The sequence below is a fragment of the Perca flavescens genome, chromosome 18 (assembly GCF_004354835.1).
Source record: "Perca flavescens isolate YP-PL-M2 chromosome 18, PFLA_1.0, whole genome shotgun sequence".
Classification (NCBI taxonomy): Eukaryota; Metazoa; Chordata; class Actinopteri; order Perciformes; family Percidae; genus Perca; species Perca flavescens.
In genome coordinates, this window is record NC_041348.1 from 16132994 (window position 1) to 16203661 (window position 70668).

Genomic DNA, 70668 nt, shown 5'->3' on the forward strand with positions numbered 1-70668 from the left:
CTCATCAAACCCTCACGCTGCCCTGATCTATACCTTCCTCAAAACATTCCAAATTCCCATCTCGTACATCACCGTAGCCATGCCTGTTTGTCCTCGCTCAGTGTCCTGCCACCCCATGGGCTCCATGTCCTTCAAAGCCCTGCAGGCCCAGCCGCTTCCTCACTGCCGCAGCCAGGAGAGGAACCTCAGCAGGGGGGCGGTCTCGTCTACCACCACGACTGCTCGCAGGAGGACCACCGGCAACACACAGGTGGGTCATGTCAGCAACCTGCATCTGTGTTTGACAGAATAGCTAGAAGATATGGGTTCTCAATACAGTTGCAATATTGTCAGAAATGTAACCTGTGACAAATGTGAGGTGCTTCTGTGTTTATGTGATGGGAAAAAAAAAAAAATCATACTTCATTAAATAATACACTACTTGAATCTATTTGATGTTGACAGATTTACTGTCTGTAAACCAGTGTATGAACAATGGTGGTGCATTTTGTTTTGCTGCCTTACTATGCTCACAGTGATTTACTGCTTTTTGCTTCTCTTCTTCTTGTTCATCTTTTTAATACTGATGATGCCCCAGATCAGTCGGACACAATATATCTGAGTATCTGTGTGTCTCTGCTACACACACACACACACACACACACACACACACACACACACACACACACACACACTCACTCTACGCACTGTCCATCTGTCTGCTGCTGTATCACAGCTTATACCATTAAGGTTTTAGAAGGAGGACATCTTTTGCACTTTATATTCCACACAGGGAGCCTGAGACACGGGCATAAACCATACATGTACACAAAAACATTCATAATCCAGACCCAATCCATCATACCGGTGATACCACTTATGTGCCATATTATCTGGATACTGTAGGTCAGTGTTAACGCGAGTGAGGGTTTGGTGCCTCCTCTACAAACCGGAGATGATAAATGCCTTGTGAGTTGGTCTGAGTGAGAGAAGGTTGATTTTTAATTTTGACAACAGTTAGGGTTCTGTTTTTAGGTTGGTGCCATGGCTTGGTGCCAGAGGTAATGCACGGTCAAAGGAAGGCTGTCTGAGTCTAATCCTGTTACTGATCATCATCTGCTGCAGTCATTAGGACAACCTGGGTCGGAACACCCATCTGTACCAACCGATTACTTTGTGTGTTGCTAAGGACGTTTTTATGAAGAGCTTATCAGGTACGAAAGAAAATTCCTGCCCATTTTGAATAATTATCTTTTCCGTCTCCTGCACCAATAGCCGAAGGACCGTGACCATTTCAGGAAGTCATGGAGCAACCTCTCACTCCCATTGGCTCCCATTCTGAGCTTGCCCCCCAACAAGCGCTCCTCTTCTCCAAGCAAGAAGACCAGCAAAGTGACAGCTCCCTCTCCTGGCAGGTAGGAGAACACACCCATGATGGCTGACAAAATGAGGTACATACTGTAAGCAGATGTGTGACAAATAGGAGTTATTGATTATAGGGAGCAGTGCGGGTGAGGGACGGTGTATCAACTTTGTAAGGTTCGGGAAAAAGTATAAGTAAACAAGGTTTCATGAAAAACATTCAAATTGCTAAACGCCAGTAGAATCACATTTGCTCTTATTTTAGCCAGTACTTTATAGACAGCTTTTGCTGTTCTTCCTGCACACAGGCCTCCACAAAAGACAGGAGGGCGCCCCCCGACCCCCAAGCTGCTTAAGTCTCTGGGGACAGAGGACCCTGGAAATCTTCGTCCTTACAGGATCACACCTGAGAGCCCCCAACCCACCAGAGCCCAAGAAGGGGAGGAGGAAGAGCAGGTCCTCACTCCTCTTCAGCCTCGCCCTCAGCCGCTGGGTCAGAACAAGACCAGTAATGAGCAGACACCAGCAGTAGCCAGCGGTCAGTTACCACTTACAAACCCTTTTCACTACCACACTATCATACAGCCTGGATTGCGGTTTACTGCGTAAGATACACTGGCCAGATGTTCTTCTTTCTTTCATGTTCTTCTAGAGAGTGTAAGCAGTCCTCCAGCCCACAAGCCCTCAGCAGGCACCACAGATCCAGAGGAGGCGAGTCGTATCCTGACTGAGAATCGTCGGCTGGCCCGCGAGCAGAGGGAGCGAGAAGAAGAGGAGCGCAAGCAACAGGAGGAGCAGCGCAGGTAAGCTGGCTGCGCTGTATGTGAACATGTGTGTGATGCAGAGCAGTGTGCAAGGAGATGGATAATACTGAAGGTGTGTGTGTGTCTGCATCCTCGACTGTGATTAATTTGTGGGTCTGCACAGGTTAGCGAAGGAGGAGATGGCTCGCCGTAAGGCCGAGGAGCGGGCAAAGAGAGAGGAGGAGGCCCAGCGTCAGGCAGAGGAGATGAGAAGGAAGGAGGAAGAGGAGAGAAAGGTGGAGGGAGAGAGGCTTCAGAAAGAGAGAGAGGAGGCAGAGAGACTCCAGAAACAGGTCGGAGAAAGTGTACAAGAAAACTACAGACTCAACTTGACAGACCCACCCAAGATGTCTCTTGGTCTCACAGTAAAATCTGTGTGTGTGTGTGTGTGTGTGTGTGTGTGTGTGTGTGTGTGTGTGTGTGTGTGTGTGTGTGTGTGTGTGTGTGTGTGTGTGTGTGTGTGTGTGTGTGTGTGTGTGTGTGTGTGTGTGTGTGTGTGTGTGTGTGTGTGTGTGTGTGTGTGTGTGTGTGTGTGTGTGTGTGTGTGTGTGTGTGTGTGTGTGTGTTAGAAAGAGGAGGAAGAGTCTCGACAGAGAGAGGAGGCGGAGCGACTGAGGCAGGAGAGAGAGAAACACTTCCAGAAAGAGGAGGCTGAACGCCTGGAGAGAAAAAAGGTGACTCATGTTCACACACACTTGTAATATTCCTCATGTGCAGTGTGTGTAAAAGCTCTTTTTTCCCCCCCCAGCGTCTGGAGGAGATCATGAAGAGAACAAGACGTTCAGACCCAACAGAGAAGGTAAAGGTTAAAATAAATGTGGTATCTGACTAATCCTAAAGAATCTGTGTATAGTGCTCATTCTCTTTGTATTCTTTCCCGTCTGTAGAAAGTTGTTCCCAACAGGAATGGAAACAGTGCAGGTAACTGAATTGACCTTTTTCTATAATCATACACATTTTATTTCAAAAGAATGTATAATCACTTTTGCAGGAATATAACTTTCCTGGCGTACCTTTTTAAAATATATCCACTGCAGTTGTTCCCATGATGCTGTATCTCACCGCCGTGTTGGTTTTCTCTCATCATCAGTGACCCCTGCCCCCCCGAGTCCATCTGCAGTGACTGTGTCACCAACACACAATAGCAATGGTCGCCAACCTGAGCCCAACCCAAACCCCAACACCACCGCACTGAGCCATCTTAACCAGAGGTAGATGAAATGCACAGCCAACACATATCATATAACATACATTTTTGACTGTAGATTGTCACATTCAGGGTGCGATTTCCCGTGCACGAGGATGCCGGCTACCAGCGGCAGTTGTTTAGGGTGACTCGGAGCCGGCTACAGGCACCGCCAGATGACGGTCCTTTCAGGGGCCGTGTAGTGGAGTTTAGCCGGAAAAAGTTAACGTCATGACAGTTACGTTTAGCCACCAAAACAACTAGTTAAGTTTAGAAAATAGATAGTGGTTTGGAGTAAGACATTCCTGAGGAACGAACGAGCGTTTCCTAGGTTAAAGTATTTTGATTTCGCCGCTAAGTAAGCTCCGCTCTCCGGCTTGAAAGCGCTCTTTTCCATTGAATATTGAAGTGCATATTGAAGTGTTTGGCCGAGTGGCACTATGTCCATGGTATTGTAAGGGGGATTTAATTATTGCATGTTTTGTTTTGTTGTACATGATCAAAAAAACATCCCCCCCCTCTGTTTTTTTTCTTTTCACAAATCGCACCCTGTTCACATTAATGGCTGTAATGAGAGTAACATTTTCCTTTCCATCCTCCTTCTTTTTCCAGGGAAAACGGGGAGTTTGAAGAGGTGATTGTACTGCCTTCACATTCCAGGTTGTCTCCTCCTGAGGGAGAGGAGCAGCAGCAGCAGGGGGAGGAGAGAGCTCCTGTCTTAGCCTTCAGGGAGAACGGCCTCCTAAAGCCTCTAGGCGTAATAGAGGACATATCAGCCCAGCAGGGACCAGGTCAGTAAGCATCCTCTTTCTGCTTTGCCCCTGTTTCTTTCATTTGACATCATCTACGACACCCCTTCTTCATTCTGTTAGTATAGTTGCAGAGGAAGTCTCTTACTGTGGTTAGCTTTTGGTGTGATCGTCTTACATAATAAATCTGATGTGATAAAGTTGATACTGCTCACAGCATTAGAGAACAAGAGGGTATGTAACATGAGTCTGCTGGATTAACTATATTTAGCACATACAGTACAAGTTTCCACTAAGTCTACATTAGCAACCAAAGCACGTGTACCATTTTTCTCAACTAGTTGTTAGCACAAGGACAAACTAAGCAGCATGTTTTTTTTTTTTCTTCCAAAAATCGAGACTTTTAGATCCTTTTTGAAGAGGTGGGTATTTTAGTTTACCTTAGCCTTCATAGCAACTGACGGTTTTCGTTGTTGCTGTTGGTTTTTAGATGTTGCCTGATGCCCTGTTAGACCGACATGATTCCACACCCAGAGAGACGGGAAGTGAGCTGGCCAGAAAGAGGTAACACAGAGCTGTTGGACAGAATCAAAGGAAGGACTCGCAGCATCACAGCCAGACACTGGTTTTACTTTCTCGCCCTCCCGCGTCAGAAGAACACCGCAGCCATTTCCCAAAGTTGGCATCTTCCAAAGATCTCCAAAAAGTGTCTCCAGAGAGAAGTTACTTTTCTCTCAACAAACTACCTGGGGAACAGATCGTCTCTCTGTCTCCGACTACGATAACACTTGATCATTATGTTCCACCCACCGCTGATTCTGAAGTAAATGTCCTGAAATCACAGGAGGATTAAATGCCCTGTGTGTGTGTGTGTGTGTGTGTGTGTGTGTGTGTGTGTGTGTGTGTGTGTGTGTGTGTGTGTACTAAGATCAGTTTAAGTCTTCAGCCATGATACGTGAATAGATTTTTGTTGTTGCTGTAGAACACACTGTAATCAGATTGACAAAATCAACAATGTGACGTTAGAACTGGAACTCACACAACAGTCTCTGAATTACAAGGTTTCATTAAAGTTTCAATGTTTCTATTGAAATGTTACAGAAGAGATGGGATATAGGAGTGTCAGTGCATGAAGTTGTATTAAGACTACAGGAAAGAGTCATGTAATGTATTTTTGCTGTGTCTACAGTGTTTAACACTAGTTATTATTGGGGTGAGGAAGGGGCGTTGGAGTCTGGAGTTTAAGTTAAATAATGACAAAATGAAAATACTGTTCTCAAATAAGAATTAGGGTGTAAACTACTGATTTTTTTGTTTAGTTTTATTTAATTGCTTTACAGATGTAATGTGATTCTTTGTTTTGTCCTCAGTACTGTCTTTCTGTTTAAATTGAGGGGAAAAAAAGATCTGATTTGATGTTAAGTTAAGCCCTTTCTTTTCATTTGTTTACCTTTTTACATTTACCCCATCAGTGCTGCATCCTACGTCCTGTCACACTGTCTAAACTCAGCCAGTGTTGGAGGACTCAGCTGTAGCTTAGCCACCTTGTGTTGGAGGTGGACTTTTGTTTTGGCCAAGCAAACTACAAAATTTACAAAATTTGTTGTTGTTAATTCTGAAATCTAATTTGTTTGATCTTTTTGATTAAGGGTTAAGAAGAAATGCTGCTAATTTAGACGTTCCTTTGCCTTACCGCATTGTAGAGAGAATGAGGTGACGTGTCTTTCTCACTAAAATGAAGATATCCATTCCCACCGTGAGCGTTGACATTCTGGCCACATGCCATAACTCTCTAGTGGCTTCCGTTTGATTTATGTTAAAATTATGAAAGATTATGAAGAAATGTTATGTCATCATTTGAGAGCTATAATGTCAAACGATTGGTCCTTTTATACAGCTTTTCACTAATTAAAGATAGGAGGGGGATTATAGCAAATTGTGGAACCCAACCATTACACTGCTGTGATATTCACTTCCATCTTTTACACAACCTTCCAGTAATGCTGCTCTCTTAGCATTTGGGTCTTTGCACTCCTCAAATCTTGCTGTACCACCAAAATGGAAGGATACTCATGTCTTGGTTATGTAATGCTGGTTTCTGACAGCACTACATAGCATGCTGTTCATGGTAACTTGACTTAGCCTGAAAATAAATTGCTTGTAAATTACTTTATACATACATATCCTATAAATTATGTTTAGAAGTTGATATATTTTGCTAAGACTGACAATGCTTTAAAAAAACAAGCCCTTTACTTCAGAAGACGGGCTGTGGGATGAGATCTTGTAAAACTCAAATCACTAACTGTTGCAGCGGTACTGTTTGGGAAGTAAATAAAACTTTTTGAATTGATTACCTATTCACTGATGTAGTATTGCAATGATTTTGTCCTTTTTTGATCAAAATACAGAATAGTGCACATTGAAAACGTAATACTTTGTAGATTTATTTTAGCATGAACCAAAACTACAAACAAACAGCAGGATATACAGAAAATGTTTTTCCAACTGTGTAGAAAAGTAGCAATGTTTTGTTTCTTTTTACATGTAAGGAGAAAATGGACAGTTTGACAGATTAAGAAAATATTTACATTTAATGAGAATACTGGATAGAAAACAGAATTATGCAAGTCCAGAGACAAGATATTTTTCAAGTGTGTGATCCTCCATTAGTAACAAGATAACCACAATAGAGCAAAAATCCAAAGTGCTTTTGCACATGTTGACGATGTGTAGTTTTTCCGAGAACTGATGGCAAGTTGGTGAAGTTCAGACCATGCACACAACGCCAGGATGTAGGCCTTTGGTGTGCTAACATCCAGTAATGTCCACTCATTCAAAACACACAGCAGTTGCAGTCTTTTAGCACAACTTTACATCACTGGATCTCAGGAAATTAAACTGCGCCAGTTTCACCAGTAGAAAGTTTTGGTGAGGAAACCGGCGGCAGCGTTGAGCCAACTTCCATTAGAATCTTGCTTAGCTGTGGTGCGGGAAACCGCTCGGTCGACCTCCTTCTCTGGGCTCTCCTCTTCTTCTGGGAGGTAGTCGGGTAGAGCTGAGTTTTGCTGCACTTCCCCTCCACATGGGTTCAGAGGGATGAAAACCTGAAGAAAACGATTTGAGAGAAGTTAAGAATTGTTGGTTATTCTCCTATAGATACGCAAATAGTATACTGTCTTCAACACAGTCAAAATGTTTGCTCCAAGACCACCACTCACCTCTTCTCCTGCCTCATTCTTCACCACCTGCTGGGCTGACAACACCTTAGTGGCAGCGATGGCTGATGCCAGACTCTGCAATTTCAGAAAGATCAGGGAAGGAAGTGACTGGAATTAATAAACATCAGCCAGAGATCAGATTTACTGTTTTCTTACTCCAGATTCCTGAACCATGTGTAAATCAGTGGCTTTGATAATGCAAGAATATGAATTGTGACTATTACGAGAGATAAAAACTAATATTTTAGGAGGATGGTTGCTTCCCAAGCTTGTGTTTTACCTCAGTGGGCAGGTCTGAGCGGATGCGGACGGTGCATCTCTTGGAAGCCATCTGGAAGGTGAAGCTGATCACTCCTCTGACCTTCAGAAGAGCCTCCTCACACAAGCCTCGCGTGTTCTTAGTAAGTGAGGCAGACTGTATTAGTTAAACTGGCAATAATAATAATCTGCACTGTCATGCTTAGGAGTGTATATGTCAGTGTGTGTGTTAGCCTACTCACAGTGCTATCCAGCCCCTGGATGTGCAGAGTGACAGACTTGGCCTTCTTGTTGGTGGAGTTGATAAAAAACTGGGATTTCTTTCTCCTCTCCCTCTCAGACGTGCGTGGCACAGGATTAGCAGGTGCACTCAGAATGTCAAACACCTCCTTGGCCAAGGCTGTGATGTCAATAGACAGGCCCTCCCTATATGGAGAAATATGTATATTTATACTATATTTCGCTACTCAAATGACTGAAATGAAATACAATGGCAATTCAGTCTGTTTATCAGGCTATTTAATCCTATGTGTAGGGGGACTGAACCTATACGTATCCATCCACAACTAATGTTAAAGTACTAATATATCTGCGCTGTAACATGAAATAGTAAATGCAAATAGGAAAAATGTATTGGAAATTTCGAGTTAAACCACATAATCCTGCTAAGAGAAAACACTCCGGACAGTTCAGGAAAACATGAGTGCACATCAACATGCAAAGGTAGCCAAGATCCTGTAAAATAACCATCCTCTCACCTCCCAGTTAGATTCTCCAAGCTCACCATCATACCCAGTTCATTCTTCATGGTGGAGATGTTGGGGGACAACTCAGCCAAGTAGCGCAGGGTCTGAAGACAAAGGAAGGCAGAAAAGGGATTAAAATACACACTGCATTTGTTCAAACAGGTACACCCATCTACCCAACGCGCTACAACTTATCTATAGTAAACTAGGACTGGGCGATATGGAGAAAATCAAATATCACGATATTTTTGACCAAATACCTCAATATCGATACAGAGACGATATTGTATTGTTGACTATTGGTGCTTTCACAAAATATTTACACAATGAGATTTTTGATAAATAATCATCAGTAATGTGGATATAATGACTAAGTGGGTAAAGGCAAATAATAGAACAGTTACAACAGTGTGGTAAGTTCAGAAAATGAGATCACTTTACTGTAATGCAGCCTTTAAAACCAGGAAAAGACAACACTTGTGCCATATTACGATATCCAAAATCTAAGACGATATCTAGTCTCATATCACGATATCGATATATTGCCCAGCTCTATAGTAAACATGCACATATGTATGACCGTGGTCTGGGTGAACACTCTATTCTGACTGGCTGCAGGGTGTCCATTAAAAAGTGATATAGGACATCTACTAAGTAGTTCCAGTGAAACGGACTCTTTTCCACTATAAATGAATGTGCTACATCAAAAGAAAAAGAAACATATCTGATGTACACCGAGTAGTCGTTTAGTGCCTCTTCCTCTGAACACCACAGGATGGCGCTAACACAAAAGCTGCAAGAAGAAGATTACACTGCTCCTCTGAACCTACTTTGTTTCTCAGCTATTAAACTTTAGATTTTGACTGCAAAACACATGAAGATATAAATGAATGGTGTCAAAAAGTGTTGTTTGGTAAGTGGGTTACGACCCTTCAATCTGTCCATTATCAGGTGATTAATGGAATCCTTCTGGCCTGGTCTTGTTATACTTCCAAGTTCTGGCCTTAGCATCGGCCATTAATTCCTGATAAATGGACACCTCGTCTGGCATGTATCCTTTACATAAAACACGGAATACTTATGTTATGTGTATATTTAGCAGAAGGGTAAACCACGAAAAGCACCAGTCCAGCCTCTCTTTCCCACCTGAAGAGTTGCGAGTAGCACGTCTGGGTTCTGGTGGTCCAGGAAGAGAACCAGCCCGGGGAGACAGCCCTGGTCCTGGACTATCACTTCTCGGTTCTGCGGCTCAGAGGCCAGGTCCCGCAGCTGACGCACCACCGACAGTGCATCCATCATCTTTGTTACCTTTAAGTTACCGGACCTGCAAGCGAGAATGGTAACGTTCAAGTTATTAAGTTAAGTGTGCATTTAGCTTGATTTAGGTTAACGTTATAATTTATATATAATTGCCACGATGGGCAAAATATGGGTTACGTTGAACCTGTTTATATAGCTAGCTAACGTTAACGTTATAACGTTAGTCTAGCTAACGCTATGCATTGAACTAACGTTAATATAACTAAATGGATGATTTAAGCAACATTACGGTCAATGATGTTGCTATGTTTTAAGAAAGGAACATCCATAGATATACGGAACATCAAGGTACGGAGTTAACGTTAGCTAGCTAATTGGTAAAAATTGTAATGTCAAGTCGTAGCGCTAGCGTTAACGTTGTGGCTAGCTAAAGAAGCTAACGCTAACATTGGCTACTTTTGAAACGTGAAGAATATGGCTAACTTAAGAAAAATACATTTTCCATTATTTCATTGCACCGTTTGAACATATCATTACGAGATTGCTACGACACATAATAATATAAGTGCCCTGAAAGTGCAATACATGTGGTTAATGTAAGTTTATTGCGATGTTTTGTTTTCTTACCCAGAAAAAGAAGTAGCTCGTGTATCAAGATACAAATTTCGTGGTAGTAGGTTTCGTAAAACGCTATTGGTCGACGACCCGTTGCCTCCGCTGCTTGATCGCCCACTCCTATTGGCTCCTCATACTACTTCTGCATCTACAGCCAATCAGAGGAGGTTTTGCTGCTGCGGCTTTATTTGACTTAACAGACTTGCATGCTACTTGGACGAGTGAGCTCGGAGGAAAGCTGCACATTCTTAGTGTTTATATGCAGTTACAGTTTATATCATCGGTTATTGTGAAGATATCGGACAAATGTAGCTACAAGGAAACGTTTTAGCAAGAAAAGTCCACGGTAAGTGCACACATATTTCTGCTTATTATCGCGCATGTTTCCTGGTACCGCGGTTTACGTTTGATGAGCCGCGCAGCTCTAAAGGGACACACTGCGGGGGTTAGAGAATCACAACGCAATATTAAATAACACTTATATCAGCATATTTTAAAATAATGCAATGTATAAAAAAAATAGATAAATTAAATAAACGCAAGAATTAGGAAATACAATGCAGCTGAATCCAACGGTACTATTTAAACATCAATTCTTCGACACACAGGAAGCCAGAGTACAGCTCCGAGAACTGGACTGATGTGGTCTCGGTGAGGACTCAGCATCCTTCTGAATCAGCTGCAGCTGTCTCCCCCACTTTTCAGAGAGGCCTGTAAAATCTCCGTTATAATAGTGAAATCTACTGAAGATAAAACCAAGTTTAAGTCTCGCTGAGATACATGAAGTTCTTAAATTATTGCAATAGTTTAAAATGTTTGTAATCGTCCTAATGAAGATATTAGACTTTATGTCTGAGTCCATAACTAACTTTGCACTAAGATTTCTGGCTTGATTTGTTGTTTAGTGATTCAAGTACTGTTTGAGATCGTTCTGTTTTATAGCCGAAGTGGTATATGTTTTGTTTTGTTTCAGGTGTAAAGTATGTGACTTAGTGGCATCCATTCTGTGTTGGCCTCATACCAAGTTAGTAGTCAGCAGAAAGAGGAGCTTTGCAGTCATCAGCTGGTGCAGAAAAAAGTCCTTCCAATGTCTTTAGTCGAGGATATCCTGGATGTGCTGCGCGTTGTCCTGGAGTACTTTGGCGTGCCTCCAGACATGGTGAGTGTACAGACACAGTTCTGTTATAATTATGTTATCCAGCAATATTATGGGTTTACTAGTTTGTATGGGTGCCAACTATCAGTCTCACCACTCCCTAAAGGTTAACTGATTGAGTGAGTTGTAAGGATGGCAATTTTCAACCCAGATTGATTATATGTGTGCATGTGTCTTCTTGCCTGTAGCTGGTTCCAGTTTGGGACAGTCAGCTGTGCGGCCAGTATCGCAGCATTGTGCGGATGATTGGGACCAACCTCCCACTGACACCTACACCACGCGTCCACTTTCAGGTACTGTGATACTTGTGTTTTCTATCAGACTGAAGATTGTCTAAAATGACGTATTTATCTTAACTCGTCAAATTCAACACAGCCAATCGAGTGAAACTATGTGCTTTTTACAAACAGTTGTTTATAACAATACTAAAAGAAAAAAGATGGGGCCGTGTTTAAATTATATATTTGTCACATAGTACTTACTAAACAGAAGCAATACTGTATTTTAAGCTGACCTAAAGTGCATTTGTAATGTGTAAGATTTTTGTATTTTGACACACACCAAAGACACTAGTCTTTCTACAGTAAGTTCTACAGTAATGCTCCTTCCTCGTTTCTCTTTACACTCCTTCTGCAGAATCGTGTTCATATTCCAACATGGCATCATGACTTTACGTAAACATACACGGCACTTTCCTAAAGCCAAATGGCGTGTTATCTGTACGCATTTTGAGCTATCCACATGTACGTCGTCTACGCTGTATACAGCGGATGTAAACATACACACCACATGGCACCGCTGTTGTCCGTTGTTATTTGTGTTATTGCGAGAATGTCACACGCCTGTAAAAAAAAAAAGAAGAAGAAGATGCTGCTGTCTGTCATATTTAAGCCCACTAACAAATGTGATTTTCTCAGGTTTTTATGTCATGCAGTCAGGGTCGCAGTGTGTAATCCTTCCTTGTCCATGTTTGGTCCTTAGATCCCTCTGCTCACCGACAGGCCACACGGCCGTGTGGACATCACTATGGATACACCTGCCATCCCTTCGTTTGCTGATGTCCTGTGGGTGTTTGAGGATGAGGGGGAGAGCTTCGCCAAGACCAGGTAAGGACACAAATCTACACAGTGCAAACACGGTCAAGGTAATGTTTCCCAATGCAAATTTACAGAGAACAAAACCATATTTGCTGTTCATCAGACACTAAATTTTGCCCTAATAGCAGCAAATTAGTGGATCGTATATTTAATTAATAGTTATGAGCCAAAGATGATGTCAGTTATTCATTGCATTAGTACATGAAATGCACATTGTCTTTGTTCTTTTCTCAAGCACGCATTAAGGCTTGCTTTCTGTAGTCAGGCGTAAAAAGAACAAGTTTAAGCTGCCAGTTAAATATACCCACTCTCTTCCTGGCATACACACCGTGTAAACTGGTAACTAAGTTGTAGGCAGTCTGTCTGAGCAGGAGAACACTGATCTATGTAAAGAAAAGCACTGAATTGGCCGTAGTCCTTCTGGAATAGAGACAAACTGCGCTGTCTTACAGTACACAAAATAATTTGGTCATACATTAAACAGTCCAAAATGACCCTTAAAGTGTTTATTTCTGTAACTACCACTTAATTCCCTTTCTTTCAGACAGTTTAACATAAATAGAAAACTAATGTATGTTTTTATTAGGAACCATTTACCTCCAAAGAAGCAAAGCAAAAATGTGGGGAGATACCCAGGACCGGCCCAGAATAACGCACAGAGAGGAGGCCGATCTTTGAGGCAGAGAACTGAGCCAGATGCCCTGAAGAAGATCACAGCGCTGGAGAACGAGCTGCTCAAACTACAAGCTCAGATAGCCATGATCGTTACTGCCGCTCCAGCCTCAGGTACTTTGTACCTCCTTATTATAAAACGCACAAATGTGTTCAGCATGTTATAGTCTGATTTAACAATAACCTTTCTGTGCTCTGTCAATATTTCCTTAGGTCTGACAGAGTCCCAGAATACTGTAGGTATGCTTTTGATGTCTCCTCCCCCACCGCCAGCTCTCACCTCCACACCTCGCTGTGCTCCTCCTCCTCCTGCACCTCCTCCTCCTCCTCCCTGCCTTGGCTCCTCCGCTAAGACTTCGTCTCTATTAGACCTGATCCGCGAGCGCAGGAAGAACGACAAACACCTTGACAACGGTCAGCTCAAACCCCAGGATTCAGACGTTAAAGGGATCCCGTCCATGCTGGATGTTCTCAAGAACTTAAATCAAGTTAAATTGCGATCAGTGGCAAGGTAGGCATTAGGATTGATAGAATATTGGTCTGTCAACATTTCTGGTTGAGTTATACCAATATTATTGTCCTAAAACAGTGGTTCCCAAACATTGGGGCGTGCCGGAGTCATGACAGGGGGGTGGGGGCGGCAACGCTAAATATAAATAAATAAATAATGTATGGTTCTGGTGCACTGCTAGCAAAGCATGGACAAGTTTGTGAAAGGACTGCCAGGTAAATGTAAAGAAGACAATGAAGCTACAGCAAACACCGCAACTACCAAAGCAAAGGCAACAATTTGGTAGTGGTGACCCCAATTCTATATAAGGAGCTGACTGCCAATCTCCCAGTCGAATTGCATTGTGTTTCTTTGACTATCCCTTCGTGGAAAAACAGCGGATTGTTGCGCACCTCTCACTCTCTCTTGGCCCTTTATGGAGAAACAGCTGATCTCAATTCAATTCACAGGGGCTTCATTGGCATGGGAAACAGATGTTTACGTTGCCAAAACGATTGTGAAATAAAAACAAAATCCTAAAAAAACGTGCTAGGATAAAGTGTATTTACAATTCAAAATCGCTTCATAGAATTACATTTATTTTTTTATTGTAGGTCTACTGCAATCACATGGGAAAAGTAACTACATTTACATACTGTAAATTGTTTTTTTTATCGAATGGATTTCGAATCGAAAATCGATTTTGAAACGAATCTTCAGCCTGAAAATTGATTTTGATCAAATCGTGAAATTTTCTGAATCGTGCACCCCTAGTACATACATGCCTATGCATATTGGGGGGCTGCTTAAAAATATTTGTATTTACAAAGGGGGGGACCCTGCAGAAAAAGTTTGGGAACCACTGTCCTAGAATATGATGGTTTATGTACTAATGTTGCAAATTGCTCTTGTTTTAATTTTTTCCCTGCGTTAACCTACAACAAACAAAAGATTTTCCCTTCTGTGCTTTGTAGATCACCAGGGGGGACACCAGTCGGAAGGAGATGCAGTAAGGGAGGCGCAGCATTGCTTAATGACCCAGCGGCTCTTATCGCTGAGGCGCTAAAGAGAAAGTTTGCCCAGCATCGTCACAACAACTCCTCCGACAAAGAGAACTCACTAGAACTCTCGCCGTTCGGCAGTCCAGAAACACCCAAGGTTTGTTTCCCATAGACACACACATCTCGTAGTCACACCTCTGTCTGCAGGTCTACTAATCTGATGCCTCTATTTCAGGTTCCTCTCCATGTAAGACGCAGTCGGGGGCGCCTCCACGTCTGACCTCTTTGATCTGACCCCAAAATGTCAAAAGTCAGGCTTCCCATCAGCCAATTACAGCACTCACGGATGTGCCTCACAAACGGATTAGTACTGCAGCTACTGTCTTACATTTCATTTTTATGTTGTCTTTTGTTCTTGTAGGAGTGTTTGTCTCACAATGAACAAAGTGCTTGTTTCTGTTACGTATCTCTTCGTTGGGAGGCTTGAATGTATATTTGTGTTACAGCGATTGCTGTGAAGGGTTTTGGTACAGATATTTTGTTTTTGTACAGTGGAGTCTTGTTTCCAGTGTTAATCATTTATCGATGATCTTTTTAAATGCAATAATGTGTTAAAGCGGGCATGCACTGAAGCTTTTAGCCATCTGCATTAATGTCTTTTAAAGATGCAGTAGGTAAGACTTATAAAACTAACTTTCTGTCATATTTGCTGAAACTGACCTTATGTTCCAGTAGAACTACATGAAGCAGGTCATTAAAAAAAAGATTCTGGCACCACCTACAGCATGTAGTGCGATTTGCAAAAATCCACAGCTCCCTGTTCAGATGCACTAATATGGGCTGGGGGGAGGTGTCGAACTACGTTTCAATCACTGCTCGTGCACACGCATTCATTCTCCCTTGTGGGGGGAGGGGCTTAGGAGACTGCTTAGGGCTTTAGCGGGAAGGGGGGGAGGGACTGAGAAGTTGTCGACGTTCAAATTTGTTTGCTAAATCCTGGATCTTCACAATCCTACCTACAGCACCTTTAAGTCACTTTGTGAGGCCTTAGAATTCTTACCTCAACCAAAAGTGAAAACCATAACTGGGTATTGAGATTCACACTATTCTATGCAACTGCTGTTTCAAGTTGTTCTATTTTTATTAAATTGTTAAAGTGCACTGATCAATTTTTTTGTTCTTGTGTTTGTGTTCTCTAATATTTCAGGATTTATGTCCAAATCCAGTTTCAGTTGAAATTTGTAACTGAACACTGTCACCTTTTAATCTTCAAACTGCAACAAAGATTGCAACACATTAGGGTTGTGCACATGTCATTTACATATTGTTGCTTTGTTTAAAAAGCGATCTCTTAAGTACTGCTACTATGTCTTTAACATGCCATTTCACTCAGATATTTGCCTTTTGACAATTGTCAGTAGTTGGTGTGTCACTGAGCTGCTGTGACCCTTTTTGCCATTGACGACTGGCCTTTGCGCACGGCAGGGTTGGTGATATCCTATGTAGTGTCTTGCACTAGAGTCTATCTCTACTATTCTCTCATTTTGGACAGTTGTCGAATTGACCTTTTTTAAACCCCAATGGCTGCCTTTGCTTTTTTCTCCAAATGAGCCACTGCAAACTGTGGACCAAAAGGTGAGTATAATGTTTTGACTTGGAGAGAAAGTGACCTTAAATAGCCTATATTTTATAAAAACAAATAGATAGAGATAGATAGATAGATAGAAAGTGTAAGCTACATACTGCCAGATACACATTTTTTATTTAATAATTCAAGTTTATCCTTTTTAAACATTTATTGTTACATTATTTATTATGCTCACTTTTTCACCCTTAGTGCTTCTGCTCACTGGACGTAAAAGTGCGCATGACCTTGCAAGTGACCAAGAATAGGCTTTAACATAAATCAGAGAAAGGAATATGTGTAAACTTTTTTTTATCTATAAAACTCACTGAGTAATTCAAAGAATATTCATCTTAACTTGCTGACTTCTTTTGTCTGCTCTCAACTCACCTTATCCCCTGAAATGCTGCTGTTCACTTTGGACAAAACTGTGAGTACTTTAACTGAATCTTTATAGTACATCATGTTTTTCATGTATTTTTTACAAGGAGCACAAACAATTATTTGAAAAAAATATATGGTCAGTCAAAGAGTTTACTGTTAACTGCTGAACTAAACATGGATCCATATATATATATATATATATATATATATATATATATATATATATATATATATATATATATATATATATCACAGAGGGCAAGACTCTTCCTTCAGTCTTTGGCATTCCTTGGGCCAGTAACAGTTTTCAACCACACCACGCAAAGACCGCATCACACAACAGATTTCATCTGAAGATAATGAGATCATAAACCGCATACACAGTCCAATGAGCCATCTTGATGGAAACAAATGAAGCAAATTGAGACATGTATTCAGTGCAAGAAATACACATACACACAACCTTCTAGTAATTGATCTAGAAGAACATTAATTTTATTATACATTTAATGTAGTTTATACTGCTACATTGATATGTAAACCACTGTTGTAATAAACAGTACGGAATTAATACATGTGCAATATTGTGTTTGCACAATAAAACTATTAATAATTGTCAGACATGTAAATGGGGTAAATGACTGAAAGATCTAAGCAACCATCTGATGGATTGTGTATGTATATGACGTTTACCAGAACACAACATACATGTTTTCTTGAAATCCTTGTACAAAACGTTGTTTAGACTTCGCCTCCTCTGTTGTTGCTCTGCTTTGGTCCACTGTCTCAACTGAGAGACGGTTAGTTAGTAAGTAGCATGTCTACTAGAGATGTAAGATCCTTGTACAAAACTTTGATTAGACTTTCCCTCTGTTCATGTTGGTGTGCTGTGGTCCACTGTCTCAGCTGAGAGACCGATAAGTCACTGATTCATACGATCTAACTTGTTCCCACCCTAGAGCAGGGGCGCAACTACCCAGTGTCAAAGGGGTATGCAGCAACAATTTTGATTATATATATATTTAATATTTATTTATTTCTTCTTGTCATTTATTGTGCATGCTACCTTTTATTTACCAGTTGTTATTTTACCTTAATAAAATACCATAGGTACCATAGGTCTAAATGTAGCTATCAGCAACATTGGTTTGCATTAAGTTAGCAAACACTAGCCAGTCTGTTAACATGAATATTTGCAAGCCTCCAAGTTTGGTAGCAAATCTATGCATGATTCCATGGTAAACCAGAGTTATAGCATTAGTAATGTTTTCCAGATTCTTGTCATTTATTGTACATGCTACCTTATATTTACCAGTTTTCAACTCCGCAACCTCGGTTTTGCATGGCAACGGTGTGTTATCCTTCAATTCAACCAAGCCATGTAATAAGCCAGCTGTAAACCCCCATTTGGCTGCTACATTCCCAGTGTTAGCAAAAGCTAGCTAGTCTGTTGACATGAATATTTGCAAGCTTCCAAGCACAGACGTCACACTTTAAATCCTACCTGTTGCCTTGCATCCACTTATTTAACTGCTGTCGCATCCCTTGACATGTCATCTCCTTTTCCCTCTTTCTTTTTCTATTTTTAGCCCCAGATAGCTGTTTTGCTTTATCCATCTTTTTCCATAGACGACTACTCCTACCCGCTCCCTCTTCTATGTCAACATTCTATGATGGAATCTTATAAGACAGGGCGCCTACTCTAGCCTGTTAGTCCTCTAAAATATTATATAACATTGAGGAAATGCAGAAATTATTTAGAAATGCACAACAGCAGCTACATATAAAAAATACCAAAAAAATAATAAATTTTATTTTTGACTGTGGGAAAAAGTAGAAGCCAATGTTGCAAATGAGTATTGGCAAGACTTGACCAATCAGATTTGACTAACTAGCCGGAGATCTTTTGATAATCTTTCGGAACCATTCATTATTTAATATTAGGTATTTTATGTTTCTGTCATGTCACTGTGATGAATGTAGTTTTAAACAGGCAGTTAAAGGTCAACAATTAATCCATAGCAAATGTTGAGTATAAGTATTAAATTATGACCATGTATGCATCTCATTTGAGTGGTTTTTCCTCCATCAAATAAAGGCTCTTGGTAGGTAATATAAGTATGACACATTTATTATTGTGTTTTGATATTAGTATCGTTACAGGGAGTTTCACTGGTCTATGTGCCAGTTTAGTGAAGGTCCTGGGTTTAACTCAGTTATCCAGATCACACAGTAAACCTGTTGTGACCACTTTTTTACCAGAGCAGCATTGTATATGCTGGATAGTCAAAGATTTAGTGTAGTTCATGGTCAATTTCAAAGTAATAGCTTGACAGTTTTTTGTGAATTTGCTTATTCACTTTTTTTTTGTTAGTGTAAAAAGGTTCTCCTCCTTACACAGGGGTATATTCCAGACTATTTCTTGGCTGGGACCAGTAACATCCTGAAGTCTCAGTTGCCTGGAAATAGTAAGGGAGATACAATTCTGTATCTCTTTGTTTGACCAAGCAACAAGTGTCCGTGAATGATCAAATGCCATTCAAAAAATGAAATATATGACCAGAAACAAAATATAAAGAACGAGCATATCAAAATGCTAAGTTGCACTTTGCCAATTTTTATGGCTGTTGATGCCTCAAGTCATCCTCTTCACCTCCTCTTCCCCCTGAAGACTGTGGAGAAGTACAACCGAGTACAAGTTTAGAATGACCTAAAACTACTGATCTTATCACTGGTATTGCAATTATTACATCTAGTAATACATTGTAGCTTTGGACAAACTATTCAAAAGTAAATACATGCAAAAATAAAAATACCTAACAGTAAATGTTTAAATTTAAAAGGGATTGGCTAAAAACTTAAATAATAATCATAAAAAGATACTTTTCCACCACATCTCTTTTTGGACTGACAAGTCATCAAATACCCAACTGTGTACTCTGTGTCTTGATTTTACTTTAAGCAATTTGTTTGCAAGAAAAAGCAAAGCAGAAATGACAGCTGGAATTTAATCAAAGCAGTTAAATGCTTCAAATAATATTGGCCACATATGCGACTGTAGAATGAAAGAAGAAAAATCTCTTTTTACCTATGAGGTAAATTACTGTCAGTCTCTGGAGGATCCCAATCCAGTGTGGCAGGGTCCTCATTGTCATCATGGGCAATTTGGAAAGGTCGCACAGAACTACAGTACAGAGAGATAAGTCAATTAGAAAGGTTTAGCCTAAATTAACAGATATCAATGATAATATTACTAAAGTAAGTATTTCCACATGTTGCATCTACAAAGTGTACAAGTTATTCACATTAACTCTAGTTGTGGGAGACGCTGATTTAAAAACAAGCAGTAAGACATATTTCTCATTCCAGGTGGTATGGTCTGTGAGATATCTAAGAAAAATCTAAATATACAGTTTATATACTGTATATTTGTGTATATATATATATATATTTATATATATATACATACATACATACATACATACATACATACATACATACATACATATATATATATATATATATATATATATATATATATATATATATATATATATATATATATATATGTCTTGTCTTAATACCTTAATGTCCTATGTAAAACACTTTGAATTGTGTTGCTTTGCCTTCTCTAACCTGTAAGAGCCTGAAGCATGCCACTCTATGACATCCTGGCCATGCAAGAAAAACAAAACAGACAACATGCACATCAGAAAATGTATTATTTAAGACTATATATTTAAATAGATTTTGACTTTACACTTCAAATGAAATAGTATTAATCTTACTTGTTGAGAAGGAATGGGGAATGTTTTATCGTCATAGATGACCACACCAGGAAATCCATCAGCATTTTCCACACATTCGATAGAAATCTGCAAAATCTTCAAAAATGTGGTGAGATAATATAATGTATTGTATAATTCCCAACTGTACCACTTTAACAGCAAATTGCTTAAATAAAAATTCTTCAACATGCTAGCAATGCTAATGTTTGAACACGCCTGACTCTGATTCTATCAATTCACCAAGTCGATCCACATCCAAATACAAACAGTAACTTCCCAACCTGCAGTGCTTCCACATTCTTTACCAAGACTTGTACAGGTTTGTTCATTTTGGCCTAAAATGTTTACTTACATGGTTTGTTTTATTGTCGGACGCCATCTTCTTCCTCCCTTCTCTTGCTCAAACACAACATATGTCACACAGGCGTGGTTTCATCACACCATGTTTGTGTTACAAATTGTATCCGGTATTGTCTTAACTAATGGACAGCAATGTTGAGAATGCCAAAAAGCGCTATTTAAATAATTACATAAAACATATTGCTTGCTGAATTATTTCTGATAACTGGTATTCATTTGGGTCCGACTTTTTTGTTACAGAAAGAAAAATCTCTTATTAATTTATGTTACAAACTAAGATTATTATTCATTTTAAAATAACAATCACTGTGAAAAATATAATACCTCTCAGCCTCCATAACAAAATACTAAAACAACTAACTTTAAAGCATGTTTCCAAGGTATTCCCTATACGCTGATGACACATTATTCAACATGTGTTCCCAAACAAAGTGCATAAAACAGTTCTTCATTACCCCAAAACTTAAAAAAACAATCATACCTCTTTTCTTGAGACTCTTGTACAGGACGTGGGTTATTGACTTTTCCTTCTTCTTGTTGGTACTTGATAATCCATCCTCGTTGGTTGAATTATATATTCAACCAACGATTAGATATCTGTCTATGTAACATCTGAATTATATCATCTAAGATCATTTCACAACCCAAGAAGAGGCCAACTACTTGGCTGTGGTAATGAACAAAAATGAAATCAATTTCCCCTTTTGCATACCACAGATGAGCAAGTAAGTGTTTCAGTTCTCGACGGGAAACTTCACAGAAATATGAGGCCACGCACCCACATTATATGGTATGTGACAGGATGTAAACTTGCACCCACTGCTGTGTTTAAGTTTTGTTACACCCAACTTTCCACCGTCACCTTTTCCAACGGTAAGCACCTTTTGTGACCTGTGTTGGTTACAATAGATAGTTATTATTGACCCAAACCAAACGCAAATTGTCTTTCCTCAGTAAAACATCCTACAGTACATACATATTAAGTATATGGAAAAAATGACCACTCCTGTCATTTTTCTATTAAGTAAAGCTGTGTATAAGCATAATTTAAAAAGATATTAAAACTTACAAAATACAAATCTTAATCCGTGATTGTAATAGAAGCTAATATTCCATCGTAGAGATTGAAGCAAAAATGACCAAAAACAAAATTGCATGGCTTTTAAGGATTTGAAAGATAATCCCTCTAGACAATTACTGTTCCAAAAAACAGGCACTAATATGTAATTTTGATTATTGTCTGTAAATGTCACTGCAGGCTTCTATTTGTAGTCTAAACATAGATTGTTTCTACATTAAACAAGTAATCGTTTTTTTTTTATCAACTTGTTTTTCAACCAGTGAAAAGTTAACTTATAAGTAACTAGTTTTCTATAGAAGAATGGACCAATTTAGCTAATATTGGTTAAGCTATAACATTAGTGGTATTCTCATCAATCATTATTTAATTATAAGTTTTGTTATAGTTATGGATACCAGGTAAAGAAAAGTCAAGTCTATTTTTATTGCCCAAAATCACAAATTTGCCTCAAAGAGATTTAAGATCTCTGCCACATGACATTTATCAAATATACATATGTCCATTTGCGTTAATAATTACAAACTGCTGATGAATACCATCTGACTTAAGTTTAGACACCCAGCTATTGTAAATTTAAAAAAAAATGCTCAATCGGATCATGTTCCTATGTTAAAACAACAGATTTGTAAGCCCTACTTGCTTTAATGTTGGTAAATGTATTGCAAATGACAAAAAGTCTGTGGGTAACAGTGCATGAAGTGCAAATTTTTATGACTTACTGCAGGAAGTCAGGAGGCTCTCTATTTACCAGAGGCCCTGTACAATCATCACACTACTTCATCACTCTTTTTTACTAAAGAAAACTAGTGTCACTAATTAAACGTAAATGTCACTCAATGGATGGATGTACAAGAAAAGTATTTAGGTATATTAAGGCCATAAATTGCTTAAATTAAATCAGTTATATTAAATCAGTTCATCACATGCAAAATTCATCATATTGATTAAAACCTTCCTAAGAATATTTAACCAATTACATTTACATTACAACAATTTTTATATTTCCTCTAAAATACTAAGTGTATCTGTAGACACCTTGCTCTTGGTCCAGAACCCTGCAGGGACCTTGGGCACAACCACTGACCCACTTCCACCACTAGGTGGCACTATAGAAGAAATAAACGTGTTTGGCCCTATAACTCCCAAATCGTACATCGCACATTCAAAAACCATATATCCTCCTGTTCCCTGGATCCAACTGAATCTCCTGATATAGGCCACGCACATTTCCGCCTAGACTTTTATGCGTGAAAAATCGTGATTTATTGAAAACCTACTTTGACGAACTCCTCCTAGACCGTGTGACCAATCTGGCATGTAGCATCTCCAGACTGACCTGAAAAAAAGTTATCAAAATAACTTTTATAGGATAAAAATTGCGCATATTACCCACGAACAAATTTGTGTAGCTAACTATGAAAACACCAACTTTGACATATCTCTACCAAAGTAAATGCTATCAACACGACACAACACTTTGGATTCTTGTTTGCCATGACCCTGTGGGGGTCCCCCACCCATATCTCTATCTCATATCTCATGAACGGCTCATGTGATTTTTATGAAATCTGGAGGGTACCATCTAGGGCCACTCCTGAGGCCACCCCTACAGTGGGGTACTGATTGGTCAAAGTGGGCGTGGCCTATGGGTCCCACGTTTGGATTCACCACATACACTAAGTACCACTAGGTAACGCTATAATTACGTCAAACGTGTTTTTGCCTATAACTTCCACACTACACATCGCACATTAAAAACCGTGATATCGTGCAATGTGCAAAACCAACTTTTTCGAACTCCTCCCAGGCCATGCAACCAATCTGAACGAAACCTGGTACCCAGCATCTCCAGATATACCTGATCACCTAAGTGATCAAAAGAATTTTGCTACGTTAAAGTATGCGCATTTGACGACCAAACACATTTTCCTAGCTAGCTACCAAACACCTCGGCCAAATAAAATGCTATCAGCGAAAAATTTGGGATTATTGTTCAACATCCCACTATGATGCTCTCTACCAAATTTGGCGAAGATCGGCCATTAGGGGGCGCTATAATCAACGTTTATGTGTTTTGGCCAAGCATGCAAATGGGACATTTGTGATCGGAAGTTCTCTACCGTAATAATTGTTTTCGACACGGAAACTTGTGATGCTCGTTCAGCATGTTGCTCTGTGGCTCTGTACCAAATTTGGTGAAGATCGGCCATTAGGGGGCGCTATAGTCAACATAGACCAGTTTTGGCCCTTTTACTCAATCAATGTTAATGGGATATTTGCAACTGCAATGTACTGCAGACCTTGCGGCTCACACCTCTCAATATTTCTCGACGTTTTCCTCCCCACCGTTACGTTTTGGGTCCCGCTTTTGCGCGCTCACCGGGTCGCCGGGTGCGACTCGCACCAGGAGGCTTGGACCCCATCATAACTGCTTGCAGTTCTGGTTTAATTTGTTATTTAATCACTGCTCATTTGAGCACTTCTGGTTAGACACTAACTATGTAGCATTGCTCTGTACTTGTGCAATGACAATAAAGTTCTAATCTAATCCTGCTGAGCTATCAAAATATAAAGCAAGCCTAAAACATGATATTGTTTAAATGTTATATGTTATACACAGTCTGCTCATTATAATGTATCAATCACGCAACTATTTATTTGATTTTATTTGTAGGTATTGTACCAGACTTGCAGCATAATAAAGGGTTGAAAAAGTGAAACATTTGCAGAATTTCAGTTGTTCTGCTTTATCTAAAGGTTAGCCTGTATTTTCTTTTTTTGTAGAATAGAGGAAATTAATTAAACTAAACAGATCACATTTTGATGTCCTTCATTATTCAGTGCTGCTATAGTGTAACTTGTTCACCCAGGCCCTAAATGTGTTTTATAGTTTTAGTTTGTTGAAAGACCTTGGCTCACTCATGCACATATGTGCTGTGTGTACATATTGTAGAAACCTGACATTAACTTTTTTTCCAGCACGTGTCAGTATTGCCTATTAACCCAAGCTTTGACATTGATATAGTCCCTTCATTCCTTCCTTCCTCCATGCCTGCCTTCCTCCCTCCCTTCCTTCCTCCTTCCCTTCCTCCCTTCCTTCCTCCTTCCTTCCTTCCTTCCTTCCTTCCTTCCTTCCCCCGTCCCTTCCTTCCTTCCTTCCTCCATCCTTTCCTTCCTCCCTTCCTTCCTTCCTTCCTTTCTCCCTTCCTCCCTTCCTTCCTTCCTCCGTCCCTTTTTTCACAGTTTCTCGTCCTTCTTTCTACTGTTTTTTTGTCGCTGTTTTCTAAGTTTTTTATACTATTTTTCACCTATGCTTGCCTTACTTCCTTCTTTATAGCGACTTTTTCCAAGTTTTTACGTTTTTATAAAAAAAGTTTTTGTTGCCTTATTAAAACAGCATTTAAATGTTTTTCAGTTACATGGCTGCTGTTTGGTAAATCTATCGCTGGTCAGGGGGTACTTGGCTTAAGAACACAATAAAGGCGCATCACTGAAGTGTAGGCCTCCTCAAGTGTAGCCTAATATTGTGATTATACATCAAAATAAGAGATCAATCTGTATTCATATTGTGGAGCAATTCAAGGTCAAGGTCAAGGTATCTTTATTTTTACCCGAAGGTAACTGGGGGAAGCAGGCTACAGCTGATGTAACAGCCGTTATATATGTTAACGGTTATTTTCAAGCTTTATTTTGAGGGTCTTTTAAAGTTATTAATGCTGCCTCAGCTAGCGGTTAGCCCAATTAGCTGTTAGCTAAACTAACGTAGCTTCCTTTATTCAGTGGTGCACGATGGTTTATGGGATGAGTTGTTCCTTCGCTCTGAAATGACGATATGTACCTTTGACTTTTTGGGGCTTTTTTGTTCGTTTTTTCCCTCAAAATGGTACGTTGTATGCATATGAGTCACGTACCATCTGGTTAGCTTAAGGCATGATCTAAAACTCTTTATAAACGGATTTTTCCAGACGTCAATGGGAGAAATGAATGGGAAATTTACTTCCGGAACCCAAGGTCTCTCAGAGGAGGTGTGGGACTGTGGAGCTCTATACCATGGATGTATTATATCAAAGCCGGTCTACGGAAAGCCTTTCCACTCCCTATTAAGCCCCATTGTACTGAATTTGGTTGCAGTTCCACCAGAGTTCCGCTGGGGGTGGTCACGGTCCAGTGCAAAATGAATGGGGACTCTATGGAGCTAGACGGCTAAATTTGTCTCTTTCGCCTGATTGCTGTTGAACAATCTCAGATTTGATTGTAGTTTTTGCAAGTTCAACATGGATTATAGGTCGAAAATTGAATGAACGAGTACTTATGTCCTTTCGATTTCTTAGGTTGAGTCGTTGTTGCCCATAACACGCTAGCATTCTGCTAATGAATGCTGATTGGTCAGTGAAGGACTGATTACGATCGGAGATCCCGCTTGATGGCATCCGAAGAACCAGAATGTCAGAGTGAATATTTCGGCGTGGTCTTTAAAACATTAGCAAACCTCTTTCTAGCACGTGTATTGACAGGGAGAGCCTGTCAAAAACGAAGCGACTCAGAGCTTGCCATAAAGCAGTATCTCTGGCTGTATATGGGTATGACGTCATTGACATTTTAAAAGGCTTTTTAGAACAAAAACTGTGTATTTTCTTAGCCTCCCCTTTCGAATGCAAAATTCAAATTAGACAAAAAAATGGATTTTGAGGGGTATAGCTTGAGTCCCATTCATTCTGCACTGGCCTGTAAGTGCCCCCTATATGGAACTCTGGTGGAACTGCAACCAATTCAGAAGCCGGAAATAACGAGAGAGTGAAACTTCTTCCCTTATTAGAAATTCTATGAGAACGAGCCATACCCGACTCAAATAAAAAGGCAGAGTGCTCTCTCCCCATGGGGTCGAAAATCAAGCTGTTCCACGCTAGAGGCCTGGAGAACTTCCGTTGTGTAGCTAATCTGGATGCAGCGTTTTTTTGTTGCATTTTTTTTCGGAGTTTGTGTGCTTTTCTTTTTGCATCGTTTTGCAGTGCGTTTGTGTATTTGGTTGTGTTGTGTGTATTTGGTTGTGTTGTGTGTATTTGTAGCGCTGCACATGTGTTGTTTTTCTTAAATTGCTTGTGTTTTGTTTATTTGCATGTGTCTTCTTAAATTGGAGGGCGTTTGCCCCTGTCGGACACCGTATCAGTGTGTTACAATACTTATTTGTCACTTCAAACCTAGTGCTTACATTGGATTGGACAGAGAACACACACACACACACACACACACACACACACACACACACACACACACACACACACACACACACACACACACACACACACACACACATACACATACATAACATTACGTTGATACCATTTTTTTACAGTCTATGCATGACACAAACTAATGTTGGTTGCTGACAGCACCAATCAGGGATCAGAAGTCCCGCCCCGACTATGCTTCAACCAGCCCCTCCCCTCTCGCGCTCTCTGCGGCTCACAGCCACGGCACGCGGACAGGCGCGGCGTGTGATGAGCACAGCAACTTCACCTTCCCTTTTAAAAAAAAAACGAGAAACAAGTAATGTCAGACATAACCGCGGAAAGAGGATGCAACAGTTAACGTTAGTTTTTTAAACCGGTGTCAGCCAGGGCAGTCACCTTTCGGCCTGCTGAATGCGGTTCACTCGTGCGTTTCCCGTGACATGAAAACACTCCTGCACGCGCCTGATTCCGTCGCATTCACTTGCTATCCACGAGCGACCACGATGGTTAAATGTCCTGTTTAATGGTCGAGGTATGTAGACTGGGACTTCATATGGGGATGGTGCCTCCAGAAAGACACACACAGGCTTTTACACACGGAGTTGTTTTGGAATAGGCCTACTAACAAAAAACATACCAATTATGTTTTGTAAGGACCTTTAAAGTGTATTTAGTGCTCAAAAGAGAGTTTATAATGACAGGATTTTAGTCTACCTATGTATGCTATGGCGTTATTATAATATATAATTGTGGCGGTATTGTCATAGGGGGCTAAAATGTTTTGATATAAGGTATAGTGAGTTTAGTGACATTGTTTTGTATGGTACAAATCGTTTTTTGGTGCAGACTTCTTCATATTGGCATATATAACCTATTCTATAAGCTGCTGTGATTGGCTACAGTAGGCCTTCTGTATTATTGCAATGTGTCACATCAGTGTATTGATAGCTTTACTACAGTCAACCCTTAATAATATATCTTAATATAACCTACACACAGGAAGTAGCCTACAGGTAAAGTGGTTGTGCAAGAATTTGATTGTGAAAACAAAGGAGTTGATGAGGAGTTATTATTTTACATTTAAAGTAGAGTGACTGACTGTCATTATGTAAAACAAATATTTGAGCGTGAAGATTCATTCATTCTTAGAAACAGTAATGTTACTTCATAAGAAAAATCGTAACTCACTGTCCACCTCCCAGCTTCATACTGAGCTTTCAAACACAAAGTTCATACTTCAACTTGGAAACCATTTGACAAAAAAACTATTCAACTCAAAAGTCACTTACTAGCTTTTTTCCGGAGCTTTCCAACCCCCTTAGCAGAAGGAGTTTACTCGGTTGTTGTGGAGATAGCTCAGTTGTCATCACTTGCATATTGAGTACCATATGCAGTGTTTAGTTTTGTCTAGCATTTGATTATTTAGTAAGCACTTGTACTTGTTGACTGTTGGAAAGCTTACAGCGTACAGACTTGCCCAATGTAAACAGTTTGACAGAAGCTAGCCATAAGCAGAGAGAGAGAGAGAGAGAGAGAGAGAGAGAGAGAGAGAGTTTGACTAGAGAGCCAGTTTTGTTAAATAATAATGTGAGTATAGAGCTAAAGCTAATGGAAAACATTTGAAAGAGGGCGTCCTGTAAAAATGCAAAAACCAAGTGGGCTGAATCATTGCCTCTGGTTTGTCTCCATCCACCCATTTCCTGTAACTGGTAAACAGTGTGCTAATTTAGATGTTAATCCTCCTACTCAAGGTACACTTGTATGACTATCTTCCTGCAGAGGGGTAACATTGAACACTATGTACAGTAATAACGAGATACCAGATGATGTGTTACTGTACGTTTATCAGATCAGTTGCTTTACCTGGTGTCTATCAAATGTCTTTGCCTTCTTGTTCCTCTAAACCAACAACACTGCGTAGTGCACTCAGTCCCCTCTCACTCTTGTCCACTATGCACACAGATTATAACTATTATCGCCATTACTAGCTATTATAAATAGATGACCTCAATTGGTAAATGTACTGTGCTGAGTCAGCCTGAACTGCAGCACACGACTTTGGGCTGTAATTAGGTTTAGGAACTGAACTTAGATCAGGTGCAATGGCAGATTACCCTACTACAGATGTACTTTATCAATTTTCACTCATCAGAAAGAGATGGGCAAGGTATTGTTGGTGTTTATTTAAAAACAGGGCAAGGCTGTTGAAGGAAAATATTTGTCTGTCAGCACTCGCATTACTTTACATTTTACTTTGGGGCTTGGAGTGAGAGAACAAGAAGTCTTTATAAGTCAGGAGAATTTGCAAATAGAGGCTTGATGTGAATCAGAGGTGAAACTATTAGAATGAATCGTTAAGAGAATTAACTGGTTACAGTTTTGATAATCAGGTCATCATGTAAGTAATTTTTCAAGCTCAAATGTCAAACGGTTGGTTTTCGCCTCTTAAATGTCAGGATTTGTTGCTGTTCTTTGTTATATAATCGTAACTGAATATCCTAACACAAATTGTCACCATAGTTACTATTAAAGTAGCAGTGTGTAGGATTTAGGGGGATCTTTTAGCAAAAATTGAATATGATATTCACAGTTATGTTTTCATTAGTGTATAATCAACTGAAGGCCACCGTATGTTCAGGGGTGAGGGAAAAGGTATTCAGTTGGTTGCAACCTGCAACCTCACCACTAGATGCCACTAAATCTTACACACTGGTCCTTTGACTGGACAAGAACTTTCAAAGGATATAAAACAACAAATAACATTAACATGATACATGTTATGTAGGTTAGAGGCTCAAGAGTAGGTTTTTTTTTTTTTTAGATAATTTTTTGGGCTTTTATGGCCTTCAATTGACCGGTTAGTTTGAAGGATAGGGGAGAGAGGGTGGATGACATGCAGCAAAGGGCCGTGGGTGGGATGTGAACCCAGGCCGCTGCCATGGACTCAGCCTACGTGGGGTGCTCACTCTACAGGGTGAGCTAAAGGTCATTCCAAGATTAGGTTATTTAAATTGTATTGCCACAGCCCTTTATTCAGAATTAGTATCCCATATTTGAAATGATGTAGATCTTATAGTGAACCACTAATATGTTTTAATGTTGCATGCCTGTGAAAGAATAGAAAGCTAAATATTAAGTGAGATTGTGAGGGCTTGTGTGAAAACAGGGAAGAATGGCACATCAGTGTGAAAGAGGTCTCTGAGTGTGTGTGAAGCCTTTTGCAAAGAGGGTCACCATGACTTTTCGCACAGTTTCTATTTATTAGCTAGGTCCATCAATGCGCTTAGATAGCAGTGTGTATTTTGGGGTGTTGTAATATTAATCTCGGCCTCTCTTTCTCTCTCCCTCTTTCTCTCTGCCACAGAGGTGTGGAGCAGTCGCATTTAAAAGGTCGGAGCAGAATGCCTTACAAGTTTGCATGCTGGGTAAGAATGCTAACTGACCTGAATACCGCAGTGCAAATGGTTGTAAATACAGTATATATAGCCAGCTGCAAATTGATGGTGCAAAATGTACAAATATTCGGTTACCGTGCTTCGGGCTGTCACTAACATTTGGCCCGGTATAATCTCTTGTCAAACACTAAGGCATATTTCTGCTATCTCTGTATACACTACAATGTCCACTTGAATGGCTTTTGTTGAATAACAGTGGTGCTCAATACAGTAAGTTTCATAACTCTGAAAAAGTCTAACTTGTTGAAAAGCCTGTACACAAGTGTAAGTGTTCCAGCAGTGTTGAGTTTTACTCTAGGCATGTTTTAAATGTAGTGTCCGACCTGGAGACAGTAAACTGTAGCTGTTTATCATAACTTCAGTCTCAGACCTTGAAGATTCAGACCTTGAAATTTAGCTCATGCTATTTTTTTTCCATAGTAATGTCAAGGTTGTTTAAAAGTTCCCTGAAGAAGTGCGTAGTTGCGTGCAAGGGTTAGGCAACCTTAAACGTGATAAAAAATGTGCAGTAAGGCAGGGTGTAAATTACCAGTGCCAAGAAAATGTGCACATACATGTTCACATACTTACACGTTCACAAACCAGCAGAAATGTAGATACAAAAACAAATACAAACACTTGCCACTGTTTTCTTTAGATGGGACAGTTTATATACTGGCTGACCCACTTTTCTGCAGCGACCTTCCAGAAAACGTCACCAGTATACAGTTTGTACTGTATAATGTGCTGTGTGTGTGTGTGTGTGTGTGTGTGTGTGTGGAAGAGAGGGGTCTATTGGAGCAAGCAGTTCCATTGACCTTGTCGACTCTCTTAATATCTTTCGCTCATTCTGTGCCATGATCTGTTTTTTTTTACTTTTTGTAAAAAAAGTTCTTTTCACACATTCACAGAGTAACGAATCTTAGCTCAGCTTTTTTGTTGCAATTGTTCTTTTGCAACTTTGTTCTCATCTATTTGAAGTCACATACAGTATATGTTTGCCAGTGGCAACATGGAGAAAGTCGTTGGCACTCTCCCACTCCTTCAGACTGATAATAGCTGTTTATGATTGTAGGGCTAATTAGAATTTGTAGGGGTGTCACCAATCTCACTGATCCACAAATCGATTCAATTTAAAACAGTGACGGCAGTGCCACAATAAGAGCTACTTGAAGGACAGAAGGGTACTTTACAACAAAAGTTTCTCAAAGATTTACGAGGAACAATTGAATGACTGAGTACAAGGTGTACCTGAATGCACCATGAGGTCCCGTCTGAGCCCACATGCTTTAACGTCACCTTTCGTTGTTCGTTTGTCTGCATAACTCACGGAGAAGGCAAGTCATACCAGTGACTTCAAGGAAGCAAGAGGATTTTTTGGGTATTTTGTTTCTCTGTCATCTCCCACTCTGGCAGTGGCCATGTTGTCTGGAAAAAGCGCAGCTGCAGGCTACTGGTAAGCAGGCCAGTCGCCAGACCTCAGTCTTAAGGGGGGCATATGAAATACATGGGAGGGCACAATTATTATTAGCGTACAGTATGTATATTTATAATAATCATATACTCTTGTTATACTATTTGCACGTAATCATCACGTTAAACATAACCAACAACAATATGACCAGGTAGCCTATATAGCCTACAACACATTACATAGAAGCAATGTTATGAATATCCATAAAACACTTGACTATACAACATATTAGATGTAACACCAGAAGCATCTCTCAAACATTGCATTTTAAAGCAGTCAACAGAAGGATATGCATTGCTATGCATGTGCCATGAGACACGCACGCACGCACACACACACACACACACACACACACACACACACACACACACACACACACACACACACACACACACACACACACACGCACACAGAGACTTTGAACCTACCGGTACTTTGAGTGGAGGCAGCCTGTCCTCTCTCCAGTCCCTCCTGTCATTTGAAGTTGCATGCTTATTTAAGCTCTTGTCTGTAAATCTTAAACCCCTTAATGAAGAAGTTCGCGTCCGATGATACAGATGTGAATTTCGTGCAAGCATAACAAAATGCGGAGTCCTTTTCCACAGAGTAGCCTATGCAAGCCACTCCCTGTTCAAATACCAGCTAGAGGAAAATTATCGTTTTTTTTTAACCAAACATTTTGACTGGAAATTTCCTCAACGCAACCTGTTTGGGTTTGTCCGTCACACCCCATGATTCAACAGTTAGTTGTGGCCCAAATGCTGCACGTCACGTCGTAGCCTAACTTTCTTTTTAGTAAGGCCGTGATAGGCTGTTGCAGTGTAGATTCCCATCAATCAAACAAAAATCACACCATTGTTTATTTATATTTTTAATGTTTTAATGATAAAGAATGCAACATTAATGCAACACAAAATTAGCAATTATGATAATATAAAATTAAAGTAATTTTTTTAAGAGGTCTGTGCCTCAAGTGGGGGGGCACAAGCATTTTTGGGGGCGGGCCCAGCCCCCTATGGCCCGCCCATAGCGACGGGTGTGCTGGTAAGCTAACGTTACCCTGTGTCTTTAGCTGCATGCTACCAGCCGGTAAGCTGCTTTGTATGTTTTTTTTTCTTTGGACGTGCAAGTAGGCCAGGGTGGAGAGAGAAAACAATATTGGGGTAATCGCTGATTCTGCTTTTGATTTAGACTATTGTAATTAAAAACTCTTTTTAATCGATTAGGATTTGAAAACGTGACACCCCGTACGATTTGGCATCATGGTTGTACATAATAAGTTGGACTAAGTCCATTATAGTCTGGACCAGCTGGACTGTAATTGTAATCTACATATTCTGTTGTTCAGTATGTGACTCTCAAGACAAACAAATCTGTGTATTTTGGTTAAAATCATGCTGTCGTTTCAATAGTCTTAAAGCATGTTCATGGCTTGAAGGAAGAAATTGGGGAAGAACGTGTTGACCGTTTCTGATAAATCAAGTTCTTGCTTTTGGACTTTAGATATTATATTTTAGATATTAGATATTTCTCATTACATGACTACACCCAACAAGAAAATACAGTATTTTACACTACCTGCTGATCGCAGCTACAACAAAACAGTACATGGAGTACGTAGCCATGGTGTATTTTCACTGAGCAGCTGTACATTATGTCCCACTGCCTGCCTCTCACAGTTTCTCACAGCCTGTATCGTTTATCTTAATGCTCTTTGTCTCGTGATTTCTTGCAACTTCTTATGTCTAATATGTGGCATTCAAGGCTGTCCGTGTGTGTGTGTGTGTACGCGTGCGTGTGTGTCAGTACTTTTGTCTGCATGTGACTGTTTCTCAAGGGCACATTTCCACAATGGTTATAATGTAGCACTCCATCCTTCATTATTACATGCATGCTATGAGGAACACAAAGGTCTTATTTACTTACATTCCCCTATTGTATTCATGTTAATTGATATCTGGTTTTCAGCAGTCACAGGAGAGCCTTTGGCTGTGTGTGACATTTTTTTTTAGATACATTTTTTATTACTTTTTATATTCAAACATACAGAACAGAGAAACATAATTGAAGAAGAACAAAACCCCTCTCCCACCCCCCCCCCCTCTGCGGTCTTGAGGAAACAAAACAAACAAATAAACAGAAACCACACCTTGCCTAGTCATTCTCCTCTAGTTCTTGTGGTGTTGAGGTCATTGGGTCTGATATTTGTGCTGCTGCGCTTTTCCATAGGTTGATAGTCGATGTTCTGGCCTTGTTAATCCTTGCTGTAGAGAGCTCAAGCATAACTGTCTAGAAAATACGCCAACCACTGTTTTATACAAGGCGAGTGAGGCGGAGCCAGCGTTGAGCTATCATTTTCTTGGTTGCGGTTGAGCCGGCTAGCCAAATTTTCCTCCGTCTCCCAAGCAGGTGTAATTTAGAGTTGTCATTAAGTAACAAAACAATCGTGTCAGCAGGAATTCAACATCCTATCACATCAGATATTATTCATGTTGTTTTATTCCAGAACTCATGCACGTTTTCACATTCCCAGACCATATGCAGGAAAGTTCCAGTTTGTTCAGGTTAACAGAACGTGCAATAGGGAGTGGGAGTGGCTTTAGAGATGTATCTCTTCTAAGGAGTCCAATATGTCCTATGACATATGTTGAAGTGGATCTGCTGGTGATTTGGGTTCTTGGAACAGTGGGAAATGTTGTCGCAAACTGTCTCCCAGTTAATTGCATTCCCCTCAGGTCTCAGCTCTCATTCCCATTTCTTTACTATTGGGAGTTCTCCTATGGATACTTGCATCAGTTTAGCATAAATCTTGGACACTAATCCTCTCACAGGAAAATCAACAAACCATTTAATGACTGGGTGCGCCTCAAGAGTGTTTCCCCATGGCACTCCATAACATTTTAGGGCTGATCTTAAGCGAAGATAAAATAAGAAGTTGTCCTGGGCACCTCAAAACTAGCTCTCAAGTCTTCAAAACTCAACATGCCTTTCTCATTGAATACATTTTCTAAAGTATAAATACCTCTGTCACTCCATTGGTTACAAACAAAGGGTTTGTTACCAGACATTAAGTGTTCATTGTGCCATATTGGAGTATTCAAATGCTACTTATTGGTGTAGCATAGTTGCTCCTCCACTTATTTAAAGTTGGTCAATGTGTTGGTGATAATAGGGCCATAGGCTAGCATACACTTTTTTGGACACACACCTGCAAAGGCAAGGTCTTGCAATCTTAGACTTCCAGTGAGGTTTTTGCTCTATTTCTATCCATGGAACTGTAGATGAGGGGTCCATCGGTGTGTGTGAAATTTAAGGACAACAGGAAGACTGTGTTTTCAGTCTCAAACAAATGTTGAGTTCATCTGAGTTAACACTGGGTTAGTTAAGGTCATTTAAATCATTTGATTTAAGGAGACTGAGCAGAGCATAAATAGTGTAAGATAAGACAAGCAATATGAGCATGTCGCTGTAGGCTCTGGGAAATTTGGATGGATACATGGATAGATGTTGGATTAAAAAAGAAACATTGTCATAGAGATTGGTGTGGGGAAGGTATGACTCTGTGTGTGGTCCCACTGACTTGACCATGAGACAGTGTCCGTGGACCCAAAGCCCCACAATCGTTCACACAAATCCTATTGGTCAGCTGTTGGTGTAGCAACATATGTAGCAGAGTGAGAGATAGCGCAAGTGAGCTCCGAGTGGGGAGAGGAGGGGCTTTTAGACTCTACAACAACACCGGTGTGAGTGAGACTGTAGAGAGGAGAGAGAATGCGGCAGAAGGAGGGAGCAGACCGACAGTGGCTGACTCTGGGAGATAGATAGAGACGGATTTTCACTTCTCTTCATTGGCTTTTCCCTGCTTCTTTTCTCTGCACTTGTTTTGTCTTTTTTTATCACTCTGCAGCCATTTGCTCTCAGTCTCTCTGTCCCTCTTTCTTTCCTGCTGCTGATTCTGTCTCTCCCTGCAGCCTTTACTCCTCTGTCCAACATTCTGACTTGCTACTATCTGTCTGTCTGTCCTCCTTCTCACCTATGGCTACCTGATAGTCAACTTCCTCTCCTACTCTCTTTTTCACAACCATCCCTTTTTCTCACTCCTTCCTCAGTTTCACCCATGTCTTTACTTTGATCTTTCCTTTCCTTGCACCGGTCTGCAACCTATCTGTTGTCTTTTGGTGTGAGGATGCCAGTACTGGATGGGTTCTGGGGCCCAGATCTCAGGATGCGGGACTCCGGTCTTGGCGTTGAGGTTGAAGTTGGGGTCTGTCCAGACGAGGCTCCCCGCTCGCCAGTCTGGGGGTCTCTCAGGACACCTCCTATTACCTGTGGGGGCCTGTCATTGGCCCTGGAGCTTCCGGCTCTCATACGGCAGCTCAGGGCAGCCTGGAGGGCTCGCAGAGGAGGCTCCCGGGGGCCCGAGAGAAGTCAGGCGAGCACTTGGGTGGAATCAGAGAAGGAAGAGGTAGAGGAGGTGAAGCATGACGTAGAGGACAGAAGCGATCATCTGAAAGGTAACTTGCACATAATACACGTTCCAGTAAGTACAGCTAATCTTATGGGAGTCAGATTTCTCATAAATGTTTAATGTTGTTTGACCCAGTAACTGTGTATGCTACATGAAAACACATCCATTGTAGAAAACAGATATTGTGTGACTTACATTTTTTTAGCACATTCCTTAACAATGTGTAATTTTTTCGTGTACAATTTATTATTTGTCTTATAAACATAGTGGTAATTTTTTTGGCAGGTCACGTTTATGAATAAAGGTCTGGGTTTTTTTGTGGGTTTGTTCATCAGTTTTCGCATTTGAATGTTTGACTTTTGACTCCATGCCTTAGTGCACGTTTTCATTTTTGACAAGGTTTGTGTGTGTGTGTGTGTGTGAGAGAGAGAGACAGATTATCTTTGAGAACTGAGCCTCTGGCCGTATGTTTACGCGTGCGTGTTTGTAATTGACGTGGGTCGAGACGAGGTTCATAGCAGTTCAGATGCCCAGGCAGAGTAAACAGTGAAATGAGGGATTTAGGCTGTAAAGCCAGTGTGTTACCATCTGCTGCGATGCAGCTGTACTGATGACACTGAAGTAATACTATCAATCAAGCTGAGTCGATCTGAAGTGCAACACCGCAGAGATGCAAAGTTAATATTGTTGACCGTTCGATGTGAATTTGTTAAATTAAAGAATGGACCTTGAGCTAATGTTTAATTTGAACATTAATGACAGGACATAAGGTAAATCCGATATTGTACAATTATGGTAACAGACAACAGTGACATGACATTTTTCAGTCTGTACATGCTAATGTTTGCTTTCATATTAGCATATAAACAAGATTAATGAATACTAAGATGGGCAATAAGAGTAATACTTTAACCCCTAATCAGTTGATAATAAAATGGAACCAAGGACATATAAATCTTTAATGTGCCTTTGAAAAGTTATGATGAAGTGATAGGGCTGGGCGATATGGTTGAAAACTGTATCACGATATAAGTTTTTCATATCGGTCGATATCGATAATTATTGATATTTTTTATGACCTATTTAAAATAAGGACCAGGAGAAAAATATATTAAATTTAAAATTTTTATTTTAAACTTAACCCTGCTCTGATTATAATCCCCTCAGTTATAAAAGCAGAAATGTCAAAACAACCATGGAAAACACTCAAATAATTAAAATGTAAACAGGTCTAAAATCACAATGAACACTTAACAATTATCTCTTAACATTAAGGTGCAAAATTAAAGAATAAGTAAGAAATGCTTAATAAAGTGTCATAAAATAGTGCAAAGTGTTAGCTAAATATAAGAAACCTGAGAAGGAACTATTTTCTGCAGGTTTAGTGCTAGGTTGGTAACCTGGCTTCTGGACAGTGCCCAGCATGTCTGCCTCCGTTATTTCTTTGTAGCGTTTAGTAAGGCGCTGATGCAGAGTACCTCTCCATGGCGGTCTGCTGCTTGTGCCGTGTTGCAGCTGCAGATGTTGTTGGACGTTGATGGCGAATACGGCTGTGCTCCAAAGTGTGAGCACGGCTAAAGTGGTAAAACAAGTTTATGGTATTACCAGTGTTGGTGGGGACGACGGTCTGACGACATTGGTCTGACTACGGTCAGACTTATAAAATCCCCAAAACTGCCATACTGACTTTTCCTGTTTTATCAACGATTTCCTCACTCGCTGCGGCACTCACTTTCCACTCCACGCCGGTTCTGTTATTGAAGAACACGAGACAGCGATGTGGCGCAACCAAACATGATACTGTTACATGATTGGCTGTTAGAGTGTCACTCCCTATGTTGCTAAGTTGCCAGAAAGTGAGGGCCTTTGTTCATGCAACCAAACTTGATTCACAACCTCTGGTTTCTTCCAATGGTTTCTTCTGATGAAGAAAAATAAGTTATCGAACGTTTTATCGACCGCATTTTCTATTGATATTGATTATGTGTCTATCGCGATACATATCGTTATCGTTTTATCGCCCAGCCCTATGAAGTGATGATTCATACTGTGGGGAATTACCTGTGCGCCACCACTAACTCATAAGGTGGGAAACGGACAAATGTCCGCCGTTCACTGCCTGTGACTTTTCCTTTGCATCGTGATGACCTCGTTTGTTTGATGACTCCTTACAGAGGGTGAGAGGCTATCTGCGTACTGTTTGATTCACCACATACCAACATGTGTCGAGACACTGTGAGATAACTTGTCAGCGGGGATAGTGAGTCATTCTGACATTTCCGAGGATGTAAAGGGCTTCAAAAAAGACATTTGTAATAGCAAAACAAAGTAGAGAAGCTCACATAATTAAAAGATAATGTGTAAAATATGTTCAGTTTTGAAGATAATTCACCTGCAGAAAAACACTATTAAAAACAATATGGCAAATGAAGGCACATCCTTCCTTTCACTGGCTATGCAGAACAGCCAATAGGAATGCTCTCTCTCTGAAATGACCTGTGATTGACCAAAGTTTCTCGTCACAAGATTGATTTTCTAAAGCCAGGAAACAGAGCGAACAGGATGTACAGAAGTACAGTTTTTTGCTCAGACCACTTGAATTACAGTATGCTGAAAGATTACTATGGAATGTTTGAAGTGCCTACCAGAACTTTAATCAGTAATTATTTTGTTAGTCAGTTAATCGTCCTTTAATTTATTTATCCAAAAAAACTGGTTCCATTCCCCCAAATGTCACCATTAGCTGGTTTCTTAATGTTCTATCATATTAAACCGATTTCTTTGGATTGTGGGCCTGTGGTTGGACAAAACAAGACATTTGAATATGTCAACATGGGCTTTGGGCTTTGCCATTATTCTTTTTTAACTATTTTTTGACATTTTATAGACCAACCAACTAATCAGTTTATTAAGAAAATACATTTCTGGTGTTCTTCAAAAATGATAGGAAGGTTGAGGGAGTAGTCACGGAGAGAGAGAAGGATGTGGATACTGGAGCCAGAGGTAGGGGAGGTATTAAAGATGGACACCACATAAAATGGAAGTATGGAGAGATAGCTAGAGTGAAGGAGGAGAGCGAGATGTGTGTGTCTGAGTGTTTGTCTGTGTTGAAGGGGGTGGGATTTTCCAGATGATGTATTTCCCCCTTTCCTTGCCCACCAGCACACAGGATTAAAAAAGCAAAGAGGCTTTCCCTCTTTTCTCCTTTTCTTGCTCAAACTAGACCAGCAGGACTCTATTTGCATCACTTTACCAAACTAAGTCACTGCCCCCAAACGCATGGAGATGCATAAATAGAAAACGATGCCCCTTTTTTTACTTTATGTTTCATGTATAGCAGCTGAGCCTACACAGCACAAAAAACACACCAAAACCACAACTCATTGCCTTCAAACTGTGCCGCTTTGGCAACACCCACACTTGCCAGACAAGATCTAGCAACCCGAGGGAGTTACCATAGTGACTCCAACCCCATTAACAGGTAGTTTAGCTGCTGAGGTGGTGTGGACTGACAACCGTGGGGACATAATACGCTCCAGTTCCTCACATCTGATCTGTAAATTATTTAATATTTTTTATAGTTTTCAGTTTATTCATGTGAACATTTCAAGCGTGTGCGCTGTGACTTGGAACCTAGTTCTGTTGTGTCTTGCCACTGGCCTCAGGGTGTGTGAGTTGCGCAGAGGCAGTATTCAGTATTCAAGGACCCACGGTGCTGCTGTGTTCCCTCTCCGTCTGTTAGGTGCTCACGCGGCAAGGATAAGAAATACAAAAGGTTACCTTTTCAGTACATACAGTAGACAAAAATGCTTGATATCCATTTAGGAGAAAATATGCTGTCAGCATGTCAGTAATACACATTTCCTTTTTTGCTCCTCTTGTTTAAGAATCAAACTTCAAACAGAAAAACTATTGTTTTGTACCAGAAATGAAGACCACTCCTAAAAACGAGAAAAATTATTAAATGAACAGAATATAGCCTACATAGTCAATTTAGCACCAATCATGCACCATAGCAGCTGCACAGTGGCGTGAAATCCATTCTCCTTGGGCAAACTCAGCCCAGATGCATGATGTTCTGGTGATTCGGCGATGTCAAAGATCCTCTTGTTTTCAGAAAATCTGGTTTATGAGACACTCTAAATCTGCTTCTATGAGGCTGATTATGTTGGGAACACTTTTTCATTCTCTCATCACCCCGCTGCCCTTTTGATTACTTTCTTCCTCTATTTCCTTAGCTCTAGTCTCTACACTCACTTCCCCCGAGCGGTTTATATTTGTTTGTTGCACTATAAGATGAATAAATATGGAATGATGGCACTTTTCCACCGTATGTTTACCAGATAGCTGCCTAGCCTAAACAGCACAAAACACACACACACACACACACACACACACACACACACACACACACACATTCATGTACAGCATGAATCTGCTTTTATGAGGGTGATTATGTTGAAAATCTACACCAGGGAACACTTTGCTCCATTGTTCTCTCATCACCCCTCTGGCAGCTCGACTTATCGTTTAGCCATCAACCTTTTGCTTGCTTTGTTCCTCTATTTCTACACTCACCTCCCCTCTCTACTTACTATTTATATTACCCATATTTTACCCCCTTTTCTCTTTCTGTCTATGTGCAGCTGATGGCAGACTGAACACTGGTCATGCTGGTGTGCTGCTGGTTGAGAGACGAGGCTCCTATCCGCTGATTGACCTGCGAATCCTAAAAAGTAAGTCTCCTGACCCATTTGAATGCAAAACAATGTACATATATTGACCATGTCAGCAATTCTCAGTCTACTAACACAAGTCTTTTTTTTCTCTTAGAAATATATATATATATATATATATATATATATATATATATATATATATATATATATATATATATATATATATATATATATATATACACACACACACACACACACACACACACACACACACACACACACACACACAGTATAATTTTTCAGGAATCACATTCAAACTTTCGAACACTATGATCACAGTGATTACAGCAAATGTGTAACCTTCCAGCTGAGGGTTGTGTGTATTCAATGTATCTTATTTTTGCGCTATAAAAGCAAAGCCCAGGTCGCCCCTGCCAAAAACCGCTACTGACTGATTCACTACTTTGTCAGGTTTCTGCTGCGTGGTCTATTAATGCAAATCGTTTGTAATTTCAGCCAGTGCCCAGCAGGAGGAGGTAGAGGCCGGTACCAGGAGAAAGGTGAAGCGTCAGCTGAGCTTTCAGAGATACTGCCATGCCTCCAGGCTGCTCAGGGGGTTGGTGACCCACACCCCCGGGTCACTACACCTACTAGATGACGAGTACCTGGGACAAGCTGCAGTAAGAACACACATTCACAGCCCATACAAATTTAAAGTACAAGTACCCTGTAGCTCCAACTCTCTGTATGTGTCAGGTATGAATCACTGATCAGTTCTGAAAACAGTCTGTCTTTCTTTACAGCACATGTTATCAAAAGTAGGCAAATGGAACTTTGACATTTTCCTCTTTGATCGTCTTACAAATGGTAAGATGGATGTTTCATGTATTACTTAAAGTTTAACATATGTTATCCCTCACCTACCATGTCCCTTCACCAATTGAACTATTTATGTTAGCATTGTTTTCTTGTTGTTACAATTAATTCTTAGATTAGATTTGAAAGTGTTTTTTCTTTCTTGCACAATAAAGTTATTAAATACATAGTGAAAGGATATTTTCAAACGTACTGCACTAAAAACATCTTTTCTTGAATTAATTTGTGTGCTGTAGGTAACAGCCTGGTGACTCTAATGTGCCATCTCTTCAACGTCTACGGTCTCGTTCACCACTTCCAGCTGGACATGGTCAAACTGCACAGGTTTCTCAGTAAGCTGCAAGCAAGTCTCAGGGATTACACCCACCTACCCTCTGTCCCACTTTGTCTTCCAGCAAGAAGAGATGTAAAAGTGCATCCTAATATCATAGTCTAATTGACTTGAATTTGCTAGGCTCTTAAGCCCAGTTCAGACCAAAGATTGGCGATAAGATTAAACCGCAGCGGTCAGAACTGGCCCGTCGCAGCTCGACTCAAGCCAGCTGATGGCGTCGCCTGCGACTCAGCTGGTCAAGTTGCCAGAAGCTGGTTTTAGAACGTAAGGGACGTCACCTGTTTTAACAGCCAATAGCGAAGTCAGCTTGTAAAGACAGCTACAAACTATAGAAATAAAATTATCCATATTCCATTTTATTTCTGTTACAAACTGTCAACTGGTCGAAATGGCAGTTTTAGACTACGGCTCAAAGGCCGCCTGCGAACACGGTATGTGGTCAAGTGAGCTAGAGAGTAACTGAAGAGAGGGAGCGGTGTTAGAACAAAGCAGTGAATTGCATAAATACGTTGTTTTCGCCGATTTATCGCTAGAAATGCAACTGTAGATGCAATAAATGATCTGTCCAGCTACAAAAACGCCTGAAAGTCGTAAGTTAGAGCTGAAGTATGTAAGATGATACACCGTCTAGCCTCGTCGCATTGGTGTCATCTGGCAGGTTTAAGGACATTGAATGTGAACGTAGAATGGCACGTTGCAAGTAGTTGCAAGTTTCAACTTGTCTCTTCACGAATCTTTGGTCTGAACTGGGCTTTAAACAACTTTCAGTATGGATTGAGACAAAACATTTTTAAACATTTTCATGGTTAGGAGCACTGGTGTATTAACACATAGCATTCCCCCCATTAGTCACCACTTCACAGAAATCATTTACTCTCTAAAAAGTGCACCCGGCGGCCTTTTTGGCGGGGCAGAATGCTCTTGAAAGCTGAGAAGGGAAGCCCAGACTGACGTCAGCTGGGTCTTTTGTCTGCCAATCACTCACTACAAAAGAGTCACAGGGATTGTGTTCCTCACAATAAAAACAGATATGGATAAAGTGAAATTGTTGTAAGGTAATATTAATCCCGTATCCATAGCATGCTAAATGCTGATATCCGATATTGCAGAGCAACAACGAGCGGTGTGTTGCTATGGAAACAAAGTGCACAGTCAGCATCTTCTTTTTGTTCTTTCTTCTTTGTTTTTTACACACACGAAACGTGATGTGGATGTGGAATGGAAAACGAGAGCTAATACTGTGACATTGTAGGTACACAGTTGATTATAAATTAATTTTTACATTACCACATAGATAAGTTATTGTGGCTTCAGTTTCTCCCTGTCTCATACGTTCATTATATTTCATCGGTCCTGATCTCCAGCTACCCTCGCAACCACTGCTACTCTCAGCTTTCTCTGTACTGTGTCTGGGTTTAACACACACCTTTCGAAGCAATTTGACACAGCATCATCAATGATGTTCCCTGGGGTCATCGGTTTTTCAGGTCTTTCAACGTCAGACATCCTCACACAGGCAACCCAGCCAGAGTTGATCAGGCCCCCACAGATCACCCTGCTTGATCCACAGCCAACTCAACGCCTTCTCCGCGGCATCTGTGATCTTCTTGGTGGCTCTCCTGGTGTCTAGTCCAGTAATTCCAAGGAGCTTGAGTACCCTGCAGAGTGGGCTCACACCCAGTCCTCCATCCCCTGCTTTGGTGCTCGCCTACCAGCCCCTCGTACATGACCCTCTTCCTCTCGAAGGCCTCCTACATCCAGATTTCCCAGGGAACAGTCAACTCCCCGCAACTCCACTTGCCTTGTTGTTTCCAACATCAGCACCATGTCTGGCCTAAGTGTGGTCACTGCGATGGTAGTCTGAGATTCTGAGCCCAAGGTTGGCCTTCAGCCGACGGTCCCGTGCTGCAGCAGGAAGCCCCCATGATGGGCTTGGTTGCTGCTGTGCCCTCTTCCCGGCTTTGACAAAGGCAATGGACTGCCTCACTGGTTGTTGCTGCCTGCTATGAGACATCCCTGAGCCCTTGTCCATTTGTTTACTGGGTTGCTGCAGCTGTTGTCAAAGTATGCAATTTGAAGAACTGTTAAGAAATCTAAATTGTGTGTTCACATGCCCCAGTGAATCAAAACATTGAGGTAAAATCACTGAATCATACTTACACATAAGACTGCTCTGATTTTAAAATAAAGCATTCATATAAGAGTTTCAATAGTGTTGCTTAAATGGAATTAAGATTGGATTAAAAATGTGGAAGTTGAGATAATTTCATGGGGCTTAACCTTGTGTGTCTTGCCAGGCATGGTGCAAGAGGACTACCACTCCCAGAATCCCTATCACAATGCTGTTCATGCTGCTGATGTCACCCAAGCCATGTACTGCTACCTGAAGGAGCCCAAGGTAATGAATAATGCTGTATTCTCACACACACACACACACACACATGCACATTATAAGGCTTCACCAGACCTAAGCTTCTCCTTGACATATTCTATTAGCTTCTCTTCCTGAGGGATAATTCCTGCTCACTTAGACTCGACAACACATCCATCCTCAGCCTGGAGAAATCCCTGAAGCCCTCTGACCAGATTAAGATTCTCTGCATCTTTCCCTTTTATTCAGTAATTGCTTTTGTGCCCTTTTGTTGCGCTGTAAAGCACTTTGTGGTGCAGCTATTTAGTTAGAAGCACTTACATAAATAAATTGAATTCAGCACAGCGCACACACGCCAGTGGGTTCTAGATAACAAGCACACACTCACAGTATACTGTAAGATGTCAAGCCTGCTGCTTCTCCGATCTATATGCCATTAAGCATGAATCTTAACCCGGTCACACACACCTACAGTATGTCTGTTATAAATTAAAATCAATATTTTTTAAACTTTGAGGTAAAATGATTTAATGTCAGGTAAATTTACTTATTTTACCTATTTATTTTTTATTTATAAAATTATCCAGAAAGTGTCCTCTACTATACTTAAATCACTATTTGTTTTCCAAAAGCGATGATGAACCCCAAAGGATACAGTTGTATAAGTTACATGGAAAAGTACAAGCCCAGTCCGAACATTTCTGAAATACAAAGTGTGATTTGTGGAGCTGAAGCTTAATTTGCTTGGCTTGAATGTAACCGACGTTCATTAATAGTAAAAGTAAAAGTTATGCAATAAAGCGTTAAAGGACATCATAGCAATCAAGTTAATTTGAAAGGAGTGCAAGTGTCCCTCGTACATAAGGAACAATCATTTCCCTGTCAACCCTTTGTGTGTTGTAGCTGGCAGAGCAGCTGAGTCCTCTGGATGTGTTCCTGGGTCTGATGGCAGCAGCCACCCACGACGTTGACCATCCTGGAGTCAACCAGCCCTTCCTCATTAAGACCAGACACCACCTGGCATCTCTCTACCAGGTACACACAGGTGTGCTGATATGTGTTAGCGTGTGGGTGTAAATGTGCGGTAGGTTTAGTGTCCAGCCTGTAACCGAGTCTGTTTGAAACCCGTTTACAGAACACCTCTGTGCTGGAGAGTCACCACTGGAGATCCACTGTAGGCATGCTGCGAGAGTCACAACTGCTGTCCCACTTGCCTGCTGTCATGTCAGAAGAACATTTACAGAAACACATAATATGAACTTTATTTATAAGGATTCCTTACTCCTTTAGTCATTGAAGAATTGTTACCAAGATACAAGATACAATGTTTTGGCTCAGTGGTGCCCCCCTCTACTTTGCAGGCAGGACATGGAACAGCAGCTGGGCTCTCTCATCCTGGCTACAGACATCAGCAGGCAGAATGAGTTCCTGTCAACCTTCAGAGAACATCTGGACAACCAGGACCTGGACCTTCAGCTCGCTTCTCACAGGCACTTTATACTGCAGGTATACTGCTCATCATATCCATGCATGTTTCACAAACAAATATATATATACTTCATTTAAAGAGTAAAGCTAGCGTAGCTGCACAGTTTGTGTGTGTGTGTGAATCTCTCTCTCTTTGCCTTCAGATTGCTCTGAAGTGTGCAGACGTCTGTAATCCATGTCGGTTTTGGGAGCTGAGCAAACAGTGGAGTGAGAGGGTGTGTGAGGAGTTCTACAGGCAGGGTGAGTAAAGTGTGGTTAAAAAAAAAATACAAAAAGATAAAATACTTGGTGTCCTATGAAAGGGACGGCATGTAGCACTTTAATGCTGTAGTGGTTTTCAAATACCTAGATACCATTAACATTTATTTTACAGCAGTGGAAATTATTTATAGTCTAAATTTATTTTGAGCAAGACCACAACACCCACAAACCACCTGGCTTTATATTAACAGACGATTGAAAGAAACTTACAGGACAACTCAAGACGGTTTTAAGATTGCAGAGGTGGCTGTGTGAGGGTTAAATATACTGTCACCAACATGGCACTATTTCCATAAATATGGGGTTCCTTTCCTTGAAAAACAGACTTTAGCAGACGTCTGGCATCCATGTTTGTTTGGTTTTCAGGCACCTTTGGTACATTAAGCACCAAGTCGGATATATCTGAAAAATTAAGTCTTAATTAAGACCTGGATGTAAATCTTTTCAGAGATTGTCTCTGTTCAAAGTAATTGTATTGATACCTGAATAATGTTTGAACAAATACTTGTGTTCCCTACCTTTTTTTGGCATTCATCAAATTGTTAAAATATTACCCTAAAGATTTTATGATGGTCCGCATCAGCATCATATGTTGTTATGGCATCTCTTTTATTCATGTGGATACTGTTTTCTGAATTTTGGCTATTAACCTGACAGGTGACCTGGAAAGAAAGTTTGACATTGAGATTAGTCCTCAGTGTAACCAGCAGGCTGACTCTGTCCCAGCCATTCAGATAGGTAATTACTACAGTGCACACACACCAAGACCTCTATACAGTATTATCATCAACATGTCCATCAACTTATCAGTAGATGACCCACCTTCGTTATGTTTTTTCTCAGGATTCATCTCCTACATTGTGCAGCCTCTGTTTGAGGAGTGGCACCGCTTTACCGAGCCCAGTCCGCTCAGCCAGAACATGATGGGTCACCTGTACAAGAATAATGCCCGCTGGAGCCGCCTACGATACGCACACACACCGTCAGACACCCAAACTCACTCCCACGCCGAGGAGCCCGGAGGAGGAGAGGGTGGAGACATCTCTTAATCTTTCTCTCATTTCTCGAGGTATTTGATCTTCCTTTTGTAAACAGAGGAGTGGAGTGTTTATCCACCTCCTTGTTTGTCCTCCAGCATATTTTCTCCAACTGCCGGTGGTTTACAGGCTCTAAACATGGGAGCATTGGATGGGAGTCTGGCTTCAATTCATGAGATATGGCTCCCTCTGCTGGAGCGGAGGACCGTAGCCCTGCAGGGGGAAAAAAGAAGATGGAGAGAGATTCATGGTAGGGCAAATGGATGGATAATCTTAGTAAATATGCCAATTTGACAAAGTCATGCCTTTACCACAGTGGTATCTGCTGCAAAGTATCTGAGAAAAGCAGGAAATTAAAAGGTTAGCTGAAGAAGAGGGATCAGTGAAGACAAGTTTTAATGTGTTTGCGCAATTCTGCTAGAACAATAAAGAAATGAGAAAGTCAGCTGGACTGTGCTGGAAAAGATGACAAAAATATATGAAAGAAAAATATATCCACTATACTATAAGTTTTAAACTTTTAGACAATACATACTGTATTAAGCTCTTTACACTGTTTCTCTTTTTTGTACAGCTTGCACTTCTATTGGATACTCCCTTATTTACTTTTTACTAAAGTGTGTTTTTAACTCACTAAGTTGGTACTATAACAATGTATTCTCTTTGAACTGTGTAAGACTGACTGAACTGACCGACACAATTAATGACAGAAAGTGGCTACAGCTGGTGTCGCTCAGTTGCTTAACGCTGATATCGATAGCTCGTCAGCTGGATGTTTTTGGACTCACAGATGTGGAGAACACAAACCGGAGCAGTTTTCCACAGTGTTTGTGTTCATGTAGTCTATAGCCACAAATTTGCTGAAATTCTGCTGGATGTCCCTCTTTTCGGCCAGATGTCAGCTTTCTCTGTGTTGGAATTTTAAACTCTGGTGGATTTATGGAGGACTATGGTTAACTGCTCCTCAGATCACTCCAGAGTAAATCCAGACAGCTAGCTAGACTATTTGTCCGTTCTGAGTTTTCTGTTGCACGATTAAAACAACCTTTGAACGTACACATGTTCCACCAAGACAAGTTCCTTCCCGATGCTATTTTGCAGCGGCACCGTGGTTCCGTCCCATGCTTAACGCCATCCAAGACGATTGTGATTGGTTTAAAGAAATGCCAATAAACCAGAGCATGTTTTTCTCCCATCCCGAAATGCTGTGTGGACTAGCCAGACCCTCCTTCACAGTGCTGTGGAGGAAGTTCTGGCAAAGCGAGACTAGTGTTCATGTAATGGGTATTAACAGTATATTCTCTACACACTGTGATGTACAACCTCAGCACTTCACATGCCAAAATCTTAGCAATGTATTAACCTTTTTATTGGGTATAGATATTGGGAAATGTAACTCTTGCACTGGTGTTACCTTTGTGACAACTTATTTATCTGATAACCTCATTTTACAAGATCGTATATAACAAATCCTTAACAGCAACTTGGTCTGTCTGTGAAACACAATTTGTGTGATGTCGTTTTATCATTTTCTGGACAAGCTTTCTTACACTTAACCCTTTCTTCCTGTTTTTCTTCAGCCATACCAGCATACTGAGACACACACACACACACACACACAGTAGTGTGGCAGCTTGTTTCCTGTTTTTCTTTCACCCAGTATCGGGTTTAGATTTGACCCAGTGAGCATTGCCAAGGTGCCAATGTACTGTTCTGACTGACATTGACTCACTGCTGTTACCTCTCTACAGCTATTACAGTACTTCCTTTTTACACTTGCTGTACTGTGTGCACTGCATCGTATGTCACGTACAGACTTGGGCCAATTAGTAATTGCAAAAACCTCTAATAAGAACTAAGAAAACTATATAGCATCTTTAATATAAAAAAAATATGTACAATTCATTGTCTTAATGTTACTAAACTGATCCATATGGTGCTGATATAACCTAAAACAAAGCATATAAAGAATTTGTAAATACTACTTGGTCCAAATGTAAAATATACCACTATAAAATGGCTCTTTTTTTAACCACACTGCTCTAAATATGTATAATTAAGGTTGTCACGTTTAAGATTCCCGTCTGGCATGGTCGAGGCTGTGTACTGTACACGGTGCTAACAGAAGCCGGAGCCATAACCTGAGCTTTATGATTCCACCAACCCAGCCAACACACAGTGTATTCTTCATACAATGTAATACTATAGGACGATCACAGATACTGTATATTGACAAAAGTGTCGAAACAATTATATAACAATTTCTTACAAAGTTAAGTCACTGGCCAAGTTGTAAGAAAGTGGCCATATTCATATCTATCTATGTTAATAAATAAATGAATGTCTTAACTATTATCACTCTATTGGCTTTGCTGAAACTTCCACTATATATAAGCTGTGATATTGTCTAAAGTACAACTGTTGTCACTGTGTTTGACTTCTCTCCTGTTATGGGGAATCATCTCTCAGCGGTTACTAAGAATGAACCATGTACTCAGAACACCACTGTATAGTACCTAAAACCGGCTGCCTTGTATTTCAATACCTCTCAGAATCAGAACTGATACAGGGTCAGTGAGCCATACTGGTTTCACTAACAAGTACAAATGTGTACTGTATGTGTTTAATACAGGTTTTCATGCCAGAGTGATTATTATATCTGATTCACTATAATTATTATCGTATTAAAAAGATGTTTGTCTCATGAAATCTGTTAATTTACTGTGACAGTTTAAAGAGATTTGTTTACGCCCACCTGGTATTATATATATAGTACAGTAGCTTCTATCATGAGGTCGGACAAAAAACATGTTTTCTGTTTTTTACCCCCTTAAAAGGCCATACATGTTCAAAAGTAAGCACTGTGTTCAATTAACTAATCCTGTGGTGCAGTTTCACCCCCAAATGTAACTGTGCGTGTCCAAAAGTACTGTATAATCTCCATCTTCACATATAGATAATTATCCCAGTGCCCTACACTCAGAAGTAAGTAGAACCAGGCACGGCACCAGGATTCCAGTTTTGGATGGGCCAGACCAATTGTGGGTGGGCCTTAAATTAAAAACGTTATCAAATCACTGTTTAACCTAATACAAATTACTGACTAATATACTGTTATATTATATATATTATATGTGATTACATAATAAAGATTGTAATAGCTTGATGCTATTTAAATATGTTGTTGCATTGTAAAAAGTTTCGGTGCAAAGGAGGGACCTAACCGCGACCGCTCTCCTTGGTTCTGACCAAAAGAATCTCCATTACGCACCATACCTGGCTGCGCTATAGAGCATCTCTCCTAACCTAAGGCCTATAGACTGTAAAAGTGGTCAGGAATCTAATATTTCCCCAAAACATAGTTTAGTTCTGCTCGTATAACATGAGGCCGAATATTTCACAATTCTGTTCAATTGTTTTAAGTTTTCAACATTACAGATCAACAACACTGCCCGACAGTTTCAATCAATACTCGGCCACAGAACATGTTCATTGACAACGTCATCTGTCATGTAAAACAAGACTCAAGTTATTTCCTTACTTTAGTGTGATGATTCATGTTACAACTGGTTTAACACAAATACATAAATCACACTAACAAGCCCTAAAGCATCATTGACCATAACAAGAGAAAAACATGAGGGAAAAACAACTTGACAACATTAACAAGCTGTTATAGAAATAGAATTGTGCCTGCAGCTCTGTAGTGAGTTATGAATCGATTATTTTAAAACATATATCTCGTATAACAACATAATACAATACAGGCAGAGTAACCTTCACATACCTTACTGTTATCCTCTGGCGGTCCTACATAAACTCCCTAAAGCAGGAAAAGCCACCGGATACTTCAGCACTGGTTGAGTTGCGGGATCATCCACGGAAGACCGATCCACAGGACTCATATTATCCACTCGCGAGTCAGAGACAGAGGCACTAGCACCGGCGCTGGTCGCGCTAACCGCGCTAGCCGCGCTAGCATCCTGGGCTGACAGAGACAAAGATGTGCTCGGTGTTGAGGATCTCAGCTCTCCTTCATCTCCTGGTTGCAGCGATGACTCTGAGGCCGCTCGTGCACGTTTAAGGTACCTAAACAACGACTGTTGCAACCTTGTCCTTCACTGGAAATGATTTTCACACTCTCAGATCACTGGGAGCTAGCCTAGCATACCGACAAGCTACATCCATCCCGAACCTCATCTGCTGAACTTGCGCAGAAACATAAAAGTAGACATGACCAGCTTTTTTTAAATTATTTTTGAAAACTAAACATTTAGACTATTTTAGCACAAATTATGAGATTATTTGCCGATTTGAATAATTATTCACCAAATTATAATATATTAATTAATTAATGTTTTTTGGGTGGGCCTGTTGAAAAGTGGGTGGGCCTAGGCCAGTCAGGCCCACCCATAACGCCGTACCTGAGTAGAACACATCCTTTTGGTGGGTTTGAGTCAAATCTAGTGCTGCGATTACTGAGAGAAGTTTAAATGCTTTTTTTTTTTCTCTGTATTTTGGTCATTTGTTTTCGAGTATGATCACCACAAATACTAATGCACCCCATTTTCTCTGAATACTTTAAACACTTATTGTCCATGTTTGCTTTAAAAAGTTGAAAGTTCATTCTTGACCAAACCGTTTCAAAATATGTCAAAGTATGCACCCGGATAGCTCACTTGGTGGAGCAGGCGCCCTTATGTGGAGGTTTGCTCCTTGACGCAGCAGGCTGGGTTAGACTCCAACCTGCGGCCCTTTGCTGCATGTCATCTCTATCCCCTTTCATTTCTTCTGCTGTCCTATCAAAATAAAGACTGAAAATGCCCCCAAAAAAATCTTTTAAATAAATAAAAAAGTTCATTTATAATAGCTGTTTTTATGGCTTTCAATCATATCACAGTCTATTCTTTCTCTGGCAATGATAGCTACTGGTAGCAGCAGATAGCTAAAGTACATGCTAGCTACCTTAATGTCTTAAGGTAAAGTAATCTTATGCTTAATAAGTGTGATAGAATTATTAAATGAACCCCTTCGAATGAAGCCTATGGTGTCCAAAATTAATACATGTACTGGTGAGTTAATAAGATGTTTGCCATCTGAATTTTTGAATGTACATTTCTGTTCTGACAACCAACATCTGAGCACTGTGAACAATAAAATAAATCTTTTTCAATTAACACCCAATGCATTAGGTAGCCCATGTGTATTTGTGTGTTAAAATTTGACTTGAATTCAGATGGATGCAGGGGACCAACAGCTCATCTTCCAGATAAAATGTCTGACCACTAGAGGGCAATACAATCATTTCAGTGGTATTGTGCATGAAAGAAAAGCTCCTCCTGATAGGGGGCACACTATTGGTGCCTCTCCCTGCTGCTTTGTTTACAGTATCAATACAATAGTCAACACGTGAATCAACATGATGATTTATGTGATGTTAGCGTAGCTGGGGGCTATGAGCTGATGTGTTAACAGAAAACTTTAAGGAAGGAAGGGAGAAAGACAGGCTGAAGTCAAACAGCGTTAAGTTGCGTAGTTGTAGTTTGCAGAACAAACAACAGAACATGAAGCTTGAATGAGTCACACTGTTGAATCATGAAACTGCATACTGAGATATTGATGGAAGTTTTTTTGGTGACGGTTCGTCCCCAGTTTAATAGAAAACTTTTACAGAACATATGAGGCAGGAAATGTAAAAAGAAAATTATGACAAAGGAATATAAATGTCAAGAGGATTTATGGGGATTTAGTATTCAAAGAGAAGAATAAAGACAAGTGAGGCTAATGTAAATACAGGCTTGAAAAAGCGGGAAAGCACATAGACCAAGAGATACTGATAGTGTAGTGAGCAGAGAAGTTGTACAGAGCCTGTGTTTCCCTCCCTCATTTGCATATCTCTGATTTGCAATGCAAAAGAGGCTTGTAGATTGTGACAGAAGTCCACTTGTGCTTGGTCACCTATTAAATCACATTGGACTGTACTGCTTGACTCTTCTAAATCATCTTGTCGAGCTGCAGAGGCCCAGCTGTTTCGAATGCTACAACTCAACTCTTTCCACTGCTCTGGAACTTTCTGAGTACTGCTTTGGGTATACAGAATGTGAGTACACGTAATCCAAAACAAGATAGAAGTTTTGTTTTTGAAGGCCTAAATCTATTCATCAGACCATGACATCTGACATCCATTCATGCTGATAATTCTGTCTTTCCTTCTTACTGTCTCCCACTCAAACACATACATGATTCCACTCAGTCAGTCAGTATTCATTTAGCATTGTGTCACTGTAAATATTGACACTGCAAACAGAGCCCCCTCTTTTACCCCTCAAAAGGCAGTCAGCCAATGACTCCCTCTGTAGAAACATGTGCCCCATAGTGCCGATAACCATCTACCTACAAGTGCAAAACTGGAAAAGGTTTTGGCAATTTTCACCAATAGCTGTGTGAGCGTAACAGGAATCAACAACCCGGCTCATAGGATGCAACAAAGATGGGAGACCAGATGAGCGTAAAATAGACATTTATTCATAGATACCATACTAAAAAACAGAAGTAATATCAGTAGTAGAAAATGTAGTAAACTACATTTTCTACTTGTTTTAAAACCAAAATGATCTCTGTCCACTCTACACAAGCGCTTCAGCTCCGTAGCATAGGCTAACTATTCTCTGTCCAAATTAACATGTCTGACAGCGCATATCACATGACCCTTCGCATACACTGGGCAGATTGTCTAACGTCACTCTGCGGTTGAAATGGATGTATAAGTTGAAAATACAGAAAATACTTTGGAGAAAGAACAATGGCAAAAAGAAAGACCAGGGATTTATTTGCTTGGACCTACGAGGTGAAACTGCAAAAAAGGTATGGAACATTAAGCCTACCTAACCGATTGACTGACGTGCGGCGTCGTTTGAAAAGGTCTCCATTTCTGCCCGTCCAGACTACAAAGCAACCCCAGAGTTTTCAAACCAAAACGGGGTCAGTTTTTCCAAATATCTCTGTTTTAGTGGCTTAGAAATGGCCGAGTAAGTGTGGATGTGAGGCATAAACGTAGCAAAATATGTCACACGTGTGATTGCTCCATTGTATGGAATACACCTTATTGTTTGTTTTTACCTAAAAAGAAAGAGCAGTTAATCACATCTGAGCAGAAAATGTCAAGTGAACTCTGAAACCTCCACTGCTGTGAGATGAAGAGTAGAGGCTGAAAGAAAGTGAAAAATGAAACTTGTGGTGTACATGTGCTGTCTGTCTCACCTTGCCTGTCTGGCTACTGTGTTCTGAACTTAAAGGGTTAATCTCTTGTTAGTCATATCCCTGCTTTATGTACAGTGTGTGCTCCCTTTCTTTGTATTATCTTTCTTTATGTCAGCATAATGCAATCCATTGCCAATAGCATTGCAATAATACTTTTCGTGTGTCTCTGTTATTCTGTCCACCCCTTGTACATGCATCAAGAAGAGGTAGAGCATGTGAGACACAATTATGTGATGCATTTCATGCTTTACATGTCACCATGTAGACCACCAAATGAGCTATTTTATTTTCAATTTCAAATAAAGAGTAACTACTGTATTCCTCCACAGTGCTGTGGGAGTGGGCCACTCTGGTTTTCTCTGACCGCACAGAAAAAAGAACACTGAACTTAAAGGGAAACTATGTAGTTTTTTTTAGCTCACGGTAATTTACCTTAACTGAACAGCTTTGGAGTCATTGGAATGGTTATATGACTTTTTTCGAATTGAATGGTGGTCGTCTCGCTTCTCCCTAGCGCCTGTGAGAGGAAAAACCACCCTTGCAACTTTTGGCCGGCTAGCCACCGGCCTCAGCGTCAGGAAGTATCGTGTGATATCAGGTCTCGCGATGTAACGAATTGTTTCACGGCACTGCACACATACACCCATTCAGGAACCGGCTAACAAGGTAGTGATGGAGTTTTTCACACTATCGTCATGGCTGAGCTGCCAAAAAAGAAGCAGAAAGCTAGGAAAGCACTGTTGGAGGAACACTGAAAGAGGAAACAGACTGACCGAGCGAGGAGTCAGACACAAGTAAACATAGGAGCTGCCAAATATCTATTCCGAAGCTGTAGGGGGAGCTCTATAGAGAAACCTGCGAGCCAAAAGCAAGAAAACAGCAAAACTGCATAGCGCCTCTTTAAATGTAGCCTTAATCCTGTGCCCGGTAGAGGTGATATTGGTGTTTCTGTGCACTTCCTTATCCCCAATTACTGTATCTGGATCTCAGAAAAAAATTATAAAATGATGCACAACAATAGTGCAAATGAATCAGTGGAACAAATATATACACACTATCTACATTTAACCAAACTTTGAAGTTAAGAGAAAATTTAGAGTGAATAAAGAAAGAACTTCTGACCTCCAGACACTAAGCATCAAAAGGTAACTTTTCAAATTCCAAATAATATAATATAATATTCAAATAATTTGTACATATTTTAATAATAAAAGTGACACTCCACTACATCCCTGCATTTGACTGTCTCTGCGCAGCAGGTGGTTTCCAAGCAGCACTCTGTGTCGTGGAATGACTAAAGCGTACACTTAGGGGAAATAAAGGGTTAATTTGTTATGCAGTATTGAGATCTCAACCCACACATTCACAAACACTCAAATACTCAAATACTGTATGTACAGGATCAATATCCAGGAGCAAAACCCGTTTGCACCTCTGACTGTGTGTTTGCGTAAAGATCTTATCCTACTTTCTTAACCACTATCCCACTGCTGTAACACTGACCAAGTGATAAACAGCCCTCAGGTAATGTAGAAGCACACCTGCCACATTTCACCTGCTCCATTTCTCTGTGTGTGTGTGTGTGTGTGTGTGTGTGTGTGTGAGAGAACCATGGATAGTGAGTACTGTACATCTTAGCACAGTCATTTGTGTTCATATTTTCACTGTGTGGTTATTTTTTTTTGGGGGGGGATTAATGTGTGTGTATGCACAGATTTGTTGGCTGCTTTGGGCAATTTGCATACTGCAAAAATGTGTAGGGAACGTGTGGGCAGATGGGAAAGCTTTTAGCATATGAAAAGCACATAATGTACATTCGGGGTTTTCAGTATTTTTTTGACCATTTGACACAAGTTCCAGCAACAGATTATTAGTCAAGTGGCTGCAGCCTGATCACACTGAGGGCCTGGCTAGATGTTCATGTTCAAAAGAAAAAGGTGCAGCAACCTGCAGTGACTTGCTCATTATCACATAAAATGATAAATGTTTTTGCACCATTTGTCACCAATATACGTACGTGGGTTGTTATCAGTTTCCTGTGTTTTCCTGATTTTTGTCTTATTCAAATCTATACTCTGGTAGTGACTTGAACTTTGCACTACAACCCACACATGTATAGTGATAAAAACAATATCTGCATGGTTTAAGAAATTCACATGTACTGATGGAATATATGTTTAGTTAAAGGACTACTCCAGTGATTTATTATTGCACTTCCATAAAGTCGTGGAACTCAAAAGAGGAAAAAAATGCTTAAAGCTAAAAATTATTCTGACTTTTAGTCCCTAGAATGGGTCAAGCTCGGAAAATGCTGGACCTTGAAATTCCCGTGATGCAAGTGAATAACATTATGGTGGCATTATTAGTGTTATTTTTAAGGTATTTTTCATTCTTCACATGCTTCACAGGCTGTGTAGTACTCCTCACTGCTTGTGAGATACATGCTATTCCCGCTCATTGTTTTTCTTGTAGGCTTCAAACTCAAAATACTTTGAAGAAAAAGACAAAATAGTTAAGAAGGTTATTTCTTCTAGAGTGGTGGCCCTCCAAATCATTGTATTAGGGGCCTTTAACTTGTTGTTTTATTGCATATTCACTGTATACAAGAAGCCAAATCTCCACTGGTCTGTGCAATTCCTCTTCAGGCCCGCTGAGCAGCTTCCTGTAAGTCACGTTTCCTCTTGTTATTACAAGTACTGGACAACCTGCTTGTCCTGTTCCTTTGTCTCGGCATTATTATTCAAAATATATTGCTATCAAAGACACAATTACACAGGCTCAGTAATATTGTTGCTGCTGTAAACAAGGCTTTAAGTGCTGGATTAAACCATGCATGCCAGTGTTTATTTAGTCTATATTTGGGGGATGTGCCTCTGAACTGTTTATATTTTGCACGGTCAAATTGTATGGTTGGGTTGTGTTGATAGTTTTAAAGAAAAATGCACATTTAAATCCAGAAAATTTCCTCCAAGAGCACCTCAAATTAACCACTTTTCTATTTTTCATGTTTCTTGTTTTTGCAGAGAGTTATGTTCATATTTGTATCGCAAAATACCCTTAACTCCAGGATATGCTCTAAAAGCAAAGTGTAATACTTATTATAGTGTATCAGTAATATTTTCCTGTATATTAAAGGACATAATCTTTGACATGAAGGTAGACAGGCAGCCGTGGCTTAAACATGAGACTAATGTGAAGCCTGTTGAGGATGCTATCAAATTCCTAATTACCCAAAATAGAGGAAAATTAGCCTCAATAGTATTCTAATTTAAGGACCAATTGGCCACAGGGCAGACCCTCACATTTGCATATTCAAAATGTCACCCAGTCAATTCAAGGAGGCTCAATTCACATCAAGGAAGTGGCCTTTATGGAGGGTGTCCCTATAACTTCCAACTCACTCTGCAGATTTTACATTGATAAAAAAAAACTGATTCATAAATGTGCCCAAACACATTCATTTTTTTTTTATAATAGTTGTTTTTAATTTAAGTTTTTGAAATCTACAGTAAGTCATTAATATCAGAGGTAGCATGTGTAATATAAGTATTGCAGTGATTTCCAACAGCTTATTTAAATATATGTACTGTATACACACACACACACACACACACATACATTTATGTTAAAGAGGATAATAATCAACGAAATACAATTACAAATCTGCGTGTTTTGGATTTTTAGTTAATGTATTGTTTTAATAACTAGTTAGCTACCAGCTTCAATAACCTGGCAAGCGAGCAATGAAGTTAAATCGGTTAAAGTGATAAAAAAAAGTAATAAAAAAAATGGTCAGGCAAATGGATGATTTATTATACCTCTAAGTCTGCTTATGAGCACCTAAAACTCCAACATGGAAACGTGAAAAACTTGAAACTTCGCAAACGCTGACCTTAACATGAGGATCATGGTCATGGGTGTGAAATCAAAGCCCCCGAAGGGCAGCAAGATCTTGACCCCTCACGCATCAATTAGCAGAAAGCAAAGACAACATTTCCATCTTGATCAACAATGCATCTTCAAGCAAATCAAATTACAGTGACGACTTTTATTTCAGGAATCTGCCCTGAGGCTGATTTGGGTGGGATACATTAAGAATATCAATACAGTGTTATCTCTGATATAAGTTTGGACACAGATGTGTGCATGGGAAGCTTACTGTGTAATGTATTGTGTATGCATGTGCGCAGCTGCAATGTATCCATTTGACCAATCCCAGAAATCAGTATGCTAAAACCATTGTGAGCATGTCCAACAATGTTAAACTGTACTAAGCTATCTTCTAAAAACCCACCTGACCTTTTTTTCTTGGAAGGGATTTGGGAGTCTCCCAGGAGAGGGGAATTCTGGGGGAGATTGCTCTCCAAAGTTACACCCCTACTCTCCCATGCATCTCATTTGACTGGCAAATATCTATGCAAATCCACTGTGCCAGTGAGTTACACACAGGGAGAGGTTGGTGGCTGAGTGTACCTGCATGCTCCATCTTGCCCCCTCAGATCCCTCGTTGTCCCAGGACTAACAAAAGTTTTTCTTGTAATGAAAATATACCCAAGCGATACATCACATTTTGCATACAAGATTGGATAAGATACGGGAATAACGTGAGGTGTGTGTGTGTCTGTGTGTGTGTGTCCATTGAGTGGTCCGTGTTGCGTCACAAAAACAGTGAGTGACACATGTACCTTCCTCTTTCTAGTTGCAAAACAACTCTTTTTGTTCTCTCTCCTCTTCTGCGTGTGTGTGTGTGTGTGTGTGTGCGCGCGCATCTTTCTTCATTCATATGCAGCTTAGTAGTAAGTAGCGCTGGTAGTGAAAACTGTGAGGAAGTTGTCACAAAGAGGGGAAGTGTGTAGTAAAAATATGTCAAGATATGTCAAGTATTGTTCACCTCATTGAAAGAGAATTTCCCCTTTTCTCTTCTGCCGTGTGTGTTTGTGAGTGTGTTGCAGAAAGAGGGATACACCTAATACATATTAAATAACTGAATATTGCTTTTGTTGTTGTTCCTCCTGCATCAAACTTCCTCCAATTAAGTTCTCCATGGGGTCATTATACAAAAAATAAAGATGATTTCCCTTTTTATTTTTTCTTTAACTAAACTGCTTCCCAGTAAAACTTAAATTAATTTACTTTCACTTTTGACTTCCTAACAACACACACTTCCAAACTTTTAATCTGACTTTTGCTGACCTTCCCCACTAGTAAAGAGAAAAAGATGTGCTGTAGCTTACAAGAAACAAGTACGCTGGCTGGTGTATGGGAAAATCTTTAAAATGTGTGGAACTAGGTGAAACAGAAAATGCCTCCTAACATATGTGAGTTTGATGTGTAATGTCACTTGCATACGCGCTAGTCTTCAAACATGCATGTATTTGTGTGTGTGTGTGAGAAAGACTTAGAAAGACCTTTTACAGCATCCCTCTCATACTCGTGCCCCAGCTGATATCACTCACTTTCTGCCTTCTTCTCCTGTCCATTCTCACTGCATCTGTTCATTCAGATCTAAGTCCCATTTGAACAATCACATGTCTTGCCTCTATGACAGCAGGTTTTTTACCACCACTTTTGAGCATAGTTTAAAGACCCACTTTTTCCTAGGCAAAGTTTCACCATGAATTGGCCCCTAATCCTTCTAGAGAGGTATGTAATATGTATTTTTTATTAATGAAATACTTTGCGAGACTTGGTTTTACATTTAATATATGAATTTATGTTGGTGGCTAAAACAAAGTTTACTTTGCTTCTCCATCTTCATATTACAGTTATTTATCTTATATAGCAACAGATAGATACATTACCTCCTCGCTATGCATCCTGCAAACAGCTGTTTAAAAAGAAAAATTATGTTAAAAATAAGTTGCGTCTTTCTTTCACTCTTTTCCAAAACAAATGCACCTGCTAGCCAGATTGAGATCTTTATGAAAAGAGGCGTTGGTGCTCATGGAAACACTACCTCTTTTTTCCACAGGGGCCGCCAAAATCTAGCCACTGAAAAGAAATAAGTAGAGAAATCAGGCCAATTACAAAAGCTGGTCAGTCTGACATCATGTTGCCTGAGCTCATTACTATTCATGAGCTCACCCAGTTGCGCTGGGTAAAGGATGCTGATAGCCAGGCTCTCATTGGCTAGCTGTTAGCCAATCAGAGTCAAGCAGCTTAGCTCGTTGAATATTAATGAGAACTGGCACAAATCGAGCTGAGTCTACCTGCAGGCTTTCTATACCATGCTAGAATGGCTTGAAACAAGGTAACCAAGGCATTTATTCCACAAAAAATGTTACAGAGTCCATGGTAGAACTTCAGACATTACCACAAAGTAATGAAATACGTGTGGCAGGGCACCTTTAACACCCATATTGCGGAGTTGTTGAGAAATTATCCTCTGGACTTGGTCATAGTGACGTAAAAATAATGTGAATCAGTGTGTTACGTTTTGTCAGGGTTTACATGCAGTTAATAACTCTGTTAATTTATAAAGGTGTATTCTATTTATTGTTCAAAATATCCTTTAAAAACCATTGTAACATGGACATCTGCATTCACTTCTGCACTGTTCAACATCGGAAACTAAATGCACGTACAGCTGGAGACCACACTTTCCTTCTCACTCTCCTTGATTTCCTTCCTTGAAGAAGATACCGCTTACTGAAAATCATGTGACTTCAGGAAAAGTCATTCACTTAACTTGCCTGGGATGTTTGAAACGTAAGGGCTGGCAGCAGATGTACTCTAGAGATACAATGAATGAATGAATAATTTTATTATTGTGTCAACATAAATTAAACAAATAAACCTTGTCTTTTTTGCCATGCTTTTGAGACAAAAGTCGCCAACTTATAACCATTAATCTAAACATTAAATGCAAATGTATTGGATCTTTTGATTGTTAATACTGCTTTAATTATCACAAAGGCCATTGCAAGATGCCTCTATGACTTGACTACCTTCCTCAATTAAGGAAGGATGATTAAAAACCCAGTGATGTAAGAAAAGAGCAGAAAAGAAACCAGGTCAGGGAGAAGTAGTGGCACATGTGCTGTGTACAACCAAAACCTCAGAATCCAGCTGAGCGAGAACAGGCGAGAGTTTCCTAACACTGCGGCGAGTCCTGACACGATGCCTGATCGTGACACTCAGCCGGGGATGGGATCGCAGAGCAAGGAGTGAGACTAGATCCAGAAAAACGGGATTCCACTCTCACTCCCTGCTCACGGGGCAACATACCTCTCCCAAGAGTTTCCCACGAGAAAAACCTTCGGCGTTTTTCGGTCTAGGTAGAAGCAAGAAAAAAAAGAGAGACAGGGAGATAGATATATAGATAGATTATAATTGGAGCAGCATGGGAAGACTAGGGGCATGTTTCGTTGTATTACAGGGGTGGGTGGGGTGAGGTTCTGACAGCAGACACGCACTCAGAGGGATTAGGTGTGAGCTTCATGAGAAAAACCACTAGATAAGCATCAGCTGGGCATCTCTGGACCACAAGGTTTTCATAACTGTCTACTAAGATTTGTTCAGCTTGGAGACGGGATAACTCTGTGGTTTTATCAACATGTCAGGGTGAGAAACCAGGAGAACACCTGAGTCAACGTGAGTGGTTAAGTACACCTTTAAAGCTGTTTACTATGTAGACAAACAAATACAGACACATATGTACAATATGCTAGGGTGTGGTTCATTCTCCTGCCAATTGCATCTCATGTTACCCACTAATGTAGCAGGAATTGCCGGTGATGTGACTTTTTTTTTTTTTATGTCTGCTCTCTTCTTTCCTTCCTCCTCCCAACGCCTCCATCCATCCCTCAGTGTCTTTGTTAGGAGGATGAAGTCATAGCTGTCAAACCTGTTCTTCATTTCAGATGGTTCTGGAGGGATTTCTTTTCTTCACCACCTCTTCCTGCTCATACAGTAACATACAGGGGAATTATGAGTAAGTTGATTATTAGACCTTTAATTCCTGTGAATGCCCCATCAATTACAGTACATACTCTAAGGGGTGAGTTCAAGCTATTGTTGACTCAGCCAAGATGCCCTCAAACCAGGCTACTGACCGACCTTTGACCTACCTACTCAGGGAGCAACTAAAACAAGAACTTTACATACAACAAAAACAGGATTTACTCTTATTAACTCTTTTCGCTGCATGTGGAATAATGTGCAATTAGGTTTACCAAAAAGACATTCTATGAAAAATAATTAAAGTGTAACATTGTTGCAGTGGGTGAAAACATATTCCAATATTTGCTTAAGTTGAAGTAAAAGTATTATCAGCAAACTCTACTTAACGGCAGGGTTTGTAATGTTGACAGGCTAGCATGATTTGAAAGTAGCATCTCGTCTAACCCCTCCCCTGCCCTCGGGGCTCCACCCAAAATAGTCAAGACTTTTAACTATTTTTGTTTTTACTTTTGGGTACTTTTATCTGTAACAATGCATCATATTTTAGAAGCTGCTCTTTTTTTTTGATTTTGGATGAAACGATATACCTGTCAAATAAATGTAGTGGAGTAGAAGTATAAAGTAGCACAAATGAAAATACTCAAGTAAAGTACCTCATAATTGTACTTAAGTACGGTACTTAAAGTAAATACTACTGTCACCACTGATTGTTTTAAAATCCTTAATGAAATGGTAAGACATCACATTTTATTTACTTACTCACTAAAGGGAAAACGTGTCTCCTAGCCAAGAAAAAATTTTCCATTGTAGGGCTGACTCACTCTTTGCATCTTATTTGCATAGTTTTGCATTCTACCCTGTTGCTTGCCAAGTTATCCATTCAGCTGTATATTTGTAAAATATTGTGCTTTTCTGCGTGTGCCTGAAAGTACTACATTATGATATGAAGTAAATCTCAAACTAAGTTTTTTAACCGGTGGTACCTTCTCCTCCCTCGGACTGACAGCTTGTGGTAAAGTCATTGCGAACCTGAGGCTTACAGTAAAGGATCTTTGTTGTTGTTGCTGTTTCATCTCTTGTGCAAACACAAGCAAATGAACCTTTAAGGCGTTTGCACAGCTACATCCTGTTCCAGAGAATCTCCCCCCCCCCACACACACACACACAGATCCACCCCTACCACAGCATGTAAACACCACAAAAAGAAGAAAAAAACATACATTTACATAGCACTTATGTTTACTACCAGGGGCCAGATAGATGTTGTCTCAGGGTCCGGCTACTGTGGGGGGCTTCTTTACCTTTAGAGTTACCAGAAGAAGAAAAAAAAGATTTGTGCTGTAGTGGTTTGTTATTTTTAGGAATGAAGAACCCAATTTAATTTGAATAACTGCATTGTGCGCGTTATGACTGTAGGACCAACAAACTCTGAATCTGACCTGACATGTCTTCCTTAGATTCTTCTCTGGTCAAAATGCCAAACTATTATTATATTACAAAGTCAGTATAACACAAATGCTACAAAGTCCGGGTGTTCTGACTCAGTCCACAGATGTAAATTCAACTTTTTGAAGCTGCTTCACATTAATACTCATCCAGCAGTGACGGCTTGCTTTGTAACTGTATAACATATAAATCTATACTATGCACTCATTATGTAGCATTGAAACAACCAAAAATGCATGCCAACTGCATGGATGGCAGCAAATTTATCTTAAATGGTGAAATTGATGAGAAAATGTAGTGGATTCCCTCTGATAGGCCCAAGTGTTGGCGAGCACCTGTCGTGCTCATGATGATTATTAATTAAGACTTTAAAGACAAAAACAAGTTGCATGAATTAAACGTCCACCGCTGCTTCTGCTGAAGAGACAAAAAAATGGTGGCAGACGAAAACATCCGATCTGTGGAACGATATGGAGACTGTAACCTACCTCAAATTAATACATGAAACAAACATAAAGGCCATATTTCCATCAGGTTTTCCCAATCATTTTTGTTTAGGATTTATCTGGCGCTCTTTTAATTACATAATCTTGTTGCGTCCTCTTCTTCTGCAATGGTTTAATGGCAACCGACTGGAGAATTAGTGCCATCAGCTGTCTATTGAAATTTGCGCTACATTTGGATGGAACCTTGATAGAAAGAGAACAGAAAACACTCTTCCTCTTTGAGATCATTTCTTTTCAACTCAGCACTGTTGTCCAGCGATGGCACAATTTCTCTCTTATAAACTAGGTGCCAAATATGAATCAATATGACTGTAATAGTGTCATTTCTGAATGAAGCCATGACGGACATTTCTGTTTTTTTATATTAGAAAAAAGTTCAGATGTTTCATTCGGTTAGAGGATGATCAAGGTAAGAAACTGACTTTTAAAGAATGTTAAAGACAGATTTTTTACGCTAAAGGGAAATATACAGAGTGGTAGCCACATGACCATTCATTGATGTAGGATCTTTTGTCACGATTATAACTTCAGCAATAACTTCCTCGTGACACAATCCTATAATAAGTTTCTGATGAAGTGTTACACTAGGCTAAGTGCTGGTTCAACATGTGTGTACTGTGAGTGTTTAACTTATCACGGGATGGTGCATGTTCAAACTCGTCCAGCATTCACAGAAAAGACAACACAGTGTTTGTGTGTATTACAGAGACACAGATACAGAGAGAGAAGAAGAGGAGGAACTCATCCATCTTACTGTAATCAGCACTTACCCATGTTCCTTAAGCGTAAGGAACTTACATCTTCCTTACGCTTATGATGTTTTGCCTTTAAGTTTGTTTCTTCTTTTTTTCACTTAGGCCTCCTTCTTTTGGTACCTGTTAGTCCTGCAGAGCGAGTAATGGCCAACTAGCTAACAGTTCCATCAATCACACCTTGTGATCATCTTGGCATTTATTGTAAACCATACACACATCTTCAACTTCACAACTTGCCCTCACACACATCCTGTACTTACTGAAATGTGTAAAGAAGAGCATCAGAAGGGGCCCTGTTGCTGTAGCACATACACACAGTCTAACCCAGTTCCAAGTGCCCTGCGACACATGCCCACACACTTTTTGTATGTGCAAGTGCCTTGTATGTGTTTGTGTTTTTGTATGTGTGTGTGTGTGTGTGTGTGTGTGTGTGTGTGTGTGTGTGTGTGTGTGTGTGCGTGCATGCGTGTGTGTGTGCGTGCGTGTGTGTGCGTGTGTGTGTGTGCGTGTGTGTGTGTGTGTGTGTGTGTGTGTGTGTGTTATCAAGGCCCTGTGTTTCCTGTTTTGCAATCCTCACCATGCCCTCCAAGAAAACGTCTGCTGCTGGCTGATTCAGGAACAGCCAGTTTTCTCTGCCCCCCCTCAGAGAGGGCATTCAACACTACGGGATCTGCAGCCTCCATTTGTTTAAATAAAAATCTCATATCACAAAGCTTTTATTATATGGTTTTATGTTACTGTGCCTTTCGTCAGACAATAAACACAGTTATTATGATCCAAACCCTTACAAATTATCCAGTATAACTTGATTTTAGCCTGCAATAAATTCCAAAGCTGAGCTCAAAAAAACGTGTTGAGGCAGAAGAGGGAGCACATTTTAGATGCAATTCATTGTCCAAGCTTCTCATTTTTAGCTGTCAGCCTTTGATTTATGCCGGCTGTATTGACTTGAACTGTCAGTGACCAATTTTATCAGCTGTAGCTAGCTAACTAATTAAGCCAACTTTAACTCGACCAGTTGGTTGAAAACACCTTCTCCAGTCGCTTCCTTCTTCTAGCTGACTTGTTCTAAGAATCCTTTAAAATGCACTTGGTGGCTACACACATGATAAACGACTGATGCTAAAGCTACCAAGGCAAAAAGTGTCCATGTAGAATATGTTGTATTGCAGTGTAGAACAAAGGCTGGTACTATGTAAGTTCAGACTGTTATTTCATTGTAACCTTTTTTGGCTGTTTAGCTTACATACTTTTTCACATTTTATGTTTTCACTTTTAACATCCCGGAAAATAGGCTTATAGGATGAGGACTTACCAATATTTGAGACGAACGTAAGGCTATCTCAGTTAATTTTGCTGAAGTGTAAACTTCACCAAAACCAAAAGAGCAGGACAGAGCTGCTAACGTTAGCCTAAGCTCTGATAGCATCCAGGACCACTTTGCAAACGGGGGAAACACAATGTGGATGTTTGCTTGTTGTGGAAGGGGAGTTCCTGGTGAGTTCTGAGCCGTACACTAGCTATCGCCAATGTTTTTACATTGGCTGTACAAACGGTTCTGGTCAACTTTTTGCCACGTGAGAACAATTAGCTCTCTGTTGTGTTTGAACTCACCTTAAGTTTGGTTGTGGGCAAGTATTCAGTGTTATTCCGTTCTTTATTTAAATGAAAAAGTGTGGAAAGTCTTGTTATCATTATGCTGTATTGGCAAAAATGCAAATTTTCAACTTTCAAAAGGTTTCAAGACTTGGACACAGCGTGGGTGTTAAGAGTGGTTATCTTATTATATATTGCAGGTGAAAGATTTGAGAGAAAAAAATTGTAACGTCAAAGGCTCTTGGGTGATAAAATTGCATGGCACCAGGTTATCTACCTGGATGCACCTGTGCATGTGTGTGAGTGTGACTGTGTGTGTGTGTGTGTGTGTGTGTGTGTGTGTATGTGTGTTTGCATATGAAAAACTCCTCCTCGCCCTGCAACAATCTGTCCAGAGAGCTGTGCACCTGCACTTTACAACTCTCCTGACTAACGTGCCAACAATAACACTTAAGACAACTGTGTCAGGTCAAATACCTCTACGGGTTGCTACTGTTACATGTAGCGGGGGCGAGGGGGGGTTCATGTCCATATTTATTACTACCATTTTGTTCCTTATAGTGAATAATCAATGTATCTAAGGTCATGCCGATTGGGGTGGTTTCCCCTGGAGGCAGGTGTGCCTGTTTGCATATGTGTGAGTGTGAGAGAGTGACTCTGCAGCCGGGAGTTCCCCTGAGGTATGTAATTCACAACTTTCACTTATCAATACTGCACAATGATGGATGACTAAAATGACTATGTAAGATTCATATTCTTCATACAGTCAAACAGCAAGTCAGGGATTCCCAGTATAACAACAAACACTATACCCTCAGTGTGCCTGTCTGAAAAATGAGTGATACTTCTAAATTAGCATTACGTAATAGCACGGCTGGACCAGCACAGTGTCTCTAGGTGTGGCCATGGGTATGTGCTGGGTATAGGCTAAGTTTAATTGGAGTCAATTGTGGTCAAGAGAGGAACTTAGAGTGGTCAGATACTCTATTTATGTGTGTGTATATTTGTGTATAGTCCAGATTGGTGGAGTTGTGCACTTTTTTCTCCTATAATACCCATACTCACAAAAGAATGGGGGCTCTTTCTTACTGAAAAATCAAAGTGATGAAGGTCAAAGCAGCACCATGATGTCACAAAAAGTGTTAGCCATATGCATTATCTGTAGAGTGAAAAAAGAACGACGGACGCAGCATTTCCATTTTGCATTGTACGGCACGACTCTAGTCAAGTCGACACGCTCTTTTTCAGTTTTCTATTAGCAATAATTGTGGCTAGTAACTAGTACTTTTGGTATCAACCCAGTCAAGGTTTCAAGCAAGCTGAGCCAACACTAAAAGGTGGAATTAAAACTCTGCGGACCACTGATTGGTCAGAGAGAATCGGCACTAGCCTTAGACGGGAAGTCCTGCACAAACTATGCACTACGCACACACTGAGCTAGCTAAATTTGAAAATGCAGAGTATGTGTTCACACTAGTGTTTCCAGGTTGTGTTCATAAAGACAAATGGCTAAATCCTTTCTTTTTCATCTCTGTTGGTCAGTAATCAACAAAACTACTGTACATTTCTGTTTCTGCTTACGATCATGATCATCAAGATCATGACTCATAAATGGTACCTTTTACAAGGCACACATTACTTCCCGTGCTGCTGTGTAGATATGTCAATTAAGATAACTATTTTGAGATTGTGATGTAGTCTAACAAATTTTAACATAAATTCTCTTGTGAGTTGTTGAAAGTCTCCATTTGTGTGAAATCTGCCAGCGTAGTGTGGACGGAAAAGCCAAAATAAAAGAAAAGGATACATTTTTAACCTTAGGTGACAAAATGTACGTGAGTCTTCCTCTCTCAACTTCAACTCTCAACAACACAAAAAGGATGTGATGTCACAGTTGGGATTTAGGTAATACAAAAATATTGAGTAGAGCAATCTCAAACACTAAACAGTCTGTGAAACAGGTGGTGCAGTTCATCATCTGGTAGAGTAATATTGTACTAAACAGGGTACATGCTAGAATACTAACTTCTCCATTTCCAAACACAGTGTGTGAGTGTTTCTATTGGCCGAACACAGTTAAACAAAAGTGAACTTTGTAGCTGGCTGGAGAGTGCACGGATACAGGAAATGTGTACTGGAAGTGAATGACAGACAGAGTGAATATTCACTTTTAGTGTCGATGTACTCATCTTCAGGTTGGCCCTCTGTGACCGTAAAACAGAAATGTTCAATTTAAGGGGATGACTGAGGTTAAAACTGCCAATTAAAAAAGCAAAAGTCCTCTTGTTAAATACAGACCGATTACAATAAAGGAGGACTTTGTCCCAAACATTTTGTCCATTAGGTGTGTCCATTGGTCTGCTCTGTCTGTGAGATTGGAGGCAGCCATGCTGTGCGGTGTTGTGTTTGTTGTTATGGTACAGAGGTGATCCCTCATGTCTCTCTCAGTGAGCAGCTGTCACTCCCTGCACCTCTGCTGTTGTTGTTGTCTTGATGAGGTACTTTCCCTCCCTCCCACTTCCTCCCACATGACCCTTTGTTTATGACAGGGTATGTGTGTTTGTGTGTGTGTGTGTGTGTGTGTGTGTGTGTGTGTGTGTGTGTGTGTGTGTGTGTGTGTGTGTGTGTGTGTGTGTGTGTGTGTATATGTACTACATGTGGCACACGTATCTGATGTGGGCCCGCGGATTCTCAGAACATGATTTTAACCGAATGTACCTTCACTACTGATGATGTGCATGCCCACACACACAAAACAGGCACAAAAACATGGGCACTGACACATTCGTATTACATCTTCCTCTTGCGCACAAATGCACATTCATTGGAATCTTCTCCACTAACCGATACCAGCAATCACAACCCAATCTATTCACCAGGCAGCGTTGTTTCTCACGTTTTACTCATCCAGTTAGTGACGTGACGATTGTGTGACGATGTCGTGTCGTGTGATTGTTTTTGCATAACTCCTGCTTCTCTTTTCCACGCACACTCTCTTGTCTCGCTTGCCTCGACTTCCACTGCCATAATGTCCACTGTTCAAGCATGTGGACGTCCATCAGGGGTAAGATCAAGTTTTTTATCAGGAAGACACGAAATGACAGGTACTGTGTGTGTGTGTGTGTGTCTGTGTTTGTGTGTGTGTTTAGGGGTGTGAGCATCTGCAAGAGGATAGATAGAAAGCTGGTTTTAACAACGCAGAGATAATTTGCTTAACTCAGCTGAGCTGGGCTGTGGGTGTGTGTGGTGAGAATATGTGAATGCCTGCTCAGAGAGAATGAGTGTGAAAGCATTGCAACAGTTTTTTGCTGCATTGTTTTTTGCCATCACTATACATATACATGAAAAGCAGGTGTGTGACTAATCTTCCTGTTTGGGTATGCATGCGTATACAGGATGGACACTAGCTACAGCGCTTGTGCGTGAGCTTTCCTACATGAACGTGTGTCCATGTATTTGTAGCGACGGTGCGAACACGCATGCGCTACCGGGAAAATAGTCCTCACAGCTTATTTGGATATTAGTGTCAAGTGGAGCCGCATTCAGGCTCTGTGTCCCCGCTTGCTCTTTAACACTGTCTCTTCTTTGAGGAATATTATCCAACACTGACCTTTCACCTTTAACGTTTTCTCTGCTTTTATTGGACTTTTCATCCCCAAATGGCAGGAACAAAACTCTGGGAGGAATTGGGAATCCCCTGCTTAACGGCTTCTTTGAT

General features: G+C 40.3%; 4 protein-coding genes and 2 long non-coding RNA genes across 14 annotated transcripts in view; 4 read left to right on the plus strand and 2 right to left on the minus strand.

Annotated features, from left to right (window-relative positions):
* The window catches only part of map7b (microtubule-associated protein 7b), a 43673-nt gene extending 37241 nt beyond the window's left edge, over positions 1–6432 (plus strand). The window contains exons 10-20 of the mRNA XM_028604620.1: positions 102–250; positions 1255–1394; positions 1650–1879; positions 1994–2144; positions 2269–2509; positions 2714–2818; positions 2893–2943; positions 3032–3065; positions 3235–3355; positions 3943–4121; positions 4570–6432. Of these exons, the coding sequence (XP_028460421.1) occupies positions 102–250; positions 1255–1394; positions 1650–1879; positions 1994–2144; positions 2269–2509; positions 2714–2818; positions 2893–2943; positions 3032–3065; positions 3235–3355; positions 3943–4121; positions 4570–4580 (1412 nt within the window). The 3' untranslated portion in view covers positions 4581–6432. The remainder of the gene's footprint in view (positions 1–101; positions 251–1254; positions 1395–1649; positions 1880–1993; positions 2145–2268; positions 2510–2713; positions 2819–2892; positions 2944–3031; positions 3066–3234; positions 3356–3942; positions 4122–4569) is intronic.
* A 78-nt stretch (positions 6433–6510) lies between these two features.
* Positions 6511–10309, minus strand: armc1l (armadillo repeat containing 1, like). Its single transcript, XM_028605912.1, has 7 exons — positions 10192–10309; positions 9451–9628; positions 8317–8408; positions 7801–7984; positions 7581–7697; positions 7301–7375; positions 6511–7186 (listed from the first exon to the last, which is right to left on the minus strand). The coding sequence occupies exons 2-7, from the start codon at positions 9601–9603 to the stop codon at positions 6992–6994; spliced, it is 816 nt and encodes a 271-aa protein (XP_028461713.1). The 5' UTR covers positions 9604–9628; positions 10192–10309; the 3' UTR covers positions 6511–6991.
* mtfr2 (mitochondrial fission regulator 2) lies at positions 9119–15323 on the plus strand. Of its 4 annotated transcripts, none has more exons than XM_028605911.1 (9): positions 9119–9217; positions 9404–9643; positions 11153–11338; positions 11524–11628; positions 12317–12441; positions 13019–13218; positions 13318–13615; positions 14569–14752; positions 14831–15323. In XM_028605911.1, exons 3-9 carry the CDS (start codon positions 11267–11269, stop codon positions 14873–14875), a joined length of 1029 nt encoding a protein of 342 aa, XP_028461712.1. In that variant the 5' UTR covers positions 9119–9217; positions 9404–9643; positions 11153–11266; the 3' UTR covers positions 14876–15323. The 4 variants fall into 4 exon arrangements, with proteins under 4 accessions (XP_028461712.1, XP_028461711.1, XP_028461710.1 ...); XM_028605909.1 differs by lacking the exons at positions 9119–9217; positions 9404–9643 and adding exons at positions 10297–10525; positions 10788–10830; XM_028605910.1 differs by lacking the exon at positions 9119–9217 and having other exon boundaries at positions 9337–9643.
* Positions 15324–27260: 11937 nt separating this feature from the next.
* Positions 27261–48421, plus strand: LOC114573143 (cAMP-specific 3',5'-cyclic phosphodiesterase 7B). 3 transcript variants are annotated; one of them, XM_028605101.1, is made up of 13 exons: positions 27261–27595; positions 30428–30488; positions 41086–41175; positions 41635–41798; positions 41922–41985; positions 42231–42326; positions 44626–44726; positions 45603–45734; positions 45835–45923; positions 46061–46205; positions 46331–46427; positions 47106–47186; positions 47292–48421. In XM_028605101.1, the coding sequence occupies exons 1-13, from the start codon at positions 27575–27577 to the stop codon at positions 47495–47497; spliced, it is 1347 nt and encodes a 448-aa protein (XP_028460902.1). In that variant the 5' UTR covers positions 27261–27574; the 3' UTR covers positions 47498–48421. The 3 variants fall into 3 exon arrangements, with proteins under 3 accessions (XP_028460902.1, XP_028460901.1, XP_028460900.1); XM_028605100.1 differs by lacking the exons at positions 27261–27595; positions 30428–30488 and adding an exon at positions 35252–36485 and having other exon boundaries at positions 47292–47517; positions 47615–48421; XM_028605099.1 differs by lacking the exons at positions 27261–27595; positions 30428–30488 and adding an exon at positions 35252–36485.
* LOC114573144 (uncharacterized) lies at positions 46438–51481 on the minus strand. 3 transcript variants are annotated; one of them, XR_003694868.1, is made up of 4 exons: positions 51273–51481; positions 47271–47698; positions 47003–47110; positions 46438–46850 (listed from the first exon to the last, which is right to left on the minus strand). It is a non-coding gene; the product is annotated as an uncharacterized LOC114573144 (long non-coding RNA). The 3 variants fall into 3 exon arrangements; XR_003694867.1 differs by having other exon boundaries at positions 46967–47110; XR_003694866.1 differs by having other exon boundaries at positions 46438–47110.
* An 18236-nt stretch (positions 51482–69717) lies between these two features.
* The window catches only part of LOC114573636 (uncharacterized), a 1429-nt gene continuing 478 nt past the window's right edge, over positions 69718–70668 (plus strand). The window contains exons 1-2 of one of the 2 annotated variants that reach the window (XR_003694916.1): positions 69718–70054; positions 70617–70668. The exon at positions 70617–70668 is cut by the window's right edge and continues 478 nt beyond it. This is a non-coding gene — a long non-coding RNA (uncharacterized LOC114573636). The remainder of the gene's footprint in view (positions 70055–70616) is intronic. The other variant, XR_003694915.1, reaches the window with a different exon arrangement.

What these genes read in the sequence shown, in the direction of transcription:
- armc1l (XM_028605912.1), bottom strand. Translation starts at nt 9,603, where the DNA reads ATGATGGATGCACTGTCGGTGGTGCGTCAGCTGCGGGACCTGGCCTCT. An exon ending in TGCTACTCGCAACTCTTCAG is followed by an intron (nt 8,409 to 9,450) that starts GTGGGAAAGAGA and finishes CTTTGTCTTCAG; the next exon opens with ACCCTGCGCTACTTGGCTGA. An exon ending in AGAATGAGGCAGGAGAAGAG is followed by an intron (nt 7,187 to 7,300) that starts GTGAGTGGTGGT and finishes CGTTTTCTTCAG; the next exon opens with GTTTTCATCCCTCTGAACCC.
- mtfr2 (XM_028605911.1), top strand. Translation starts at nt 11,267, where the DNA reads ATGTCTTTAGTCGAGGATATCCTGGATGTGCTGCGCGTTGTCCTGGAG. An exon ending in CACCACGCGTCCACTTTCAG is followed by an intron (nt 11,629 to 12,316) that starts GTACTGTGATAC and finishes TTTGGTCCTTAG; the next exon opens with ATCCCTCTGCTCACCGACAG. An exon ending in GAGAGCTTCGCCAAGACCAG is followed by an intron (nt 12,442 to 13,018) that starts GTAAGGACACAA and finishes TGTTTTTATTAG; the next exon opens with GAACCATTTACCTCCAAAGA.
- LOC114573143 (XM_028605099.1), top strand. Translation starts at nt 36,158, where the DNA reads ATGCCAGTACTGGATGGGTTCTGGGGCCCAGATCTCAGGATGCGGGAC. An exon ending in CAGAAGCGATCATCTGAAAG is followed by an intron (nt 36,486 to 41,085) that starts GTAACTTGCACA and finishes GTCTATGTGCAG; the next exon opens with CTGATGGCAGACTGAACACT. An exon ending in AGTACCTGGGACAAGCTGCA is followed by an intron (nt 41,799 to 41,921) that starts GTAAGAACACAC and finishes CTTTCTTTACAG; the next exon opens with CACATGTTATCAAAAGTAGG.